At 43.2% G+C, this 72,089-nt stretch overlaps 2 protein-coding genes across 2 annotated transcripts; both read left to right on the top strand.

The window, feature by feature from the left end:
• Nucleotides 1-18,179: 18,179 nt before the first annotated feature.
• On the top strand, nucleotides 18,180-21,366 carry LOC106570815 (interleukin-1 beta). The gene is made up of 6 exons (XM_014143360.3): nucleotides 18,180-18,286; nucleotides 18,568-18,619; nucleotides 18,807-19,008; nucleotides 19,375-19,563; nucleotides 19,882-20,018; nucleotides 20,516-21,366. The coding sequence occupies exons 2-6, from the start codon at nucleotides 18,587-18,589 to the stop codon at nucleotides 20,744-20,746; spliced, it is 792 nt and encodes a 263-aa protein (XP_013998835.1). The 5' UTR covers nucleotides 18,180-18,286; nucleotides 18,568-18,586; the 3' UTR covers nucleotides 20,747-21,366.
• A 1,257-nt stretch (nucleotides 21,367-22,623) lies between these two features.
• ckap2l (cytoskeleton associated protein 2-like) lies at nucleotides 22,624-52,222 on the top strand. Its single transcript, XM_014143358.3, has 9 exons — nucleotides 22,624-22,812; nucleotides 23,268-23,334; nucleotides 25,559-25,619; nucleotides 25,953-27,589; nucleotides 28,008-28,206; nucleotides 34,425-34,580; nucleotides 34,943-35,003; nucleotides 39,575-39,743; nucleotides 47,682-52,222. Exons 1-9 carry the CDS (start codon nucleotides 22,743-22,745, stop codon nucleotides 48,016-48,018), a joined length of 2,757 nt encoding a protein of 918 aa, XP_013998833.3. The 5' UTR covers nucleotides 22,624-22,742; the 3' UTR covers nucleotides 48,019-52,222.
• Nucleotides 52,223-72,089: the final 19,867 nt, after the last annotated feature.

The raw sequence follows: 72,089 nt of genomic DNA, 5'->3' as shown, positions 1-72,089 counted from the left end.
GGGAGCGTCGCTGCACAGCTATTTTCAGGTTTCTCCAGAGATGTTTGATCGGGTTCAAGTCTGGACTCTAGCTGGGCCACTCAAAGACATTCAAAGACTTGTCCCGAAGCAACTCCTGCATTGTCTTGCCTGTGAGCTTAGGGTCGTTGTCCTGTTGGAAGGTGAACCTTCGCCCTAGTCTGAGTTCTGTGGGAGAAAGGTAGACTAGCTGAGGGAAAGAAAAACAGAAATACATTAGCTAGCGAAAGAGGAGACTGGCAGCAGGCCCTGAGTGGAAATAACAGATGGCTATACATCCCCAAACAGGAACCACGTAAAGGCCAAGCAAGCTGTATGTATGGCCATGACTAAATATATGCCAAGCGTAAGCATGCAATGCAGGCATTATTTTCATATCCATATGAGGAGAGTCTAGCCATCAATATGCTAGAGCTAAAAGCAGATATGGGCGTTATCCATTGGGTTGAAAGAAAAAGGTGGCAGAACGCATAGGGGGTTTTACTTTATTTACATAAAGGATGGACCTCTGTATTGTATATGCATAAAAGCAGAGCCGGGGCCTAAGGAAGGCAGTTGTTGTCCGCGGACCGGCTCGGCTTTGTTACTCTGTATTAAAGTCTATAATGAATTTACAAGTTCTTGTAAGAAGTGTTATTCTTAAGACAATTTTCCACGACATACTTTGGCGAGCTTGCCAGGAGGCAGAAGGGTTCTTGAATAACGGCGTTTTTTTTGGTTGGTGACGGTTTCTCTGGAAAGTCTCGCAAACGGGCGGCCGCCCAACTATAATAAGGTAAGCTTGTTCTTACAATAGTTGAAATGTTTGTGTAGATTGCTTCAGAGATTCAGCCTCAACGAAGGAGACGCCACGTAGGTCTCTCTATTTAAGAACTCCTAAGAATCTAGTAGTACTAAAATAACTTTTGAATTCAATAAAACTGCATGCATGCATAAATTGGGAGATTGTTAAATATAATATATGTACATTTTGTTGGGATTACATGCGTAGTAAATTCTGAACCTGCTGGAGTAGGATGTTTAGCGGAGAGGGCTTGTGCTTGCGTTAATCGGACCGTTCTAACGAACCCATATGTGTGGTTTGGTTGGGTTGGGTTGTCCCGTCTGATTCTACTTGGCCGAGTTCCACTGTTTCAGGACCTGTTTTGGGATGTGCGTTAACCTGTTATGGATAGGGGGCAGTATTTTCACGGCTGGATAAAAAACGTACCCGATTTAATCTGGTTACTACTCCTGCCCAGTAACTAGAATATGCATATAATTATTGGCTTTGGATAGAAAACACCCTAAAGTTTCTAAAACTGTTTGAATGGTGTCTGTGAGTATAACAGAACTCATATGGCAGGCAAAAACCTGAGAAGATTTCATGCAGGAAGTGGCCTGTCTGACAAGGTGTCGTTCTTCTTGTCTCTGTTTATTGAAGAGTGAGGATATTAGCTGTCCCGTGACACTTCCTACGGCTGCCATAGGTTCTCAGAAGGCGCCAAAAAGCGGAATCGTGGCTTTGCAGGCTCTGGCTGAAACAAAGTAGCGCGTTTGGGTAGTGGCTGGTTACAGTACTGTGAGACTCAGGCTCGTGCCCGCGTCGACCGAAAGCTTTGTTTTCATTCCTGTTTAGCTAAATGGACATTCCCGGTCGGAATATTATCGCTTTTTTACGAGAAAAATGGCATAAAAATTGATTTTAAACAGCGGTTGACATGCTTCGAAGTACGGTAATGGAATATTTAGATTTTTTTTTGTCACGAATTGCGCCATGCGCCCGACCCTTCTTTACCATTCGGATAGTGTCTGGGACGCACGAACAAAACGCCGCTATTCGGATATAATGATGGATTATTTTGGACCAAACCAACATTTGTTATTGAAGTAGCAGTCCTGGGAGTGCATTCTGACGAAGACAACAAAAGGTAATCAAACTTTTATAATAGTAAATCTGATATTGGTGAGTGCTAAACTTGCCGGGTGTCTAAATAGCTAGCCCGTGATGGCTGGGCTATGTACTTAGAATATTGCAAAATGTGCTTTCACCAAAAAGCTATTTTAAAATCGGACATATCGAGTGAATAGAGGAGTTCTGTATCTATAATTTTTAAAATAATTGTTATGCTTTTTGTGAACGTTTATAGTGAGTAATTTAGTAAATTGTTAGCAAATTCCCCGGAAGTATGCTAGTTCTGAACGTCACATGCTAATGTAAAAAGCTGTTTTTTTATATAAATATGAACTTGATTGAACAAAACATGCATGTATTGTATAACATAATGTCCTAGGTGTGTCATCTGATGAAGATCATCAAAGGTTAGTGCTGCATTTAGCTGTCTTCTGGGTTTTTGTGACATTATATGCTAGCTTGAAAAACGGGTGTCTGATTATTTCTGGCTTGGTACTCTGCTGACATAATCTAATGTTTTGCTTTCGCTGTAAAGCCTTTTTGAAATCGGACAGTGTGGTTAGATAAAGGAGAGTCTTGTCTTTAAAATGCTGTGAAATAGTCATATGTTTGAAAAATTGAAGTTTTTGTATTTTTGAGGAATTTGTAATTCGCGCCACGCCTATCATTGGATATTGGAGCAGGTGTTCCGCTAGCGGAACGTCTAGATGTAAGAGGTTAAGGGCTATTAATGATATAGTACAAGTTTGTCCAGCAGAAGTTCCCAATCCTCACACGCTGTTGACTAACGTTCCCCCAGATGCCAAATACTTCACCGTGATTGATCTATGCGGAGCATTTTTTAGTGTCCCCCTGGCGGAGGAATGTAGGTACTTGTTTGCATTTAGGTACAGAGGAAAAACTCTGTCTTACTCTCGTCTCCCCCAAGGATTTAAAAATAGCCCGCACTTGTTCAATCAAATATTGAGAGCTGATCTAGAAGAATTAATGCTTGACGGCACTCTGATCCAATATGTAGATGACCTGTTAATCTGTGCCTCCACAGTAGAACAGTGCCACTCAGACTCACTAAAAGTACTGCAGCGGTTAGCAGACGGAGGACACAAGGTCTCTAAAACAAAATGACAGTACTGTCAACCCCAGGTTGAGTACTTAGGCAGAACAATAGCCCATGGAACTAAAGCAATAGCTCCAGGACAGCTAGAGGGTATTAGCAAAGCACCACTACCACAAACGGTAGCGCAAATGATGACCTTTTTAGGAATGACAGGATTTAGCTCTGACTGGATAGAGGAGTATGTAGTCAAGACAGCCCCTCTGAGAGAAATAATGAAGGAAGCAGGGCAGCTTAATCTAAGAGCACCGCTGGAATGGAACGTGGATGCTGTAATTGCGTTTGAAACACTTAAAAAAGAGATGCAGACAGCACCGGCCCTAGCGGCTCCCGACTACACTAAACCATTTTTGTTATACGTAGCAAATAGGTGTGATAACTATGCGGCTGCTATTCTTATGCAGGAAACATGTAGTGGTAGGAAGAAACAACCTATTGCATACTACAGTTCTAAATTAGATCCCGTAGCCCAAGGCTACCCACCTTGTTATCAGGGATTGGCAGCCTTGCACTATGCATATGACAAAGCCTCAACTATCACCATGGGATATCCCGTGATTATAAGTACCCATCATAAAATAGTGGAGCTAATAGAACAGGGTAGATTTGTGTTAACTAACGCTAGAATTTTGGACTACATGACTTTACTCACTTACCCGGACGTTTCCATTAAAAGATGCAACACTGTCAATCCAGCTGACAGAATTCCATTTGACTTTGAAGGGTGAGCACATGACTGTGTTGCAGAAGCTCTAACATTCACCAAACTACGCCCAGACTTAGAGTCCATTCCACTAATGGACCGTGAGGGAAGTAACTTGGAGAATTACTTTGTAGATGGTTCTTGTTTTAAGGACTACACTGGTAATCATGCAGGGTTTGCAGTGGTTAAGGAACAAGGTAAAACTTTCACCGAGGTAGTATTAGAATATTGTCCCCAAACGTGTTCAGCCCAATTGGCTGAACTACAGGCATTAACGGCCGCTTGTGTACTAGGCAAGGGAAAGACAGTTAACATCTATACCGATTCAGCTTATGCACATGGGGTATGTCATCTGTTTGGCGCGGTCTGGAAACAAAGAGGGTTTAAAAAGAGTGATGGAACTCCCATCCAACATCATACGCAAATCATTAAACTAATGACAGCTTTAATGTACCCTAAGAAACTGGCCATAATAAAATGTCAAGCTCACAAAAAAGGTAATGACTTTGTCATTAGGGGTAATAATGCAGCTGATGAAGCTGCTAAAAAGGCATCTAGATGTATCGTCCCTATTCTAACGGCACCGTTACTAGATGTAATCAGAATTGCGCCACTCACAACTCCAGCTGAGTTGATTCAAATTCAGGCACGTGCCACAATTACTGAGAAAAATACCTGGATACAGAGGGGAGCATCTGTTGACAGACATGGGGTATGGAGAACACATGATGGTGCCATACTTGCCACCACCACCTTACTGGGTTTGCTTATTAATGATGCACATGATCTAGATCATTGTGCAAGGGGGGAGGTAGTAAGACAAATAAAAAAACAAGGTTTTTGGTCTCCATATCTACAGGCAACAGTAGATGAGATCTTGTCAAAATGTGAAATATGCGCGAAAAACAACATACGTAAAGGTATAACCACGCCCATAGATCACATACCGGTCCCAGAAGGTCCATTTCGACACATTGTGATGGACTATGTAGACATGATAAAACCTGCTTAAGGTAAAAGGTACATGTTAGTCATCATAGACAGGTTTAGCAGATGGATAGAAGCAGTACCGTCCGCTGATCAAGGAGCAAACACCGTGATAAAATTCTTATCAAAAGAAGTAATACCTAGGTTTGGTATTCCATCAGAAATCAGCTCAGACAATGGCGCAGCGTTTATACAAAAAGTGGTAAAAATCATAATACAGAAGCTAAGGATGAAACAAAGACTAGGATGTGTGTATCGTCCCCAATCGCATGGAATCGTAGAGAGACCCAACGGCTCGCTGAAAAACAAAATAATAAAGATTTGCCTATCCACAGGGCTTAACTGGGTAGATGCTTTGCCGCTTGCACTAATGAGCATGGAAACTAACAGAAACACGCACTTGTCACCGCATGAAATGCTTACGGGTCGACCCATGCCTGTGCCATCACTAGGGGGACTGTACAAAGGTCCCTCTTTAGACATACTAGAAACAGAACTAAAATCATATGTAAAGCACCTAACCAAGATACATGAAGTTATATAGTCACAGGAGAAAAAGAAGGAACCGGAGCAGAGACCAGAGGGGCCACGCCAGGTGATACCAGGGGACCTGGTCTACATTCGGATGTTCCGGAGAAAGTGGGATCAACCACGGAGAGAAGGACCCTACGAGGTGGCCGAAGCAACATCAACAGCCGTCCAGGTGAAAGGAAGCAAGACGTGGTATAGAAAAGAGGATGCTGAGGATGCTGATACACCAAACGGGGGCGCGACAGGAGAAGAAGCAGCAGAAGAAATCGTGGCTCCAAAAGGAAGCCAGGAAGCTAACAGGCCAAGTGGAAGCCAAGAGACAACTGATACACCACCAACTGCTCTCAGAAGAAGTAAACGAAGAAACAGGGCGGGAGAAGAAACCTGCCAACCAACAATATTCAAACCTGTGGGACCAGAGACTCCAAGGGGGGGGGCGGGGCGGGGGGGGGGGGGTGGGGGGGAACAATATGTCTGACACTCCTGGTGATATGCCTGCTGTGGCAGATATCTATAGCGAAAGCCCAATACAATGGGACCCAGAAGTACACCCCAGAGAATGGGAACAACACTTCCCTGGAATTGATGCCTACCCAGATGGGGAGCCAGGTGGATCAGAGGAGGGAGATCCACAAACTAAAGGAGGAACTACCCCTACAGGAGCCACTGAAGAAGAGACAAGCCCAACAGGAGCTGCCAGAGGAGAAACTTCCCAAAGGAGAGAAGAGGGAGACGTTCCAAGGGCCGAAGGGCAAGGGATTTTTCCCACAATTGACTTCTCGACACTTACCTGGTCCCCCTGATGAACAATTGAATAGGAAAAAAAGAGAGGAACCTGCCAAACAACCGGGTGGGATAAACAGGGTTAGCATTCCAGTCCCACCTCAGATCATAACGGAAGCAGGAGAACAAAAATCGGTCGCATTGTACAGGGTAAAACCCCTACCTGAAGTCGCATACTGTGGAAGGACTCATCATCAGACGAAGGGAGAAGTGATTTGGGATCCAAAAGGATGTGACTTAACAATAATCAAAGAAGAAAATGAATGGGTGCTCAGCATAAATAACATTGAACCCGTTGAAGGAGAAGAATTTATAGTTGAACTGGCACATACAAGACTGACTGAAGGGAGCAGTTCAACCACCATGAAAATCGAATTCACACTGGCACCCGATCTAGAGGTGCTTACAACGACTAGAATCACGACGACTGTGGCAGCTGCTGTAAGCACCACAGTGGTCACCACCAGAGTACCAACTACTACTCTGGGTGAGAAATCCACTATACCTACAACGAAACCAAAAACATCAGAAACAGGAGGGTTCTTTACTAACATTTGGAACTTGTTGACAAAATCCAACAGTCCACCTCAAGAGGACGACGCGGATGAAACAGCAAGTATGTTAGAACTAGAACCGTTAAAGGACAAAACATTGGAAGAAGCGGTAAAGAATGATTGGTATAAATGGGCTTGGTATACGGCGGACAGACATAGAATGGACGATTGTATCTTGTGCAGCAAATCACCTTTGTCTGAAGTATTAATAGTACCTGAACCTGCATCATTTGACAGTTGTGCTAATTGGAAAAATGCTAATTGTAGACCGGGAAAATACCATATTCCCTTGTGTGACATTGAATGCAGAATGGCCTTGGGTAGTACTAGGGGTAAAACTATGTTAAATGAGACTGTACTGGCTAATAAGGAATGTGCAGCATACAACATTAAAATTGATTTAACTAGACCTCAGATAGACAAAAGTACTGTGGTTAAGGGAAAATATGTTTCTATAACTATGGTATTGGTGGGATTAACGTAGGAAACACAACTGTTAAATGTGACACTATCTGGGTGTTAGAGATTGCGGGGATTCGCAAAATTGATGAGAAAGGATTAATTACCAATAGGAGAGGTTCGTGTGGCCACATCACTCAGATTGCACCATCTCTTACTATGTTAAAAACTCAGGATAGAGGTATTGCTGATAGCTTTTGGATGTGTGGGAAAAACAAACTTCTGAATATTCTTCCTGAAGAATGGATTGGATTATGTGCTTTAGTCAGAGCAGTTCAACAGGTTACCATTATCAAAACATCCCAGGTGGAGCATGCTAAAACTAGAACTAGGAGGGAGTATGAATCAGATCCTAGATTGTACCTTGATTCAATTGGACAACCCAGAGGTGTGCCCAACGAGTTTAAGGCCAGAGATGAGATTAAATCTGGATTTGAATCTATATTTTTGTGGATAACACCCAATAAGAACTTAGAGTGGATTAATTATATATACTATAACCAACAAAGATTTATTAATTATACTGACTCTGCCTTGACAGCCTTAGGAGAACAGGTAAAGGCCACAAGCCAGATGACATGGCAGAATAGGGAAGCTCTCAACTGGCTATTGGCAGAGAAAGGGGGAGTTTGTGTAATGTATGGAGATGCTTGTTGTACTTTTATTCCCAACAACACTGCACCTAATGGAACATTTTCCCTAGCTATGAATAAACTTAAAGGGTTAAGAGCAGAAGTAAAGGCGAATGCTGGGTTTGATTCTCATGCCTGGGATTGGTTGGACCTGGCTTTGGGAAAATGGGGTGCTATGTTTACCAGGCTGGCCATTATGATGGGTGGAGGTCTAGTGACATTGGGCATTGTATTTTGCTGTGTGGTGCCCTTGATTAAATCACTTGTGGTCAAAACCACTGTTAAACAAATGTCAGTACATAGAGCAGACCCTAGACATAAGAAGGGGTCAGGAAAGAAGTTTAAGGAACATATACTGGATCCACCTCTCATAATCAATCCTGTCCCTGGTAACCCTGGACATTATACAGACAAGTATGTAAAACCTTGCAATGCTGTTGGAGGACCCCTTGATTGCCCTTTTGGTAATCCTAACTGTCGTCATGGGGTAATTCTTGGGGGAGGTTATGAGTGCCATGATTGGCGTCCTGATGGGTTTCCTGTGTATGCCAAAGACCCCGATTCGGATGAGATAGTGCTTGTCCATGTACACAAAAAATGTCTGCAACCCAGGCGTTGCAAGTGGTGCTCGAAAGAGGACAATGATGGGCATTACCATCATCCTGAGCCCTTATTCTGTGCGATGTGCCAAAGAGAGGATTGCCCTATATGTGGAAATGAGGAATGTGCCCCAATGATGTAAATTCTGGTATGACTTTGAACAGACCTTAAGTGTAAGTTGTATATTATGGTTGATTTATGGTTTTCATACATATACAAATGTATGCAATTTTTAAATTCAAGCTAGTTTTGCCTTCCTAAAATGAGGATCATTTATTGCACGCTAGGAAACAGAAGGTATTCTGGTTACAAGTGTCTACGAACCATGCCCTTAATCTTCTAGCAGTAATGAGTGTCTCAATTTGGAATATAGGCTGTAACTTTTATTTTTGCTCACTTAGGCCTTGTTCAGATTCATAGTAAGAATATTAACTTTAATTAGGTCTATTATGTTTATTATTCTTTTAAATTCTTGTTATATTCTATACTCTACATAACTGAGATAACCTCAGGCAAGGCTATGTACTACATGCTCATGCTTCTTCATAGTATACTGATTTATATATGTATCATCATTTATTTGTTAAGTTTGACTGGATCTTTTACTCCTATCTATGTTATCGAATTGGAGATGTTTGGTCCAGTATATGTGTCAATCGTTGCTAGGAGTGGTGGTAGGAGTCAGGCGCAGAGAGCAGAGGTAAGGAACTGTGTGTTTATTAAATAAAACACAACACGAACGACGCCAACACAACCGGCGTGGAAAAATGCAAAGTGCCCAGAACAGGCGCACAGCATGCATAAAATATAACAATTGTAGATCGCCAGCACATCCAAATACAAAACACAACCTGACGCTAAATAATCCCGCACAAACCTGGGCGGGCTACCCAGGCTTAAATAACCACAATCAAAAGACCCAAATGAGGAACAGGTGCAAACAATAAGACATACCAAACGAAAAGGAAAAAGGGATCAGCGGCGGCTAGTAGGCCGGTGACGACGACCGCCGAGCGCCGCCCGAGCAGGCAGGGGAGCCACCTTCGGTGGGATTCGTGACAGTACCCCCCTCCTGACGCGCGGCTCCCGCAGCGCGCCGCCACCGACCTCGAGGGCGACCCGGAGGACGAGGCGCAGGGCGATCCCCATGAAGGCGGTGGAACTCCCTAAGTAGTGGGGGGTCCAAAATGTCCTTCCTGGGTACCCAGCACCTCTCCTCCGCGCCGTACCCCTCCCAGTCGACGAGGTACTGTAGGCCCCCCCCCGAAGTCTGGAGTCCAGAATGGCGCGTATCTTATACGCCGGGGACCCCCCAATGTCCAGCGGGGGGGAGGAACCTCCGGCACCTCACCTTAATGCATGGGACCAGCCACCACCGGCCTGAGGAGAGACACATGAAACGAGGGGTTAATACGGTAGTAAGATGGAAGTTGTAACCGGTAACACACCTCGTTTATCCTCCTCAGGACTTTAAACGGCCCTACACACTGCGGGCCCAGCTTCCGGCAGGGCAAGCGGAGGGGCAGGTTTCTAGCCGAGAGCCAGACTCAATCCCCTGGTGCAAACACAGGGGTCTCACTGCGGTGCTGGTCAGCGCTCTTCTTCTGCCGTCCACTCGCCTTTGTGAGTGCGTCTTGGACGGCTCTCCAAGTGTCCTTCGAGCGCTGCACCCAATCCTCCACCGCAGGAGCCTCGGTCTGGCTCTGGTGCCATGGAGCCAGGACCGGCTGATAGCCCAACATGCACTGGAATGGTGACATGTTGGTTGATGAGTGACGTAGAGAATTTTGGGCTATTTCTGCCCATGGCACGTATCTCGCCCATTCCCTGGGCCGGTCCTGGCAATACGTCCTTAGAAACCTACCCACCTCTTGGTTCACCCTCTCCACCTGCCCATTACTCTCGGGGTGGAAACCCGAGGTCAGGCTGACCGAGACCCCCAAACGTTCCATGAACGCCCTCCAAACTCTGGACGTGAACTGGGGACCCCGATCAGAAACGATGTCCTCGGGCACCCCGTAGTGCCGGAAGACATGGGTAAACAGGGCCTCCGCAGTCTGCAGAGCCGTAGGGAGACCGGGCAACGGGATGGGACGACAGGACTTCGAGAACCGATCCACAACGACCAGGATAGTGGTGTTCCCCTGAGATATGGGAAGGTCAGTGAGGAAGTCCACTGACAAGTGTGACCACGGCCGCTGTGGAACGGGGAGGGGGTGTAATTTCCCTCTAGGCAGGTGTCGAGGAGCCTTGCTCTGAGCGCACACCGAGCAGGAGGAAACATTAAAACCGCACGTCCTTACCCAAGGTGGGCCACCAGTACTTCCCCCTCAGGTTCCGCACTGTCCTCTCGATCCCAGGGTGACCCGAAGAGGGGAGATTATGGGCCCATCGAATCAATCGATCACGGAGACCAAGCGGCACGTACTGAACACCTGCCGGACACTGCGATGGTGCAGGTTCCGACCGTAACGCCGCTCGATCTCCGCGTCCAACTCCCATACCACCGGAGCTACCAAGCACGACACTGGAAGAATGGGAGCCGGATCGATGGCCCTCTCCTCGGTGTCATATAGGCGGGACAGTGCATCGGCCTTCGTGTTCAGTGAACCTGGCCGATAAGAGATCGTGAACCGGAAACGGGTAAAGAACATGGCCCACCTGGCCTGACGCGGATTCAGTCTCCTAGCTGCCCGGATGTACTCGAGATTACGGTGGTCAGTCCAGATGAGGAAAGGGTGCTTAGCCCCCTCAAGCCAATGTCTCCACACCTTCAGAGCCTTGACCACAGCTAACAACTCCCTGTCCCCCACGTCATAGTTCTGCTCCGCCGGCCCGAGCTTCCTAGAAAAGAAAGCGCACGGGCGGAGTTTGGGTGGCGTGCCCGAGCGCTGTGATAGCACGGCCCCCACCCCAGTCTCGGACGCGTCCACCTCCACTATGAATGCCAAAGAGGGATCCGGATGAGCCAGCACTGGAGCGACGGTAAACAGCTCCTTCAGGCGACTGAACGCTCTGTTCGCCTCTGCTGACCAGCGCAAGCGCGCCGGACCCCCCTTCAGCAGTGAGGTAATGGGAGCAGCAACTTGACCAAAGCCCCGGATAAACCTCCGGTAGTAATTGGCAAACCCTAAAAACCGCTGCACCTCCTTTACCGTGGTCGGAGTTGGCCAATTACGCACGGCTTTAACGCGGTCATCCACCATCACCACCCCCGAGGTGGAAATGCGATACCCAGGCTTAAATAACCAAAATCAAAACACCCAAATGAGGAACAGGTGCAAACAATAAGACATACCAAACGAAAAGGAAAAAGGGATCAGCGGCGGCTAGTAGGCCGGTGACGACGACCGCCGAGCGCCGCCCGAGCAGGCAGGGGAGCCACCTTCGGTGGGATTCGTGACAATATGATTATGTTTTATTTGTTAAGTTTGACTGGATCTTTTACTCCTATCTATGTTATCGAATTGGAGATGTTTGGTCCAGTATATGATTATGTTTTATCTGTTCACATTTCGTTCAACACATTTACTATTCTATGTATCTATTATTTTGCTTCCATCCTTATTGTCTCTAGTTTAAGCATATTTGATGTGGGACTAATTAGTCCCAGAGGAGGGATTTATGTGGGAGAAAGGTAGACTAGCTGAGGGAAAGAAAAACAGAAATATGCATCCCCAAGCAGGAACCACGTAAAGGCCAAGCAAGCTGTATGTATGGCCATGACTAAATATATGCCAAGCGTAAGCATGCAATGCAGGCATTATTTTCATATCCATATGAGGAGAGTCTAGCCATCAATATGCTAGAGCTAAAAGCAGATATGGGCGTTATCCATTGGGTTGAAAGAAAAAGGTGGCAGAACGCATAGGGGGTTTTACTTCATTTACATAAAGGATGGACCTATGTATTGTATATGCATAAAAGCAGAGCCGGGGCCTAAGGAAGGCAGTTGTTGTCCGCGGACCGGCTCGGCTTTGTTACTCTGTATTAAAGTCTATATTGAATTTACAAGTTCTTGTAAGAAGTGTTATTCTTAAGACAATTTTCCACGACAGTTCCTGAGCACTATAGAGCAGGTTTTCATCAAGGATCTCTCTGTACTTTACTCCATTTTAGCTTTCCCTTGATCCTGACTAGTCTCCCAGTCCCTGCTGCTGAAAAACATCCCCACAGCATGATGCTGCCACCACCATGCTTCACCGTAGGGATGGTACCAGGTTTCATCCAGATGTGAAACTTGGCATTCAGTTCAATCTTGGTTTCATCAGACCAGAAAATCTTATTTTCTCATGGTCTGAGAGTCTTTCGGTGCCTTTTGGCAAACTCCAAGTGAGCTGTCATATGCCTTTTACTGAAGAGTGGTTTCTGACTGGCCACTCTACCATAAAGGCCCGATTGGTGGAGTGCTGCAGAGATGGTTGTCCTTCTCGAAGGTTTTCCCATCTCCACAGAGGAACTCTGGAGCTCTGTCAGAGTGACCATTGGCTACTTGTTCATCTCCCTGACCAAGGTCCTTCTCCCTGATTGGTCAGTTCGGTCGGACGGCCAGCCCCTGGAAGTCTTGGTGGTTCCAAACTTCTTCCATTTAAGAATGATGGAGGCCACTGTCTTCTTGGGGACCTTCAATGCTGCAGAATTTTTTTTGTACCCTTTCCCAGATCTGTGCCTCGACACAATCCTGTCTCGGAGCTCTACGGACAATTCCTTTGACCTCATGGCTTGGTTTTTGTTCTGACATGCACTGTCAACTGTGGGACCTTATATAGACAGGTGTGTGCCTTTCCAAATCATGTCCAATCAATTGAATTTACCACAGGTGGACTCCAATCAAGTCGTAGAAACATCTCAATGATGATCAATGGAAACAAAATGCACATGAGCTCAATTTTGATTCTCGTAGCAAAGTGTCTGAATACTTATTTCTGCTTTTTTATTTTAATTACATTTACAAACATTTTGAAAAAACTGTTTTTGCTTTGTCATTATGGGGTATTGTGTGTAGATTGAAGGGAAAAAAATATTTGATACATTTTAGAATAAGGCTGTAATGTAATGAAAAAAGTAAAGGAGTCTGAATACTTTCCGAATGCCCTGTACATGAATTTAAAGTCCGAAACTGTATGTAGCATCTAAAAATTCTAGTTTTAAGTTAGCATTCACCCCTTAGAAAAAAGGGTTTGTCCTCTGTAGTAGAACTAGTTATTGTTCTGGGTAGAACCCTTCCACCTACAGAACCCTTTTAGAGTGTAGCCAGCCAGGACTCTCATCTGTCGTGGACTTTAAATCAAACAGTAATAGTCAGTCACACTCAAGAAGACTTTTACCTTCACACTCTCCATCAGGAAATACACTGTTCTTTTCATTCCAGGTCTTTCCAGATCCTCCCGTCTCCCTTCAGAAAGCAGATCAACCGTGGATTGTTTTACTTTTCTATCTATCTGGGTTTGTAGAGATTGCTATGGTATGTGTCCTAAATGGTACCCTGTTCCCTATATAGTGAGCTACTTTTGACAAGTGCCCTATGGGAATGGGGTGCCATTGGGGACACAACACGTGTCCTCAAGACTCTTGTTAATGTCCCTGTTGACTTGTGTCCAGTCCACCCCCAACCTGACCCCACCCCAAAGTGTACATGGTTTGGGTTCAGTATGCACATTGAGTCTCTGGTTGCTTATTTTTGCACCTCAGAACACTGTCAGTAATCGCGGTAAAGCAATCGTTATCATTATTGTCTTTATTTTTGGGAGCAGAGAGCCGATGGGGTGACTTGTTTATGAATTGGCTGAAACATGTAGCCTGGTCCCCGATCTGTTTGTGCTTTCATGTCAACTTCTTGTCCTGCTAATGTTTGATATGACAAGGAATTGACCTGTTAGCACAAATAAATCTGGGGCCAGGCTATAAAACATGCAAAAGTCCTCTGTTTTCTCTGGTATGCTTTAATGTGAATAATAATGTGTACATACTGTTTTATAATTACTGTCTTAACGTTTTTTTGAAGATGAAGAATGTTCTTAATAAACCTGAGATTTTTCTCTCTTTACTTTTTCTTTGGTCCTGATTTCTTCTCAAATGACTACGATCGAAAGTGTGTATTCTTTACTTTTAAAGTTACGTAGCGTAAAATCAACGTCAATTTCTGGTTGATATTTAATTTACTTGTAACATTTGCTTTTTCGGTCCTGCTTTCTGTTCAGTTGTCTCATCAAAAGCCTTTACTTCTCATTTTAGCATGTTTTAATTATACACTGTGAATATGAACCCCCTAATGTTTGAATTATACACTGAATATGAACCCCCTAATGTTTGAATTATACACTGAATATGAACCCCCTAATGTTTGAATTATACACTGAATATGAACCCCCTAATGTTTGAATTATACACTGAATATGAACCCCCTAATGTTTGAATTATACACTGTGAATACGAACCCCATAATGTTTGAATTATACACTGTGAATATGAACCCCCTAATGTTTGAATTATACACTGTGAATATGAACCTGCTTGACCAATTGATGAGGAATGATGTCATGAGTTTTATCATACCTGGTATGTGACATGGGCTAAAGCCATTCAGATTTAAAAATGCTATTATACTTTCGAACACACTATGCAGACACATCGATGACTGACTGCCACAACTTCTTCAAACATGAATGAGGTGTCATTGTCTGACAATCAATGGTCTCTTTTTTTGTATTATTATTTTTTCTGTGGTCAGAAATGGCATGGCCTGTAAACCAATACCATGTGTGTAAATCAGGAAGTGAAATTCAAAGATTAAGAGCGGAAGGGCGATCAAATATCATCTTGAGAAATACTTGACATGTTTCCAAAGATGTTGCTTCACTGGGAATTCTGTTGCTGGTTCGGTTCTGGGATATCCATAACAACAAAGACCCAGTCTGAATCCAAAATGGCACCCTATTCCCTATATAGTGTTCTACTTTTAAAGGAGGTGGGGAAATAATGGATTTAAGTTCATTGTGACTTCACAATATGACGAGCCGAGATAAAGGAACTATTTCACATCTGAAAGTCCATGAAATGTAAGCAGACTTGACATCATAGGATATTTTGATTGACGATATTAAGAAATTATAGAATAGAACCAAAACTTCTATCATTTCACCTGAGGAAACAACATGCTCGCTCTCCATTTAGCTCTATGACCTCGGACGTCTTCAGAAATGGTTGAAGTTTAATTTCCGAGGCCTTTAGGAAGAAAGGTCATGATTCAGTAGATGCAGTGGTGTAGTGCAACTTGTTTTGTTTTTTTATGGTGTCAATTTCTCAAAGTTTGTACCGACAGATGTAGCCTATTGAATATTGTAGAATAGGCCGATTGCATAAAATACATCCTCCAATTGCAATGTCTTCCTATGCCCGCATATATTGTCAAAAGGAAATGTTATATTTTTGAATACCCTCAAACACCAAAATAGGCATACCTAATTTCAAAATAGGCCATCACTGTCAATCATGAATGATATCAGAAAGTGAAATTCAAAGCTGTTAAGAGTGAAAGCAGGGTAGAGTGTGTCAAATATCATCTTGAGAAATCCTTGACGTGTTCCCACACGTTGCATCACTGGGAATTCCGTTGCTGATCCAGTTCTGTAAGATCCATAACAGCGAAGACCCAGGCTGCGTCCGAAATGGCACCCTATTCCCTATATAGTGCACAAATGTTTTATTTGACCAGGGTTCATATTCCCCTATAGGCCCAGGTCAAAAGTAGTGTGTTATACAGGGAATAGGATTGGCTTTTCAGACACACCCCAGATAGTTAGTTATACATTAGGATGGTTCTGGGATGTAGTAAACATTCTAATCCCATATGTTTCACACAGTTTACAGGGCTGATTAGGATTGATTTACTGTTACACCACTTTTTTCATTGAGAGTACAGTAGTTATTCTTTCCAGGTGAAACTTTATTGAGGCAAACACAATATAATACTAATACTCGTTTTGTGGTATATTATTGAATATACTGACCGGATATTAAACATAGCTCCATAGGGAGCCTACATATTGTAGACATTGGGGAGATTCCCCTGAACGGGTCCTAACAACGTCTGACACCTTATTGGCAAGGGTAAAGGCTGATATGGTAGTAGGTAGTTGGTCACAGTCCAAGAGTGTGCCAGTTTGTACTGGAAATCTATCCAGCTGGCAGATTCTAGCCTCTTGTGACATCACACAGGAAGTGAGGAAATAATGGAGTACGTTCCTTGTTATTTCACGATAGATGAGTCATTTTCCCACATTGGAAATGTAAGCAGGCTTGACATCGCAGAATATTTGATTGACAATATTAGGAAATTAAAGAATAGAACCAAAACGTTTGTCAAAGGGAAACATAGAAACTCATATCTTTAGAAATGGTTGAAGTTTAGTTTCCTAGGACTTTAGGAAGAAAGGTAATGATGAAACACAGTATATTGTATTAGCACTTACATTTGCATTATATTACATTTTAGTCATTTAGCAGAGGCTCTTATCCAGAGCGACTGACAGTCAGTGCATTCATCTAAGTTTAGTAGGAAAAAACAACCACATGATATCACAGTCATTTCAAGTGTAGACCCGTCCAGTAGCGGATTTAGGTGTCGGTGACATGGGCAGCCGCCCAGGTCGGCATCTTTCCTGGGGCGGCACGGGGTGCCCGCACAAAAACATTTGGAACAGGTCGGCAGCTTTCCGGGGGCGGCACGGGGTGGTAGCACAAAAACATTTGGAACAGTGACATTCGCGCGATCGGTTTTCTATCGCTCATTTGCACGTCGCGTTAGTGATATGTCACCGTGTGGAACTGTGGGTCAATTAACCTTGTCAGAGTGGGTGCCCTGATTCTAGTTTGTGAGCTAGGCAGGCTACTGCCTGGGAAGGTCTCCCACTCAGAAGTACTAGATGGGGAGGGGAGCGGGGGTTGGTTGACCTCAGGTCTCCCCACTGGAAGCCCGAGCTAGGGGGAGCGGGGGAATCTATCAAATAGCGCACCTCTAACTTTGTACAGTACTAATGCAATTAGTAAAATCAGTCACACTACAAAATGCTACCAAATAAACCACAATTCATTCATAATACTGTGAATATATAGTTTCACAGACATATTGTTGCATTTTTTTTTCTGGTTTGTGTGAAATCGTTAAGAATAATATGCAACCAGTCTGCACACCACCAAGGTGAACTGGTTTAGTCTGGACTCTTGATTGACAGTGTTGGGGATGTTAGCACATATTGATGCTCGAGTGCCAAATCAACACAAATGATATTTATGAGTCTTATTTTTGTATATATTTTTATATTAATATAGTTTTAAATGTTATGATTTATTTATTTGTGTTGTTCCAAATGTCTGAATAAAATTCATGTTACTGCAGAACGGTGCTTTTTTATTTTGGTAGTGGGGGGGGTCGCCCAGAGAGCGATACAAGCTAGAACTGCCACTGGACCCGTCTTGGAAAATATCCCTTCTTAGAAAATAGCCGTTATCAACACTTTAGACGTTAAATTGTAGCATAATGTATGAAAAGTCCTTTAGAAAAGGAAGTTATACAAGGTATATTATAATACAGACATGTACATTTGTCTAATCGTAACTCATTTTACATAGTGTTGACATGAACAATATTTCATATTTTGTTCATCCAGTCTTTGAATAAAGTATATTGGCAATATAACAAAACAATTACCCCCCCCCCATCCTGTTGGGTGTGAATCCAGTATTTCATCACCAAAGTCATTAAAAAATGCCTTGTCACTCATTGGTCTGGTAAGATTAAGCCAGTGTCCTTCCTCCCGTGTGCGTAGAGGGAAATTCCTGGAGAGTGTGCCCAGGATGTATATAAGACATACAGGTTACCACATGTAGTCAGAAAACATTAGTTCAGAGAACAAGTTGGGACTCACAACAAGGACCAAGGACTAAAAACAAGACGCTAGTTCCTACTATCTACAAACTACAAAACAGCCAACTATAAACCTATTCATCCAGGTAAATGAAATGTAGAGTATGTTTTTATTCACATTGGCAACCATAAAGTTACTCTTACTGTATGGCTGACCAAGTAATATGTTGTTGATCTGTTGTGGCAGTCTTTATTTCTATATAGTGTTTAGTAAAAACTTTTATTTAGAACTAACTGTATATTGATTGCCTGTTTACACCAGATCTCTGAATGTGTTTTCAGATCTTGGCCATCTTTAAGCAACTGACTAAGCATGATACAATCTATGATGGACCGGAGTTTTAAAATATCTGTTTTTATTTTCCAGATCTAACTACAAAGTCAATATGGAATTTGAGTCAAACTGCAGTCTAATGAAGGTGAGTCCCAGCTTAGACATGAGGATGAGACAGATCTACAATATTCGGGCATGACAGACATTCAAATGTTATTATACAGCAAATGTTAAAACAGAAGAAAGAAAAAAAACAGACCAACCACAATTCTCCATACACTAATACAACAATGTTAAATGAATGTTAAATCGACTTTCTCTGTCCTGGTCAGAACACCTCTGCCAGTGTGGCATGGAGCTCCAAGCTTCCTCAGGGTCTGGATGTGGAAATATCCCATCACCCCATCACCCTGCACTGTGTGGCCAACCTCATCATCGCCATGGAGAGGCTAAATGGTGGCAAGGGGTTTACCCTGGGAACCGAGTTCAGGGATGAGGACCTGCTAAATTTCTTGCTAGAGAGCGCAGTGGAAGGTAGGTCAAAGATCACTGGACTGGATTGGAGGAGCCCCTATGGGGCTAGCCTGACCCCATATCTGATTGTACTGTCTTGCTTCTGATGACAATGACCATAGGAGTTGACAAGACAGCACAAACAGAATGGGTTATTTTCAATGTGTACCACTATAATACCATTAGCTATCACCACTGTTCCAATGTTCACACTATAGAATACCACTTAGAATGTGTGCCCAACACATTGCTTAATTCTAACTGGTATACTGCTAGTGTGGATATCTTAACACAACTCATGGACTAGTAGTTCTGCAGTTCAATCAAGTGTATTCATTCAACCATTTATTCATCTCCTACATGCTTTCTCCTCTCTCTCCTCATCAGAACATATAGTGTTGGAGTTGGAGTCGGCGCACACAGAGCGCAGTGAAGCCAGCAGAGCTCCAGGGTTCAGCAGTAAAGGAGAGTACGAGTGTAGTGTCACTGACTCTGAGAATAAGTGCTGGGTGCTGAACAAAGGGTCTATGGAGCTGCATGCTATGATGCTGCAGGGAGGCAGCAGCTACCATAAAGGTATGTTAACAACCAAGGCTCAGTCCCAATTATAATTTTTCCTTACATAGTGCGTTACATTTTGCCGAAGACTTTGAGTGTGTTCTTTGGCGACCATAGATTATTAAATTACAATTTGCCTTGGGGCACTAAGCAGTGGCACTTCCTATGAATCTGAAATAATTGGAAAGGTTAGGTACATATGAGCAATATGAGATTCAGTGGAGGGGTTAAAACCAACCCCACTCTGAGACTGACAGATAGGTAGCGTACTTAGTTCACAGTTGAGTTCTGATGAATGATGCTGACTGACTCTCTTCTCCTTTCCTCTGTCCTCAGTGCATTTGAACCTGTCTACATACGTAACGCCTGTCCCCAGTGAGACTGAAGCAAGACCTGTAGCCCTGGGCATCAAGGGATCCAACCTCTACCTATCCTGTGTCACATCAGGAGGCAGGCCCACCCTGCACCTAGAGGTAAATAGCACTACTACTGCTGAATATATTGTTATTCAGTACTGATAGATAGGATAATTGGCTGTTGAGGCTGGAGTTGTTTGAGTCAGACCTGGACCGTAGCCATGGCCATGGAGATGGTGCCTGAGCTGAAGAATGCTGACATCATCAACATTGTGTCTGAATCACATGTGGAATGTAAAAGGCTGAGTTGCAGTGTAATTAAAGGAAACTGCCAGAGAGGCCAAGGGAGACCGACCCTGGTGAAATGCGACTGGGAATGGGATACAGCGAGGATGACTATTAGTCCTGGAGAGCAACAGTGTGTCGGCTTGTTCCAACCAATGATGTGTTGATTATATAAGTCATTGGTTCCAACAGCCACAACCTCAAACCAATAGCCATAGTAACATTTCTATCCACTCCTGGTGTATGACATTTGACCTTTAAGTCAGTTTTGAGTCAGATCATTGATTTTAACCCCCTGACCATCTATCTCTCTCTCTCTCTCTCTCCAGGAGGTGGCAGACAAGGAGCAGCTGAAGTCCATCAACCATGAGAGCGACATGGTGCGCTTCCTCTTCTACAAACGGGACACCGGAATTGACATCAGTACCCTGGAGTCTGCCCATTTCAGGAACTGGTTCATCAGCACGGCCCTACAGCAGGACAACACCAAGATGGTGAACATGTGCCAGAGGGATTCCTCCAACCGCTTAACCACCTTCACTATCCAGCGCCACAACTAAGGTGGCTGCCGAAACTGACACCACACCAGTCTCTCATAGAGATCCTATATAATTCAATGTTATTTTTTATTTTTGTTGAACTTTTATTTAACTAGGCAATAGAGATTATATATGTGATTCTATAGGGCCTTTGTGGTCAGGGCTGGATTGCCACTGTCTGTACGTCTAAAGATTAGGTGTATGTTTGTAAGACACAATAACTTCTTCAGGTTGTATGTATGTATGTATGTATGTATGTATGTATGTATGTATGTATGTATGTATGTATGTATGTATGTATGTATGTATGTACTGTATGCATGTATGTATGTACTACTAGTGCAATTCACCATTGGGGTGTATTGACTTGGTCAAAGTTTACCACAAGATGGCGACTTTGAGTCAGATTGTGGCAAGCGCCCATGATATTTATTGTACCGTATTTATTGCTGAAAGCCAAAATGAACGTATTGCTTAGTGTAATTACATTTCTACTAATCATAATATTGTTCTACTATTTATTAATGTATTTATATTTCAGTGATTATACTTATTTATCATTGTATTTATTTGTCACTCTGTTGATGTTGCACTTATTCATTGATACATGCAAACATTTGAATTGTCCTACATATGTGCTCTTTTGAATAAATATTCAAATGGAAATTGATATTCTCTGTCATCGATTATTATGGTTGGCTACTGTAATAACATGGTTATTGGAAGAACAATATAAAGAATCAGACAACATGCATCAAATACCAGAACCACAACAAGAACAAATATGAGAGGTATACCTACATTATACCAGTAATAATGTCAGTGGTGCAAAGTTAAACTACTTTAAAGTACTACTTAAGTATTTTTTGGGGGTATCTGTACTTTACTATTTATATTTTCGACAACTTTTCCTTTTACTTCAATACATTCCTAATGAAAATACTATACTTTTTACTCCATACATTTTCCCTGACACCCAAAAGTACTTGTTACATTTTGAAAACTTAGCAGGACTGGAAAATGGTCCAATTCACACACATATCAAGAGGACATCCTGGCTCTTGAACATCCTAATGTTGAGATGGAATTGTTCATCAGTAAAGCAGAAGCCAAGGGATTAGTAAGAACAGTGGTTACAAATAAGTGGCAAGAGTTGTGGAACAGGAAGTAAGGGAAGACACCTGTATAAGATCCAGGAAAAGGTGGGGGCAGGGAGGTCCTCAGGCCGAGAGAGAAGGGAGGAAAGTGTAGTCACAAGGCTGAGACTGGGACACACACGGCTCAATAGTAAGTTGAAAGTGGTGGGGAAACATCTGACTGGGAGGTGTGATCATCATCACACCTCTCAGATGGAGACAGTGGAACATGTTCTATTTCAGTACCAGAAATATGTGAGATAAAAGGAGTGATTGTTATTAGATTTGAGAAGTAATGGGGGTTGACGAGCCAGGATTAAGTGAACTGCTGGGGATGTAGTATTTAATGATGTATTTTGTTTCCTTAGGGAGATGAGATTATTGGGTATGATTTTGATTTTAAATCCTACCCAATAATCTCGTCTCCCTAACGAAACGAAATACATCATTAAATACTACATCCCCTAAAGATTTCCCCCCAAAATGCACTTAATCCTGGCTATTCAACCCCCATTACTCCTCAAATCTAATAACAATTTCTCCTTTTATCTCACATATTTCTGGTACTGAAATAGAACATGTTCCACTGTCTCCATCTCCTCCTGACAATGATCACACGTCCCAGTCGGATGTTTCTCCACCACTTTTAATTCTACTGTCCATATAAAATCTACAGAAGTAAAACAAGCTTTGGAGTCGCTGTCTGGCTGGGCGTGTTTTTTCAAATATTTGAACGAGCCAATGGGAGAAGAGTATCGTTACCCCGGCAATTTCAAACCAGACCACGAACTTGACGAAGTCGGTTTGTTTATGTTAGCTCGCTAGCGAACCATAACTTGTATTCCACTAAAATAGCGAATAATATAGCTAGCTACACTAACATGTCTCAAGTGACTAGATTACAAATAGCAATGGACGCGGAAGATATGGTTGCCCAATTTAACAGAAAAGGTATGGTGTAGCTAACGTTAACTAATATTCCGCTAGCTAGCTGTATTATTTGTTTGCTAACAATGTACGCTAGCAGGCATCTTTAGCTGACTATAGGTGACGTTAGTCATAATACAATGTGAACACTTGTTTATTTATCGTTCGGTCAAGCTACAGTGGAACAACTAGATATAGGCTAGGGTACACACTAACGTTAGCTTAGTTCGGAGGAAACTTTTGGGACATTGGGCTGTTTTATTGACTCCCTAAACTAGTAACGTTAAGGTAACTAGCTAGAACCATCATCCTGTTACAACAATGTTGCAGCTAGGGCTAGCTGTATGACATTAGCCAGTTAACTTTAGATAGTTAATTTAATGGTAATGTTAGGTAGTTAGCTAGCATTACAACTATTGACCAGATTGTGGAGGAGTAAATTAAGGATTTGTTTTAAAGTTGCTTCTTGTCTTTCACAGAATTGCGCAAACAGCAGTTGATAGAGTACTTAGCAGCAAAAGGAAGACTGAAGCCACCAAACCCAAAGTAAGAAATCATCATGGCTTGACGGCTATGTTCTTGGCCATCATATAGCCTATATAAGATGATTAATTCATTCAAAGTTTATACAAATGTCTATATGTTTATACAAATTCAAACAAACAATAGTCCATACCCCATGTCTCTACCATATATGGTTAACAAGTTACCGGCGATTTACTCTGAGAATGTAGCTTTAATGGAATTGTTATGATCAAAAACTGCTCAATATAGTAGAACTCTGAGGCGCTAACTACGAACGTCAACTGACAAACTATCTAGTGGCTGCAGGTTCGTGAGTGAAAACATGGCATTTTTCTAAATTAAATCTGCTGAATAGAAAACTAAATAGGGCTAAATATTTATTTACAAAGCTAACCGACTGAATTGCAATAGCCACCCTCCGTGAAGACAATCGGTTCTTGTTTGCATTGTTTATTATTATTATTCTGTGGATTTTATATGGCTGTTGGTAACCAACTTTAAGCTGCATTACTGCCACCAACTGGACTGGAGTGTGGACCAGAGACAGTGAAGGTCTGAATCCTACCCAATAATCTCGTCTCCCTAACGAAACGAAATGCATAATTAAATACTACATCCCCAGCAGTTCACTTAATCCTGGCTCTTCAACCCCCATTACTCCTCAAATCTAATAACAATCACTCCTTTTATCTCACATATTTCTGGTACTGAAATAGAACATGTTCCACTGTCTCCATCTGAGAGGTGTGATGATGATCACACCTCCCAGTCAGATGTTTCCCCACCACTTTCAACTTACTATTGAGCCGTGTGTGTCCCAGTCTCAGCCTTGTGACTACACTTTCCTCCCTTCTCTCTCGGCCTGAGGACCTCCCTGCCCCCACCTTTTCCTGGATCTTATACAGGTGTCTTCCCTTACTTCCTGTTCCACAACTCTTGCCACTTATTTGTAACCACTGTTCTTACTAATCCCTTGGCATCTGCTCTACTGATGAACAATTCCATCTCAACACTAGGATGTTTAAGAGCCTGCTTGGCAATAATATCCACTTCCTCATTCCCCTCTACTCCCACATGAGTTGGTACCCAGAGGAACATCAAATACCCCATCGTTTTCACCCTATACAAACACTGTAAAACCTCATACAATACATCCTGTCTGTTCTGAGACCCACATGAATGTAAGCTCATCAGTGCTGCACAGGAGTCAGAGCAGATGACTTCCCTGTCTGTCCTCACCTCCTCCACCCACTCTGCAGCCAATGGTATGTCCAACAACTCCATTGTGTAAACAGATAAATGAGCCTGTCACCTTTGTCACTGTCACCTTAAAGGGCTTCCAAGTGGCTCAGCGGTCTAAGACACTGCATCTCAGTGGATGAGGCGTCACTACAGACACCTGGTTCGAATCCAGGCTGTATCACAACCGGCCGTGATTGGGAGTCCCATAGGGCGGCGCACAGCGTCGTCCGGGTTTGGCCGGTATAGGCTGTCATTGTAAATAAGAATTTGTTCTTAACTGACTTGCCTAGTTAAATAAAGACTCGGGAACACGACAAGCTGCTCCTGTCCTCCCTGTTTTAGGGTCCTTAGATCCATCTGTGAATATATTCAAGAAAGCATAGTATTGTGTTAAATATTCACTTCCAACTGAATGTACTCCTTCCTCAACATCTCTTACCCTCTCAAGCAACCTATCACTTCCTTGTATATTTCTGAGTCTTTTCCTTTAATTCACCATAGAAACAGACTCTCTCAACCTAGATTTCTCACTGGCAATGAAAGCCAAGGATCTGGAGGTGAAACGCGTCTAAATGATACCTTCTCACAACACCTTATAGGAAAGGGATACAACCAAGAGCGGTGCAGTTTAAACTAGTAACGGTCACAGCAAATTAACGTTGTTATTTCATCAACACTGTCAAGTACAAGTATGTTAACGTTATTCTCTACAATATTATAATCTAATGATTATTAGCACTTTGTGACATCAGCTGATGTAAAAAAAAAAGGGGGGGGGGGTTGGGCTTGATAACTAAATTTGATTATTTATATGTAATTTATAATGACATCGGGCAAAGAGAACGACGTTTTCACATTCATTTCATGGCACCCTCTTGAATTGCCCTGTTTTTCTATACATTGTATGGCAGCGAGTGAAAGCCCTACAGTATTAACTAGTGGCAATATTTCAGCTTGACATGTCTTTTGTAAATAATGTCCTATCACACATGACTGATTTCAGACCTTATCTTCGAGATGCCGTTAAAGCAAAGCAGATCACCATGTCTACCGTGAAGGATGATGTAAGTATTGTAGCCAATCACTTTCCTCCCCTTGACACTGTCTCTCTCAAAGCAAGCCTGGCAGTTTGCTAACTATCAGTTATATAGTGAGGCTTGAGTTATAGTAGATACCGTGTGGCTCAGTTGGTCGAGCACGGCGCTTGCGAAGTCAGGATTGTGGTTTTGATTCCAACGAGGGACCAGTATGGACATTTTTTACAATAAAAATGTGTGCACTTACTACTGCATCTGCTAAATAACAAATATAAAATGATAATTAACTGACACCCTGAGGTGTCTTTAAGCAGGAAATAGTTACGAACTATATCAACTGATATTGTTTTGTAATTACAGCTGGTCCCGGGAAAAGAGAACCAGGGTCCAAATTCCCTCAAGATGAAAAAGGGAGCGGTGAAGGTTCATCCTCTGACGGCCAAAGTCCTTTCCCAAACCACTGGCACCTTCTGCAGTACCACCAACAAACAGCGCTCCACCAACGGTCTCCTCTATGCAGCATCGAGTACCGCACGTCTCAACGTGCTCAAAGGCACGACAAAGCCTTCTGCGGTTGCCCCAAGTCACTCAACCAGCCTGAAGACGGCTCCAGCCAGATTACAATCCACTGTCCCGACCAAAAGATGCCCAGGCACCACCAACCAACCCAGAATCCAGCCTAATCCAGCTGTTAAAGTCGGCAACACGCGCTCTAGCTCAGCCAAACCCCTGGCAAATGCTGGTAGAACACGTTCAGCCAACACAACCAGACCAAAGCCAAATATTACTGGGAAACCCTCTAACACACTCCGCACAGCCAGCACGCGGCCCGACACAGCAAGCACGCGGCCCGTCACAGCCAGCACGCGGCCCGTCACAGCAAGCACGCGGCCCGTCACAGCCAGCACGCGGCCCGACACAGCCAGCACGCGGCCCGACACAGCCAGCACGCGGCCCGACACAGCCAGCACGCGGCCCGACACAGCCAGCACGCGGCCCGACACAGCCAGCACGCGGCCCGACACAGCCAGCACGCGGCCCAACACAGCTGGCAATGCCAGAATGAGTCTGAGCACAATGGTTAAAACCAAGACAGGCCTTGTGTCTTTCCAGGTGCAGCCTAGAAGCACCACCGTCCCTGCAACAGCATCAGCCTCCCTCACCCCCCCTGTCTTGAACAGAGCATGCCCAAGCACCAGCCCAGTCCCAGCTGTGACCCAAAAGCCACCTGTTACTGCTCAGAGGAGAAGGAATCCCTTCACTGGCGTGAGTGAGACTAACCAGAGGACAACTGCCTCGGCTGTGGACAATGGGCAAAGGAGGAGCCAAGCTGTGAGCAGGACTGATTCCAAACCACTCCCAGAGAGATCCAGTAAACCAGCAGGGCAGAGACAATCTGTCACTGGACCTAAACCCATCATCCAAGGCCCTACTGGTCCTGGGCACAAGACTGCAGCTACAAAGCCAGGTGATAAAAGGACAACCAAAACCTCTCCCAGAGTTTCCATCCAAGAGGTTCAGTGTATTCAGAGGGCTGCATCACAGCACAGGGCCGAGGCTAGAGGAGCAGGAGCCAGCACTCGGATATGGAAGGCTGCCTCTCGAGCCTCCACCGGGATAACAGGAAACCAATGGCAGAACACGGCTCTGAGTAGGGCCATGCATGCAGCTGTGGCTGCGATGGGACAGAAAAGCAGCGGCGAGGAAAACCAAGGCATGGTGGAGAGCGGGTGGGCAGACACTGATACCAAGAATGAACCCGATGCTCCATTGCCCTCATCAACATCTCCGGCGTGTTGGCCTAGGCCTCACAGCAGCACAGTAAATGGTGTGTGGATCCCCCAGACGGTGCCTCGCTCTGCCAAAAAGTCCAGCCATAGCCAGGAGGAGGTGGGGTGGGAGGCTGGTGTTGGCCTTAAGACACCCAGAGAACAGGCCAGGGTCGTGCCCAAGACAGAGGGCCGCAGGAAGATGACAGCTGCCCAGGAAGAGAGAATGTCAGTTTAAAAAAAAAATGTTTTATTGTAAATTAGATAAGTACTAGGAAGTAGAATACAGTACATTTACATTTTTGTGATTTTAGCAGACAATCTTATACAGAACGACTTGAAGTCTTAAAATATTAAACTCTAGACTGGTTGAATAAGGCCTTGGATTACACAGTGCACATAACTGCTGTGATTTTGTTTGTTGAAATAACAAAATAACATCAAGATCTGTCATTTCACTTCAGTAAAAGGTATGTGTGTTGGTATCGTAGCATATGAATGTGCTGGGTCTTTTCCATTATACCAGCATATTCTTTCCACCCAGCACCTCATTTAATAGAGTGCGGTTGAATTGGACTACAAACATCTGACTTTACCCCAACATTTTACTGAACAACCTTATATTGCACTCTGTGTGTGTCTTCAGGCAGAAGCTCCAGGAATGGCGTGAGAACAGGGGCATCTCCTACAAGCGTCCCCCCATGCCAGTGAGGCCTCCTCGGGTGCGGAGAACCTTGGCCCTCCCTCAGGCTTACTGGGACGGTATGGAGGAGGAAGTTGAGGCCAGGTCTCTGGTTGAAGCTGTGGACCGGTGCCTGGCTGACTGCATCAAGCTGCTGAATGAGGTGTGGCAGAGGAATGGGTTGGGTTAGATTACATAAATTGACAGGAATTTAAAATGTATGACAAATCAACTGGGGGGATTGATTTGTTGCTCTGTTGGCGGATTACTGTCTTGTGGCCGTTCACATGGCGTTTTCCCTCACTCAGCCCACCCGCCCTTCTCCCGACCGGCGACACTATAGCTGGCAGTTGTCAGCAAGACGCTTTTTCGTAGCTATTAAGTAGTAGATTACCAAATTCCAAAATAGTAATTAAGCTAGAATTGTGTAGTAATGTGAATAGAAAATATGTATGTCCCTAAACTCTCATCATCACTACTCAAATGACAAAATCATCAGTACTGACTTACCACTCATGTACATGTAGTAAATAGGTAGTGAAACAATGTGTTGTTGAGTAGAACTTGTTAGGTAGTGATGAATACTAGGTTCATTTTTTTCTTCTTCATGAGGTTATGGTGATATAATGCCATCTGGTGGCAACTAGAAATTATTGCATAATTTTTTTTACTATTACAAATTGATGGTCCTTGAAAATCAATATTAGTGCTTGACAAAGTACCTAACAGTCCTTGAATTTGACTTGCCACTGTCTATATGAACCCTGTAGAAATTCTGTTAGCTTTCTCATACCAGCAACCAGTGTGTTTCCCACTGCTTTTCGAGTTACTGTTCTGCCTGTCTAACGTCCAGTCTAGACCACGTCCCGTGTGTCTCAGCTGGTAGAACATGGCACTTGCAACGGTTGTGGGTTCGATTCCCACAGTGGACCAGTACAATAATATATGCACTCACTACTGTAAGTCGCTCTGGATAAGCGACTAATGTTACTGCATCCCTTCTGTGACATTCCTCTGAGACCGATGGGGTGGTGCCAGCACAGAAGCTGAATGTAGACCCAGCCCTTCTTACACAATGTGTTTCCAGTTTGCTTTGTGTGTCGTGTGCTTTGTGTGTCGTGTGCTTTGTGTGTCGTGTGCTTTGTGTTTTTGTGCTTTGTGTGTCGCCATTAATCCATCCAACACAAATATTAATCCAACACATGGTCAGGTGATGTAGTTTCTATTATTCAGGGAATAATGACCTAATAAAACAGACAGGGCTTTGGTTAAAAGTAGTGCACTACGTAGGGCAGTGGTTCTCTAACCTTTCCTTGGGGATCCACAGATGTTTCGCAATTTTGCTGTCGCCAAATGGCTGACCCTGGTGATTCAGTGAGTTGGGTGTGGTTAGTAGACGTTTGAGAACCATTCATATAGAGCATAGGGTGACATTTGGAACAAAGCCTCTGCCTTCACTGTGAGAGCAATACGTTTGGAGGAACAGGTATATTGTTCCGCAGGTGCTATTCATTAGTGGTGCAACTCTTCCAGGTTGTGTAAGACATGTACATAAACTCAGCACACAAAAAAAAGAACTGTCCTCTCATTGTCAACTGCGTTTATTTTCAGGAAACTTAACATATGTAAATATTTGTATGACCATAACAAGATTCAACAACTGAGACATAAACTGAACAAGTTCCACAGACATGTGACTAACAGAAATGGAATAATGTGTCTCTGAACAAAGGGGGGTCAAAGTCAAAAGTAACAGTCAGTATCTGGTGTGGCCACCAGCTGCATTAAGTACTGCAGTGCATCTCCTCCTCATGGGCTGCACCAGATTTGCCAGTTCTTGCTGTGAGATGTTACCCCACTCTTCCACCAAGGCACCTGCAAGTTCCCAGACATTTCTGGGGGGAATGGCCCTAGCCCTCACCCTCCGATCCAACAGGTCCCAGACGTGCTCAATGGGATTGAGATCCGGGCTCTTCGCTGGCCATGGCAGAACACTGACATTCCTGTCTTCCAGGAAATTACGCACAGAACGAGCAGTATGGCTGGTGGCATTGTCATGCTGGAGGGTTATGTCAGGATGAGCCTGCAGGAAGGGTACCACATGAGGGAGGAGGATGTCTTCCCTGTAACGCACAGGGTTGAGATTGCCTGCAATGACAACAAGCTCAGTCCGATGATGCTGAGACACACCGCCCCAGACCAAGACGGACCCTCCACCTCCAAATCGATCCCGCTCCAGAGTACAGGCCTCGGTGTAATGCTCATTCCTTCGCCGATAAATGCGAATTCGAGCATCACCCCTGGTGAGACAGAACCGCGGCTCGTCAGGGAATTACACTTTTTGCCAGTCCTGTCTGGTCCAGCGACAGTGACTTTGTGCCCATAGGCGACTTTGTTGCTGGTGAGAACCTGCCTTACAACAGATCTACAAGCCCTCAGTCCAGCTTCTCTCAGCCTATTGCGGACAGTCTGAGCACTGATGGAGGGATTGTGCGTTCCTGGTGTAACTCAGGCAGTTGTTGTTGCCATCCTGTACCTGTCCCGCAGGTGTGATGTTCGGATGTACCGATCCTGAGCAGGTGTTACACATGGTCAGTCACTGCGAGGACATTTTTACATTTACATTTTAGTCATTTAGCAGACGTTCTTATCCAGAGCGACTTACAGTAGTGAATGCATACATTTCATAATTTATTTTCCCCCGTACTGATCCCGCGTGGGAATCGAACCCACAACCCTGGCGTTGCAAACACCATGCTCTACCAACTGAGCAACTCAGCTGTCCGTCCTGTCTCCCTGTAGCGCTGTCTTAGGCGTCTCACAGTATTGACATTGCACATTTATTGCCCTGGCCACATCTGCGGTCCTCATGTCTCCTTGCAGCATGCCTAAGGCACATTCACGCAGATGAGCAGGGACCCTGGGCATCTTTCTTTCGGTGTTTTTCAGAGTCAGTAGAAGGCATCTTTAATGTCCTAAGTTCTCATAACTGTGACCTTAATTGCCTACCGTCTGTAAGCTGTTAGTGTCTTAACGACCGTTCCACAGGTGCATGTTCATTAAATGTTTATGGTTCATTGAACAAGCATACAATGAAGATCTGTGAAGTTATTTGGATTTTTTACAAATTGTCTTTGAAAGACAGGGTCCTGAAAAAGGGACGTTTTATTTTTTTGCTGAGTTTACATATCCTGGGGCTACTAACGTCACCTGATGGACTTCCCCTTGGTTGTTTTGCCATGGAGGAATTTTGTGTGTGAGGTGAGCTGTGTGATTAATTCTCTTGTAGCAAGATTAGTGAGAGGGAAAATAATCGATAGTTACACATGATCAATTTGATGCCCTATTGCAATATTGTTTTTGCGCTAGTTGGCTGTACCTGCACCAAAATGTTTCCTTCATAGCTTGTTCTCCATCTTCTTTTTAAATAGGGAGCCCATTTATTTTCAGCATTTATTTCCATGACTTATCAAAAGTCGTTTTCTCATGGCTCTCTTGTCCCTTTGCAGCAGACATATGGTGAGCAATGTGTTTGGAACATCAAATCGTAATAAAATTGCGATAAGTATAGTATTGTTAGGTACCTGGCAATTCCCAGCCCTAGAAAGAATAGAACTTCCAGAAGTTCACATGGAAGCAATAAAAAATAGTTTCCCATAGAAATTTTGAAGCCATTAAGTTGTTGACAGTAATACGATGGGAAAGTGACTAGCCATTTTGTGTTTTTTTTTGCTTGAAGACCATTCAAAAAAAGTTAACTGATGTGGTCCCACTTCCCATGGTATTGTAAACTGACCATGGTTGTCTCTGCTCCCTATTTTCCCATCTAGTAACATGACCTGTGGTTGTCCGGGAAAGGAGGGGTGCTTCACGATATCTCCTTTCACCTGAAGTGTGTGGTTATTACCGAATTTGTGATGCCAGTCATTTCCTTTCAAATCAGTGAAGGGGAAGGGAAGGCATCACTTTCATACTTTGGCAGGAAGCCAAGATAATCTGGACATAGCCGAGATGTTCAACCTCACTACTTTTTGGTGTTTGATCTGTTCCTACACACATCGTAAACCTCGAGACCAAACAAACGAGTTGGTTGACCCCTCATCTTTCCAGCGTGGTCTGCCTGACGGCCCCCTTTACTGAATAGCACATCTGGCCATCATTAGCTGTAGGCTACTGATAATAGCTCACCTAATATTTGTGTAATTTGTTAACAGCCTTAAAGATTTGGGTAAACAGACCTAAATGTCTGACTTTTTCTGTGTCTGACTCTGCTTTGTCTATACTGATGTTTTGCCTGTTTTATTACAGAGGGAATAACTACACTGTTTGTATTCGGCCATATTCCCAGTCACCTTGCCACGGTTAAATGCGGTGGTTCGCTCGTTCAGTTTTGCACGTATACTCCCATCTATCCACGGTTTCTGGTTAGGGTAGGTTTTAATAGTCACAGTGGGTACAACATCTCCTATACACTTCTTGATGAACTCAGTCACCGTATCAGTGTATTCGTTGATGCTATTCTCGGAGGCTACCCGGAACATATCCGAGTCCACGTGATCAAAACAATCTTGAAGCGTGGATTCCGATTGGTCAGACCAGCGTTGAATAATCCTTATCACGGGTACTTCCTGTTTGAGTTTCTGCTTAGGGAGGAGCAAAATCGAGTCGTGATTACCGTAATTTCCGGACTATTAAGCGCACCTGAATATAAGCCGCACCCACTGAATTTAAAAAAAATATATATATATATTTTGAACATAAATAAGCCGCAAATGTCTATAAGCCGCAGGTGCCTACCGGTACATTGAAACAAATGAACTTTACACAGGCTTTACCGAAACGCGGCTTGTAACAAAAATAAATAGGCTTTAACGAAACACGGCTTGTAACAAAAAATACCAAATTAGCAGTAAGCTTTAGTTGTCTTTTTGCACTGAGTCAATTCCTCACGCTGCTGTTTCCAACGTCTTATCATCGATTCATTAAGACCAAGCTCCCATGCAGCAGCTCTATTTCTTTTTCCAACAGCCAGATCAATCGCCTTCAACTTTGAAAGCTGCATCATATGCATTTCTCCGTGTCTTTGCCATGATGAGGGTGACAAAATGACTACCGTAATCAGAATGATGGGAAGTTTGAGAGCGCTCGATTTAATCTAAACAGTAAACAAAAACGTTGTTTGACCTTAACCCGTTCGGCAATTTCATTGGTCTAATGAAAGCTTCATGCCGCCAAAAAACTGAGCACGTCACAGAATGTGTTTTTTTTGGGGGGGGGAATTGAAAGCGGGAAAAATCCATATATTAGCCGCGTCATTGTTTAAGCCGCGGGGTTCAAAGCGTGGGAAAAAAGTTGCGGCTTATAGTCCGGAATTTACGGTAGATTTGATGACGGGAGGGCGGGGAAGGGTTTTGTAGGCATCCCGGAAGTTGGAGTAGCAGTGGTCGAGTGTTTTATCAGCGCGAGTACTGCAAGTCAATGTGTTGATAGAACTTTGGTAGCATTTTCCTCAAATTTGCTTTGTTAAAGTCCCCAGCTACAATAAATGCGGCCTCAGGATATGCGGTTTCCAGTTTGTATTAAGTCCAGTGAATTTCTTTGAGGGCCGTCGTGGTATTGGCTTGAGGGGGAATATACACGGCTGTGATTATAACCAAAGATAATTCTCTTGGGAGGTAATACGGTCGACATTTGATTGAGGTACTCTAGTTGGGGTGAACAAAAGGACTTGAGTTCCTGTATGTTATCATAGTTACACCATGGGTCATGAAACATACACCCCCGCCCTTCTTCTTCCAGGAGAGATATTTATTCCTGTCTGCACGATGAACTGATAACCCAACTGGCTGTACTGACTCAGACAGTATATCCAGAGAGAGACATTTTTCCGTGAAACAGAGTATGTTACAATCCCTGATGTCTCTCTGGAAAGAAATCCTCACCCTGAGCTCGTCAACTTTATTATCCAGACACTGAACATTAGCGAGTAATATACTCTGAAGTTGTGGGTGGTATGCGCGCCTCCTGAGTGGGACTAGAAGTCCACTTCGAGTATGTCTTCTCCGCTGGTGACGTTTTGGATCGGCCTCTGGAATCAGTTCAATTGCCTGGGGGGGTACGAACAAAGGATAAGATTTGGGAAAGTCGTATTCCTAGTGAGTTACCGCCGCTCTGATATCCAAAAGTTCTTCCCGGCTGTATGCAATAACACAACATTTGCAGTATTCAGTTTGTATTATTTCCTACATTATTAGGCAAGCAAAGTGGCCTAGGGGCTAGAAGCATGGCTGCCCTCTCTATCAACACCATTTCTCTTTCTGTGTCTCTGTTTCTGTGTCTCTGCCTGACTTTGTTTCTGTGTGTTTCCCCCACCCCCTACAGGGCTGCCTGTCCTCCCAGGTGCAGGAGATGCTGTCCACTGTGCCCATGGCCGAGAAGTTCTCCAAGTACTGGATCTGCCAGGCCCGTCTGATGGAGCGCCAGGGCAACCTGGAGGTGCTGCCGCTGTTTGAAGAGGCTGTGCGAGTGGTGTTAGAGGTATAGCATACTCCCATTACCTCACCCCTCGCTCTCTCTGTACCTCTACCTCTCCATCTCTATACCCCATGCCTCTCTATCTGCTGCCCCTGTTAGAGGAGGCAGTACTAGTCTTCCTGCAGGTGAAAGCTACTCTCTCATTCCTCTATCTGCTCTGTTTTTCTTCTTTTATCATTCTCTCTCCTTCCCCACCATGGGGAATCTTAGTCTAGCAACATCAATCCTCTCTCTCTAGCTGTGTGTGTGAGGGATTATACCTTCTCTGAAGAATTCTCTAAACTAAATTTAGAGTTGCCTACTTTGGTATCTATTTCATTTAAACTAGTAATATGATGGTTTGGTATCTATTTCCTCTCTTTCAGCCAGTGGATGAGCTGCGGACTGTTGTGTTTGAGATGCTGAAAAAGAAGGAAGAGACACAAGGTAATGAGGAAACTATAAAGGCAGCAACATCCCTAATAAGTGGCTCCGATCTCGATTCCTCACATCCTATCTCCTTGCCTCTTTTAGGATACTTTGTTCCTGCCAAAACCAGCATGTAGATCTAGGAAGACACTGCTGTGTCAATGGCTTTCTCTTTCTGTTGGCCGTACCAGGGTCACGCATCTTCAAAATGTTCAAATCAGTTTGCTGCTGTATTTTCTGTTATAGAAAATATTAAGTAAAGATTCTTTCCACTGTCAAGATTTGTGGAAGGAATCCAACCGAGGCTCAAATCCTAAAAGAATGTATTATGGCTATTGCCATGCTCTTCCATGTGTTGAGTCAGTTCCAGTATTCTGATCATATGTTAATCATTTTGTCATCATGGATTTTGACTGCTAAGTAATAATGGGGGAAAAGTGTCCAGACGTGCAGTGAATCGTTGTGGTTGATATTACTGAACATCTGCTGAAAGCCCCGAGACGTTTGATTTCACAAGAGAGCAGGTTTCTGACTCATGTTACCAGTTACTAGTGAATAATATCATTTAATATGCATGGAGATGGGATAAGTATGGATGTTGTTATTATTATTAAGTCTCTGAAGTAGAGGTCGGCCGACTATGATTTTTCAACGCCGATACCGATTATTGGAGGACCCCAAAAAAAGCCGATACCGATTAATCTGCCGATTTTGTATATATTGTTTTCTATATATTTGTTATAATGACAATTACAACAATACTGAATGAACAATGAACACTTTTTTTATTTTAACTTAATATAATACATAAATAAAATCTATTTAGTCTCACATAAATAATGAAACATGCTCAATTTGGTTTAAATAATGCAAAAACAGTGTTGGAGAAGAAAGTAAAAGTGCAATATGTGCCATGTAAAAAAGCTAACGTTTAAGTTCCTTGCTCAGAACATATGAAAGCTGGTGGTTCAATATTCCCAGTTCTTCAATATTCCCAGTTAAGAACTTTTAGGTTGTAGTTATTATAGGAATTATGACGCGTCGTCTATTTCTCTATACAATTTGTATTTCATATACCTTTGACTATTGGATGTTCTTATAGGCACTTTAGTAATGCCAGCCTAATCTCGGGAGTTGATAGGCTCGAAGTCATAAACACCGCTGTGCCTCAAGCTTTGCTAAGAGCTGCTGGCAAACTCAGTAAAGTGTTGTTTGAATGAATGCTTATGAGCCTGCTGCTGCCTACCACCGCTCAGTCAGACTGCTCTATCAAATCATAGACTTAATTATAATATAATAAACACAGAAATATGAGCCTTTGGTCATTAATATGGTAAAATCCAGAAACTATCATTTCGAAAACAAAATGTTTATTCTTTCAGCGAAATACGGAACTGTTCCGTATTTTATCTAACGGGTGGCAACACTAAGTCTAAATATTGCTGTTACATTGCACAACCTTCAATGTTATGTCACAATTATGTAAAATTCTGGCAAATTAATTACGGTCACAGTTCGCAACGAGCCAGGCGGCCCAAACTGTTGCATACACCCTGACTCTGCGTGCAATGAACGCAAGAGAAGTGACCCAATTTCCCTAGTTAATATTGCCTGCTAACATGAATTTATTTTAACTAAATATGCAGGTTTAAAAAAATATATATATATACTTCTGTGTATTGATTTTATGAAAGACATTGATGTTTATGGTTAAGTACATTTTTCACCCATTTGGCGAAGTTGAAGTAGGCTGTGATTCGATGATAAATTAACAGGCACCGCATTGATTATATGCAATGCAGGACTAGCTAGTTAACTACACATGGTCAATGATATTACTAGGTTAACTAGTGATTATGTGAAGATTGATTGTTGTTTTATAAGATGAGTTTATCGCTAGCTAGCAACTTACCGTGGCTCCTTGCAGCCACAAGGTCCTTTTGACGCTGCACTCGCGTAACAGGTGGTCAGCCTGCCACGCACTTTCCTCGTGGATTGCAATATAATCGGCATCCAAAAAGCCAGATTACCGATTGTTATGAGAACTTGAAATCAGCCCTAATTAATCGGCCATGCCGATTAATCGGTCGACCTCTACTCTGAAGTCCCAAAACTGGGGCAACAGAACAAGGTCTGGGGAGGATATCGGATTCTTTTTGACATTTAAAAGGGAAAAAATGAATGTTCTGGGGAGGGTCCTCTTCAGACCGGCAACTCTCCCAACAAATCTTTCCGTGGCCTGTAGGCGAACATGCCAGAATGTCGCGATTCGAAACCAAAGTTTGAAGGCAAAACCTTTGCAGTGGTTTTAGTGAAAGTAGATGATGCAAACTAGCCACTTGTGAAATGCACTCAGAAAATAATATAAACACAATCTCCATCTCGCTAGCTACTACTTTGTCTGGTCATCACTAGTTACCACAGCCACAAAGTCATTAACTCTGCCTATTTCTAAAATGTATCTTCTTAAAATCTGATGTTAAACCTAACCTTAACCACACTGCGAACGTTATGCCTAACCTTAAATGAACAAAAAGCACATTTTTGTTTTCCAGATTTGTTTGTTGTTGATATAACCAATTTACAATTTTATGGCTGTTGTAACTAATGGAAACCTATCTGGCTGGGATGTTTGCACTAGGGCAACAACCGGATAAGGTGGTGATGTCACCGGATAAGGCAGAGACACGCTTCCCTGTTCTGAAGACTCCTCTCTGTCCCAATTAGTGGCCCAACGTTCCTAACCGCTAGGGTACCTGCCCCAACCAACGGTTGTGACTAGAGGGAGTACAGCTACGACCGGAAGTGACGTTTCGTAGCAGGTTAGGAGAACGTTTTAGCTAACCCTAATTATTTTCCTAATCTTAACCTTAGTCTCCTAACCTGCCACATTAATTATCCTAACCTGCTACGAAAAAGTCACTTCCATTTGTAGCTGTGTTCCCTTTTGTCACAAACGTTGGTGGGTGTGGAAACCAATTCACTTTTGCACTTAGTTTTGTGCTCCCGAGTGGCGCTGCAGTCTAAGGCACTGCATCTCAGTGTACGAGGTGTCACTACAGACAACCTGGATTGATTCCAGGCTTTATCACACCCTGCTGTGATTGGGAGTCCCATAGGGCGGCGCACAATTGGCCCAGCGTCGTCTGGGTTTGGCCGGTGTAGGCCGTCATTGTAAATAAGAATTTGATCTTAACTGACTTGCCTAGTTAAGTAAAGGTGAAATAAAACATTTAAAAAAAATAGTCAATGATAATTAGAGGTACATATGGTCATAAAGAATTATATCCGTTTAGAATCTAAACGTTGTCAATAAAGTAGTGAATTTGGAGCATAAAAACAGTGTGCAGCCCTTCATACCTCCCACAGTGTACCAATGTTCCATCTTAAATGTCTTTACCTGCATCAGTTGGGACAGGTTCTGACTAGAAAGGGAAAGGGGTTACATACAGTAAGTTGCACAACTGAATGCATTCCACCAGAACGCAGTTGAAAGGTGAAACAAATCATTTTTCACAATTTCCTGTGAATTAGTCACCACAAATGTCTTTGCTAGCAAGCGTGACAGTGTCTGCCAAACTGCAAGGTGTGTCCAGCAATGTTAACATTTTGACGTTCTATGATATCTCCACTTTCCAAGTGTATAATATGTTAGGTTCGAAATGAACCGAGTAAAAACTCACAGATGATTATTAAAGCTCAAACCAAGTTTATTCACCCAAAGGGCCAGACAGCTGAACAGACAATGACATGTTCCCACCAGCACAAGTGTGTGTGTGTGTATATATACCCTAATTTAGATGAAGTCTCCTTCCCTCTAAACAACTTCCTGTCTAGCAAGAAAGCTGTAAAGTGATGTGGGTAATAAACTGTTCCCTCTCTTACTGTGACCTGACCTCGGCCCAGATTCCTCACTAATCTACAGCTCTCCACCTTTATCAGTGACCGCAACCATGTGATTGCCTTTCCCTTACTCTGTAACATTCCAAGCCCCATATCCAACCTTAATTGACTCTACCTTATACATTCCTCCTACAGATACCCATTAACCTTTGGTGTAGCAAGTATTTCAAATTACAACCCAATAACTGATTGGAGTACTGATTGGGGTGGCAGGTAGCCTAGTGTTTAGAGCGTTGGGTAAGTAACCAAAAGTTTGCTAGATCGAATCCCCCGAGCTGACAAGGTGAAAATCTGTCATTCTGCCCCTAAGCAAGGCAGTTAACCCACTGTTCCTAGGCTGTCATTGAAAATAAGAATTTGTTGTTAACTGACTTGCCTAGTTAAATAAAGGTTAAATTAAAAGTGTAATATAACTGAAACCAGACTGGTCCATAGTATAGTTCATATTTCCAGTTAAGAAGTCAGAATCCATCAAATAGAATATAGTATCGGTGGTGGTGTCATGAATGAGTTTACGACACCAGAACATTGTGATATCATGAAGAGATGGGTGGATGTATTTGAATTGGGACCAGTAAATGGCGATGCACTTGAATGGACAGTTTACACCTTCTTTTTTTTAATGCCATTTAGCAGTGTGTGCTCACACATCTCAGTAGTTGACTATGACATTGTTCTACTTCCAGGTCAGTCTCCCGTAGCATCGGAGCAGGAGCCTGTAAGAGAGCAGGATGACGTTATGGAGCTTCACTCTACACCAGACCCCATGGCCACACCCACAGCCGTCAAAGCCCTGATCCGTGGTGACCGAAGAGGCTCGTCTGTGGTCAAGTACAAGATCACCGCCACTCCAGGGTACTCTATGACCTCTGACCTGACTGCCTATGGCCTCTTCCTCCTGTTTTGATCTTTCTCTGATCCGGTTACCATCAGCCATTTTAAAGCTACAACCTGATATTTGAAAAACAGAAAGGCAGCCCCGTTACTTGTTTAGATATACAGTCATTTTAACTTAAGCAGAGGCTTGTATCTCGAGTCTGGCTGGTCCTTGCCTGCGTTAAACCCTTACACAAAGTAGAAATTGGCCTACAGTGCATTCGGAAGGTATGCAGACCCCTTCTTCTCTGCAGGTCCTCTCAAGCTCTGTCAGGTTGGATGGGGAGCATCACTGCAGAGCTATTTCAGATTTCTCCAGAGATGTTTGATCAGGTTCAAGTCCGGGCTCTGGCTGGGCCACTCAAGGACATTCAAAGACTTGTCCTGAAGCAGGTTTTCATCAAGGATCTCTCTGTACTTTCCTCTGTTCCTCTTTCCCTCAAGTCTGACTAGTCTCCCAGTGCTTGCCACTGAAAAACATCCCCTCAGCATGATGCTGCCACCACCAGTGAGGTGACCAAGAACTCGATGGTCACTCTGACAGAGCTCCAGAGTTCCTCTGTGGAGATGGGAAAACCTTCCAGAAGGACAACCATCTCTTCAGCACTCCAACAATCAGGCCTTTATGGTAGAGTGGCCAGACAGAAGCCACTCCTCAGTAAAAGGCACGACAGCCCGCTTGGAGTTTGCCAAAAGGCAGCTAAAGGACTCTCCGACCATGATGAAACCAAGATTGAACTCTTTGGCCGGAATGTCAAGCGTCATGTCTGGAGGAAACCTGGCACATCCCTACGGTGAAGCATGGTGGTGGCAGCATCATGCTGAGGGGATGTTTTTCGGCCCTTCTTCCCCAATTGCTCAGTTTGGCGGGTAGGCCAGCTCTAGGAAGAGTCTTGGTAGTTCCAAACGTCTTCCATTTAAGAATGATAAAGGCCACTGTGTTCTTGGGGACCTTCAATGCTGCAGAACATAATTTTTTTTGTACCCTTCCCCAGATCTGTGCCTCGACACAATCCTGTCTCGGAGCTCTACAGACAATTCCTTCGACCTCATGCCTTGGTTTTTGCTCTGACATGCACTGTCGACTGTGGGACCTTATATTGACAGCTGTGTGCCTTTCCAAATCATGTCCAATCAATTGAATTGACCACAGGTGGACTCCAATCAAGTTGTAGAAACATCCTCAAGGATGATTAATAGAAACAGGATGAAGCTGAGCTCAGTTTTGAGTAACAAAATGTGGAAAAAGTGGTCTGAATACTTTCCGAATGCACCGTAGGTATTCCTCTTATCTAGTTGTGTGAGGGCAGTGTGGAGTGAAATTCAGATTATACCATCAATGGATCTGTTGGGGCAAGTATGCCTGTTGGAGTGGGTGAGGCATGATGGAGTTGTTTGCCATAGCCAGCCTCGCAAAGCATTTCATGATTACCAATGTGAGTGATGGGTCTAACTGGTTTCTCCAAGTGGGCTGACCCCATTTAGTCATCTGGTTTGATTGTTTGGTCGACCAAGGTTTCTTTAGTCGAGCAGTTGATATTATTATTTTCTTTTCTTTTTTCCCATTGTGCACAAGACACCTGTCTGAGTCGCGCCTGTCTCTGGACTATTCCATTGGAGGCCATGGGGATGGCACAGTCATCACTCTTTGACGTGATACTGAATCTGTGTTTGGTTGTGTAAAAATAATGGTGAAACACTAAAATCGAATATTATTTTATAATAAATACACTTTCTCCCATGTTGTTTCTGAACCGTGGACAGCGACCAATACAATCTTCAGTGTGCCGTTGCTATGTGCATAATAGTAAAATTAACCAGCATATTGGGATTGAGAACGATATGGCGGAGGAAACAGCCTTTGCTTTAAAATACCTATTCGGACTGGATTAGTTTTTCTGGGGGTGGTCTGGGGATTTTAATTATGTGTACAAACGCCACATCTGTAATTTTAGTCCCGTCCGAATCTGCCATGTCAGTAATTCGTACAGGGCAGGAGACTAACAATTCCAGCCAGAATAACCTGCTTTTTTTTGGAGAACTCTAAAGGTCCTCTCGACATCCTTGTGTTTTCAGACAAATGTCTTTGACAGGTGTTGCTCACGGTTTGAGCAAGAAAACTATAACTGATTCCATAAATTGAACGAAGTGTTACCCATAGCCTATTCTGTAACCCTTGCTGTTAATAGATCGCAAAGCAGCATATAACTGACCTAAACGTTTGGAAATGATAAATTCACTTTCTCATCCATAGCCTTAAAACGCATCTCAAGTGTACTGTTTAGCTCACATCTGAAGGCTATGGGACATTTTTGACTTCCACTGCAGAGCACAAAAATATGCTAATGATTATGATCACACTTCCACAATTGAAATATAATGGTGACACTATAACAAAGCTGATTTTGGTGTGGTTTAGAAACTTGGGAACCAAGCTCGAGTTATCAGTGTCGCCCTGTTATTGTCTAGACTTGTTGAAATTTCTTCATGCCTAGAACGAAAAACTCCAGGCTTCTGTCATAACTGTCATGGAGGGAAAAAAATTAATTACAGGGTGCCGTTTCGGGAAAAAGAATCCCGTCCGTATCGTCCTCTGGAATAACAGACATTCTTGGGTAATTAATTACATAACCAACGTTCTCCAGTAATACTGGTCCCGTGCGAATATGGCTTAGCCTTATTGTCTGAGAAAATTGAGGAGTGGGCAAACCAACTTAATTAGGTCTATAATCAATAGCCTAACTGTTAAATGTGCCTGGCTTTTACAAAAAATCTATATATAGTACCAGTCAAAAGTTAGGATACACCTACTCATTCCAGGGTTTTTCTTAATTTTTTACTATTTTCTACATTGTATAATAATAAGACATCAAAACTATGAAATAACACATATGGAATCATGTAGTAACCAAAAAAGTGTTAAACAAATCAAAATATATTTGAAATTCTTCAAAGTAGCCACACTTTGCCTTTGACAGCTTTGCACATTAACAGGTGTGCCTTGTTAATTTGAGGAATTTCTTTCCTTCTTAATGCGTTTAAGCCAATCAGTTGTGTTGTGACAAGGTAGGGGTGGTATACAGAAGATAGCTCTATTTGGTAAAGACGAAGTCCATATTATGGCAAGAACAGCTCAAATAGCAAAGAGAAACAACACTCCATTACCTTAAGACATGAAGGTCAGTCAATATGGAAAATTTCAAAAACTTTGAACGTTTCAAGTGCTGTCGCAAAAACCATCAAGCGCTATGATGAAACTGGTTCTCATGAGGACCGCCACAGGAAAGGAAGACCCAGAGTTACCTCTGCTACAGAGGATAAGTTCATTAGAGGTAACAGCCTGAAGAAATTGCAGCCCAAGTAAATGCTTCAGAGTTCAAGTAACAGACACATCTCAACATCAACTGTTCAGAGCAGACTGCGTGAATCAGGCCTTCGTGGTCAAATTGCTGCAAAGAAACCACTACTAAAGGACAGCAATAAGAAAAGACTTGCATGGGCCAAGAAACACGAGCAATGGACATTAGACTGGGGGAAATCTGTCCTTTGGTCTGATGAGTGCAAATTTGCGATTTTTGGTTCCAACTGCCATGTCTTTGTGAGACACAGAGTAGTTGAACGGATGATCTCCGTATGTGTGGTTCCCACCGTTAAGCATGAAGGAGGTGGTGTGGGGTGCTTTGCTGGTGATACTGTCAGGGATTTATTTAAAATTCACACTTAACTAGCATGGTTACCACAGCATTCTGCAGCGATATCCCATCTGGTTTGCGCTTTGTGGGACTATCATTTGTTTTTCAGCAGGACAATGACACAAAACACACCTCCACCTCCAGTGCTGCAACAGATGGCCTGGCTTCCACAATCACCCAACCTCTACCCAATTGAGATGATTTGGGATGAGTTGGCCAACAAAGTGAAGGAAAAGCAGCCAACAAATGTTCAGCATATGTGGGAACTCCTTCAAGACTGTTGGAAAAGCATTCCAGGTGAAGCTGGTTGAGGGAATGCCAAGAGTGTGCAAAGCTGTCATGGCAAAGGGTGGCTACTTTGAAGAATCTCAAATATAAAATATATTTTGTTTTGTTTAACACGTTTTTGGTTACTACATGATTCCATATGTGTTATAAACATTGTTTTGATGTCTTCACTATTTTTACTATTTTCTAGATTGTAGATTAATAAAGAAAAACCCTTGAATGAGTAGGATTGTGTCCCAACTTTTGACTGGTACTGTATATCTACAGAAATAAGACAATCTTGCTTCTGTCGCTTGTTTGGGTGTTTTGCAGCGGCAAAATGTCGGATAAAGAAATGTTCGCAGATTTGGCTGTGTTTAATCATGGTTGTGCTTTACCATTGTTTCCCCCACTAGAACGGCCTGGTATTAGTTTATAATTTATTTAGTGTTTACGCTGTTCCAAACGGGCTGAAAAATAAGATTGTAATCTAACAGCACCTGTTTGTCACACATATTATGTACGCAGCTCTAGCTCTCATACCCTTTTTTTTCTTGTTCTCTTTCTTATTATTATGATCATTATGATTATTAATAAGTAATGTCGTTATCATTAGTAGGCTTTGTATAGCAGCCTTGTATAACCACCATCGAGCTGTAGGCCTAAGAACACATCCTGTTAAGTCTTCATACGGTAACTTAATTAGGCCTATATTTCTATATTCTATAGAAACGTCCTCTCACTGTCAACTGCGTTTATTTTCAGGAAACTTAACGTGTGTAAATATTTGTATGAACATAACAAGATTCAACAACTGAGACATAAACTGAACAAGTTCCACAGACATGTGACTCACAGAAATTGAATAATGTGTCCCTGAACAAAGGGAGGGTCAAAAGCAACAGTCAGTATCTGGTGTGGCCACCAGCTGCATTAAGTACTGCAGTGCATCTCCTCATGAACTGCACCAGATTGCCTGTCGCGGAGATGTTAATCCACTCTTCCACCAAGGCATCTGCAAGTTCCCGGACATTTCTGGGGGGAATGGCCCGAGCCCTCACCCTCCTATCCAACAGGTCCCAGATGTGCTCAATGGGATTGAGATCCAGGCTCTTCGCTGGCCATGGCAGAACACTGACATTCCTGTCTTGCAGGAAATCACGCACAGAACGAGCAGTATGTCTGGTGGCATTGTCATGCTGGAGGGTCATGTCAGGATGAGCCTGCAGGAAGGGTACCACATGAGGGAGGAGGATGTCTTCCCTGTAACGCACAGCGTTGAGATTGCCTGCAATGACAACAAGCTCAGTCCGATGATGCTGTGACACACCGCCCCAGACCATGACGGACCCTCCACCTCCAAATCGATCCCGCTCCAGAGTACAGGCCTCGGTGTAATGCTCATTCCTAAGACGATAAATGCGAATTCGAGCATCACCCCTGGTGAGACAGAACCGCGGCTCGTCAGTGAATTACACTTTTTGCCTGTCCTGTCTGGTCCAGCGACAGTTTGTGCCCATAGGCGACTTTGTTGCTGGTGAGAACCTGCCTTACAACAGATCTACAAGCCCTCAGTCCAGCTTCTCTCAGCCTATTGTGGACAGTCTGAGCACTGATGGAGGGATTGTGCGTTCCTGGTGTAACTCAGGCAGTTGTTGTTGCCATCCTGTACCTGTCCCGCAGGTGTGATGTTCGGATCCTGTGCATGTGTTGTTACACGTGGTCTGCCACTGTGAGGACGATCAGCTGTCCGTGTCTGTCTCCCTGTAGCACTGTCTTAGGCGTCTCACAGTACGGACATCGCAATTTATTGCCCTGGCCACATCTGCGGTCCTCATGTCTCCTTGCAGCATGCCTAAAGCACGTTCACGCAGATGAGCAGGGACCCTGGGCATCTTTATTTTTGTGTTTTTCAGAGTCAGTAGAAAGGCCTCTTTAGTGTCCTATGTTTTCATAACTGTGACCTTAATTGCCTACCGTCTGTAAGCTGTTAGTTTCTTCACGACCGTTCCACAGGTGCATGTTCATTAATTGTTTGTTTCATTGAACAAGCATGGGAAATAGTGTTTAAACCCTTTACAATGAAGATCTGTGACGCTATTTGGATTTTTACGAATTATCTTGGAAAGACAGGTTCCTGAGGTGTGTGTGTGCGTGGGCGTGCGTGCGACACACACACACACACAGTTGAAGTCGGAAGTTTGCATACACCTTAGCAAAAATACATTAACTCAGTTTTTCACAATTCCTGACATTTAATCCTAGTAAAATGCCCCGTCTTAGGTCAGTTAGGACCACAACTTTATTTTCAGAATGTGAAATCTCAGAATAATAGTAGGGAAAATTATTTCAGCTTTTATGTCTTTCGTCACATTACCAGTGGGTCAAAAGTTTACATGCTACCAAATACTAATTGAGTGTATTGCCTTATAAATTGTTTAACTTGGGTCAAACGTTTCAGGTAGCATTCCACAAGCTTCCCACAATAAGTTGGGTGAATTTTGGCCCATTCCTTCTGACAGCGCTGGTGTAACTGAGACTTAATTCTTGGGTCTGGCCTGAAGCTTGGCTAGTGAACATGCAACATTGTATAACATTTTCTGGACCCTCAGTTTCCTGCGGCAGTGAGCTCGGGGCAGACACAGCTGTTGGCTATATGTGCAAGGATGAGAAGCAGTGGTGGACTTGGGCAGGAGCTCACCAGAGCTGAGTACCGGCACCTCAAATGTTCTACTGCTTGACCTCCTGTTCCTCTTAATAAAATATTAGCTCAAAAGTATTGTGGAGCTCTCTCACCTAAATATAAACAGTACAAGCACCCAAAATCCGTACCGGAACCTATTTCAGTCCAAGTCCAGCACCGATAACAAGTAATTAAGTCGGCCCATTTTATGACGTTTCCACTGGATCAGAGCATTACATTTTTCCCTTTCAAGCTGAGTGGTTTTGAAAGGGAGAGAGCTTGAAATATTTTTCAAATACATTTAGGAACTATTGTAATTCTTAGTGGATGTAAAAACAGACTTTGTTTGCTTGCTGTTTGAGGTGGTGAAAACATTACTTCGAGATTTCCATAGGTCATTAGTGGTGGTGCGTTCAGCCAATCAGAAATATCAGATCCTCAAATGGGCACATTTTATATGCCTACGTTTGCCCACAGGCCAGGTAGCCTATAGGCCCACTTCTATGTGTGCGCGTCCTTTCTCAACATTGACAGGTGCCCCCCAAACAAAGGACAATGACTAAATTGACAAAACTGGTAAATGGAATGAAATAAACCTAAACTTGTTAATCACAAGTGTAGCATAGGTTGTGCACTCTGACAATGATAGCGGGAAGACTGGAATAATAATATTGATTGCATTAACAGAAATTACCATAACCAAAGTAACAAATTAGATTTAGATATTATAGGAATTAACATAAATGTACTACTGGGGATGTATTTAATGGGAAATTGATATAAACTAACAAACACAAACAATTCACACAATAAAGTTCTAAAACAATGAATGTGCACATATTGTCAGGAGAGGCATTCTGGAGAGGCAAGTGCATTGTGCATCTGGGCGCATTGTCAATCTGACATCTGCTTTGGCCATGCAGCATTTACAGTGATGCAGCATTTACAGTGATACGGCCTCAGCAGAAGTCAGGGCTATCATACTCGCTGAGCAGTGCAGAGCTGTCGTCAAGGAAGAGTGTGTTTTCTACAGGATGTACCGCCCCCACCTACCAATCATGTCAATGCGGAGATATACAGAGCCCTCTGCATTGTCCCCTCTCCCATATGGAGCCTCCGACCATGTGTACTGTATTTAACGTGTGTTTTGGGATTCAAACCCCCCCCATCACCTTGTGTACTGTATTTAACGTGTGCTCTGAGCTTGTAACCCATCACCATGTGTATGTACTGTTCATACTGTAACCTGTTCTCTCTGATCTCTCCCACCCACAGTGGTTTCAGGAGCCAGAAGAGGGAGGCGGCTGTGGCCCGCGTGTTGGACGGACAGGAGCTGAGATTCTTCACCCCCGTCAGGCGCTCAGTGAGGATCGAGAGGTCTGCGCTCTGCTACCCCGTCTCCCTGCAGGAGCACGACCTATGTGTGGCCTCCTTCAATGACCTGATGGCCCAGCAGGATGAGAGAGAGGGGGAAGGAGAGAGGGAGGGACACGGAGAGGGGGGAGGCAGCGCCGGGCCCGCCCCAAACGGTCAACTGTACGTGTACAGAGAGAACGGGGCGCTGAGAGACAACGTCAACATCCAGCTGGTCTACACTGAGGAAGAAGACTAACGGGCTGTGTCCTAGTAGTGTAAAGTGGCTTCCTCTCCTGCTTTACCCTGATCTACTAGTACATGAATGGGGAGGTGCTGGATATGATGTCCACTCACCATCTGGGAATGTAGCTTTCACCTGTCCAGTTGTATGTCCTTCAGTGCATGGTCACATTCCTTAGTGGCGAGCTGTAGTAAAACAAACAGTTCTGAAAGACACCTGGGGGAGGAGTTTGTCAATCTACATTTTTCTGTACAGAATTCTGCAGGAAGAGCCTGTCTCTCCATCTGTCTGTGTTAACAGGGGACAATGTCTGTCTGGAGGGCATGCACAGATGGGTTTCCAACTCGACAGTTACTCATTTGTATGTCAAACCAAAAGCATCCATTGACTTTTTAGATGGACGTTTTTTTTTTAATGCAAACTGTGGTAAGGTTTTTTAGTTTTTTTTTAAGATTGTACATACATTTGAAGTCGGAAGTTTACATACACTTAGGTTGGAGTCATTAAAACTTGTTTTTCAACCACCACAAATGTCTTATTAACAAACGATAGTTTTGGCAAGTTGGTTACGACATCTACTTTGTGCATGACACAAGTAATTTTTCCAACAATTGTTTACAGACAGATTATTTCACTTATAATTCACTATCACAATTCCAGTGGGTCAGAAGTTTACATACACTAAGTTGACTGTGCCTTAAAACAGCTTGGAAAATTTCAGAAAATGATGTCATGGCTTTAGAAGCTTCTGTTAGGCTAATTGACATCATTTGAGTCAAATGGAGGTGTACCTGTGGATGTATTTCAAGGCCTACCTGCAAACTCAATTCCTCATTGCTTGACATCATGGGAAGATCAGAAGAAATCAGCCAAGACCTCAGAAAAAATATGGTAGACCTCCACAAGTCTGGTTCGTCCTTGGGAGCAATTTCCAAATGCTTGAAGGTACCATGTTCATCTGTACAAATAATAGTACTCAAGTATAAACAACATGGGACCACGTAGCCGTCATACCGCTCAGGAAGGAGACGCATTCTGTCTCCTAGAGATGAATGTGCTTTGGTGCAAAAAGTGCAAATCAATCCCAGAACAACAGCAAAGGACCTTGTGAAGATGCTGGAGGAAACAGGTACAAAAGTATCTATATCCACAGTTAAACGAGTCCTATATCGACATAACCTGAAAGGCCGCTCAGTAAGGAAGAAGCCACTGCTCCAAAACCACCTTAAAAAGCCATACTACGGTTTGCAAATGCACATTGGGACAAAGATCATACTTTTTGGAGAAATGTCTTCTGGTCTGATGAAACAAAAATAGAACTGTTTGGCCATAATGACCATCGTTATGTTTGGAGGAAAAAGGTGGAGGCTTGCAAGCCGAAGAACACCATCCCAACCGTGAAGCACGGGGGTGGCAGCATCATGTTGTGGGGTGCTTTGCTGCAGGAGGGACTAGTGCACTTCACAAAAGAGATGGCATCATGAGGCAGGAAAATTATGTGCCAATATTAAAGCAACATCTCAAGACATGTCAGGATGTAAAGCTTGGTCGCAAATGGGTCTTCCAAATGGACAATGACCCCAAGCATACTTCCAAAGTTGTGGCAAAATGGCTTAAGGACAACAAAGTCAAGGTATTGGAGTGGCCATCACAAAGCCCTGACCTCAATCCTATTGAAAATTTGTGGGCAGAACTGAAAAGGTGTGTGCGAGCAAGGAGACCTACAAACCTGACTCCGTTACACCAGCTCTTTCAGGAGGAACGGGCCAAAATTCACCCAACTTATTGTGGGAAGCTTGTAGAAGGCTACCCGAAACGTTTGACCCAAGTTAAACAATTTAAAGGCAATGCTACCAAATACTAATTGAGAGTATGTAGACTTCTAACCCACTGGGAATGTGATGAAAGAAATAGGTGAAATAAATAATTCTCTAAACTATTTTTCTGACAATGCACATTCTAAAAATAAAGTGGTGATCCTAACTGACCTAAGACAGGGAATTTATGCTATGCTTAATTTCAGGAATTATGAAAAACTGAGTTTAAATGTATTTGGCTAAGGTGTATGTAAACTTCCGACTTCAACTGTATATGGATGAGCTATGACTGAGCGGCATAGGCAAGATGGTATGAAATACAGCACATACATGTGAGATGAGTAATTCAAGATATGTAAACATTATTAAAGTGGCATTATTATAGTGACTAGTGATCCATTTATTAAAGTGGCCAATGATGTCAAGTCTGTATGTAGGCAGCAGCCTCTCTGTGTTAGTGATGGATATTTAACAGTCTGATGGCCTTGAGATAGAAGCTGTTTTTCAGTCTCTCGATCCCCTCTTTGATGCACCTGTGCTGACCTGGCCTTTGGATGATAGCGGGGTGAACAGGCAGTGGTGGTTGTTGTCCTTGATGATCTTTTTGACCTTCCTGTGACATCAGGTGGTGTAGGTGTCCTGGAGGGCAGGTAGTTTGCCCCCAGTGACGCGTTGTGCAGACCTCACTACCCTCTGGAGAGCCTTGTGGTTGTGGGCGGTGCAGTTGCCGTACCAGGCGGTGATAGAGCCCGACAGGATGCTCTCGATTGTGCATCTGTATAAGTTTGTGTGTTTTAGGTGACAAGCCAAATTTCTTCAGCCTCCTGAGGTTGATGAGGCGCTGTTGCGCCTTCTTCACCACACTGTCTGTGGGTGGACCATTTCAGTTTGTCCGTGATGTGTATGTCGAGGAGCTTAACTTTCCACCTTCTCCACTGCTGTCTCGTTGATGTGGATAGGGGGGTGCTCCCTCTGCTATTTCCTGAAGTCCATGATCAGCTCCTTTGTTTTGTTGACGTTGAGTGAGAGGTTGTTTTCCTGACACCAAATCACACTCCACACTGTGCTGCTGGCAACAATTTAATTACGTTCTTTCCTTGACGTTTACTGACACCGGCCATATTCAACAGGTGTTGACCATTTGTAAATTCATCAGTTATTCACCCGTACAATTCAGACGAGAGTGCTCTGCAATCCGAACAATATCCAGAGCGAATTTACAAAGCGCCCCATTTGACAATGTCCATTGAGAATGCACAACGAATATACCATTTAGCTAAGCTAAGAATAACGCAAAGAATCAAGTCAATAAACGTTGGATAGCATAGTTAATATACTTATTAGTTCGATATATTAGTAGCCAACTAACGTTAGGTAGCTAGTTAACAAATATTACCGGTACATACTGCCGTAATGATATGCTATGCAGTTCATAAGGATAGCGTAACTAACAAATTGTTATAATTAGTCAAAGCAATGAATTTGTATCTGCTTTCGCATATTTCCAGTCAGCAGGGAAATGTTGCCCAGTTTATCCATGATTGGATTTTTTCATATTCAAGCTGGATTGGTAGAATACCTTTCCGTTACCTTTAGTGCCTCTATGGTTTTGCTATAGTTGACCTCTTCCCTTAGTGCCTCTATGGTTTTGCTGTAGTTGACCTCTTCCTGACCGTGGCCAGAGTGTAGCTGTACTCACTCACCTCTCTAATATATAACAACTTAACCATTTTCTAAGGAAGTGATACCCACTTCCCTGGAGAGTTGTTATAGTATTTATGCCTTTTTAATTGGTAACAGAACCTGATACCTTGTATTAGAACCAATACTGAAGATCTGCCAATTTACTACTGGAGAATATGGGAGTCCTAATGTCCTATACCAGTCTCAGGCTTCAAATGTCACTGTTGTTGACAACACATATTAATAAGTCAGAATTGGGGTCCATCTTCTGTCCATAACATAAATATTTTGTCAATGGTGGGAAGTATTTAGTGCAAGGTAAGCCAGTCTCTGACACAAAACTGTCACGCCCTGATCTGTTTCACCTGTCTTTGTGATTGTCTCCACCCACCTCCAGGTGTCACCCGTTTTCCCCATTAGTCCCTGGGTATTTATTCTGGTGTTCCCTGTTTGTCTGTTGCCAGTTTGTCTTGTCAAGTCAACCAGCGTGAGTTTCTGTGCGCCTGCTTTTTCCTCATCTGTTTTGTTAGTCCTCCCAGTTTTGACCCTGCCTGCCTTGACTCTGAACCCGCCTGCCTGACCATACTGCCTGCCTTGACCTCAAGCCTGCCTGCCACTCTGTACCTCCTGGACTTTGACCATGTTATGATCTTTTGCCTGTCCATGACCATTCTCTTGCCTGCCCCTTGTTTTATAATAAATATCAGAGACTCGAACAATCTGCCTCCCATGTCTGCATCTGGGTCTCGCCCTGTGCCCTTATACAAAACTGTCTTTCTGTTTCCAACAACTGTTGGAACTGTTGAGAAGATATCCTGTATATCCACAATTTACAGAGATCTCTTCCTGCCAAATTTACAGGACAACATGCAGAAAATGGATTGATGTTTTACGCAACTCTTTCATAGTCACTCCACATTGCTGACGGATTCGTTTGAAATGGATGTGAATTTATGACAGACATCGCAGCGCCGGAATTTACTAGAAAATCTATTGACTCACCATTAACGAAGAGACAAACCATCGGCACCTCACGTGGTTTAAAAAAAAGTATCTTTAAATGCTGTCCAAGGGCGTCAACTGTCTCTACCTCGCATCAGTCCGTATGTGGATTGTAAAGGGTTGTTTTCGGTGGAGGTCTGGTTTTCCAACCTTTCCCCGCTGCCCTCTGTTTCCTTGGGTTTGAACACTTTCTAGCGAAATGTCCCTCTTTTCCACAGTTGTAACAAGCAAAGTTAGGGTGTGGACAGACATTATCATCATCATCCCTGTCATCCCTGTTTCTCTATACACTCTATACGTCTATACACACACACACACACACAGTATTTGCTATTTGAAAATAGTAATTTCTTTATTTTTTATTCTATGTAATGTTAAATGTTTTACCCACATGGTAGTTCCTCCTATGCACATTTCTGTGTAGGGTTTACATTTATAGCTGGTTTCACACCCAATCATAACCAAATGTTTTACCAGTACATTTAAATAAATAATTTTATTTTACAATGTTAATATTTTTTCCATAATTTTTATTTTTAAACTTTTATATTTGTTTTCCTGCAGGAATATAGAAAAAAATATATATCTAAGGATTGTGCCTTGGAATCCCATAAATCGTAACCGTGTCATATCATCCCATGGCTGCTTCTCTTCTTCATCAGAGAAACGTAAACCCTGTCTTTAACCTGGATACTTCTGCTTCAACAAAAAGATCCCAATCGGAGATGTCCCTTGCTCTTTCAGGGTCACCCTGGTTCAACAGGACGTTTGCCCTAGAATTACTTCTAGGACTTCCCCTATTCAGAAATAACTCTGCTGCAACAAAGTTTCTAACTAGGGGTGTCGTTGCTCCAACAAAGTTTCTACCTAGGGGTGCCGTTGCTGCAGCAAAGTGTCTAACTAGTGGTGTCGTTGCTGCAGCAAAGTGTCTAACTAGTGGTGTCGTTGCTCCAAAAAAGTTTCTAACGAGGGGTGCCGTTGCTACAACAAAGTTTCTAACGAGGGGTGTCGTTGCTACAACAAAGTTTCTAACTAGGGGTGTCGTTGCTGCAACAACGTTTCTAACTAGGGGTGTCGTTGCTCCAACAACGTTTCTAACTAGGGGTGTCGTTGCTGCAACAAAGAGATAATGTGCACAACTTGTTCTTAGAACAAGATTTTCTATGATGTTTAAAAGAAAATCAGTCTCACAGTGAATTTATCTTATCTGTCCGGAATGACGTAACCACTCACTGACACGCCCGGCAGGTCCGAGGAGGGTCAATCTCTGGTCCATTTTACTCGTAGTGTGTGGGACCCTGAGCCACGTCTAACAGAGCCCCTGCTCACAGTTTAAACTCGGTCTCCTGGGAGCAATCAGCAAGTGGAGTTAGCATCCCACCGCTGCCACCAAATTGTCGTGGAATATCTAATCAAAGGGAAGAGAGAATGCAGATTCTTTCAAACAACACTTTATTATAAGATTTGCAAAAATGAAGCAAATCAACCATCACCAAGAATGGCTCAGAGTTGAAAAGCTTAACAAACACAGCCAGGTCTCTGCTTTTATAGAGAAAATACATACAACCCCTTTCTGTATCGGTGGCAGTCAGCAGATGGTGTGTAAGGTAATTAGTTGTCTGTGCAGACTAAAGACAACCTGAGGGCTCAACCATCTAACTGCATTCACAACAGTAAAACACTATATTGTGCTCCTTTCTGCAAGTTTCCATACATGGGACTTTCTGTAGATAGTAAACCCACAGCATGTCACACCCAAGCGGACCTTAGTCATCAGACTGGGTGTATAGCTAAGTCCCACAAAGAGTTTTTATCAGGTTAGAGAAACACTAGCATATACCAAGAGACAATTCTTTAAACAGTAAAACACGGGATAGCGTGACTAATTATGTCATTTTCCACGATACCCCAAATCCAGAACAAATTCAAGAAAGTGTACAGTCTTATATAGAGCCATTATTGCAGAGAACTCTGTTCCATCTCATGTTGCTCAAGTGAACAGCTAACTTGGTTGAAAAAAACAGATGAGGCAACACCTCAAGGCCTCTCCCTTATTTGTCTTTGATAGTTAGTGTGTATGTATTGATATGTAGGCTACGTGTGCCTTTTGTAATACCATTTTTTTAATGCAGTTCTGTCCTTGAGCTAGTGTCTATTAATGTTCTGTATTATGTCATGTTTCATGTTTTGTGTGGACCCCAGGAAGAGTAGCTGCTGCTTTTGCAACCGCCAACGGGGATCCTAATAAAATACCAAATACATGAATGACTAGGGCATCACTACATAACTGAATGGTGGAATCTCACTGAATCCTATAACACCAGAAAGAGTGGGGCATAAATCTGAAGTAACATTAACTAGCGCCATCTTAACTAACTAAAAATCACAAACTCTTATAACTGCTCTAACACATTGAAAAGGCACACTAAAGTGGTATAAAAACCCAACTATTAACCCAACTAATAACCCAACGATTAACCCAACTAATAACCCAACTATTAACCCAGCTAACAACCCAACTAATAACCCGAACTTTGACCCAACTAATAACCCGACTATTAACCCAGCTAATAACCCAACTAATAACCCAGCTAATAACTCAACTAATAACCCAACCTTTAACCCAACTAATAACCCAACTACTAACCCAACGAATAACCCACCTAACAACCCAACTAACATCCCGACTAAATTCCCAGCGAATAACCCAACTAATAACCCAGCTAATAACCCGACTAATAAACCAACTAATAACCCGGCTATTAACCCATCTAATAACCCAACTAATAGACCGACTAGTAGCCCAACTAATAACCCGCCTAATAACCCAACTAATAACCCAACTATTAACCCAGCTAATAACCCAGCTATTAACCCAACTAATAAACCAACTATTAACCCAGCTAATAACCCAACTAGTATACAAAGGAATACACAAACATAATACTCTGGGTGTGTAATACCTCCTTTATATAACTAAATGACTGCTATGACCGCTAATAAAGGACGCGGATGTTGTTGTTTTCACACTGTGGCAGGGATGTCGATCTATGAAGTGATCATGGACAGCATCTCTAAACCTGAGATCTCGTGAAGGGAAGGAGGGCTCGCCTAAGGAACACTAAATGTACATCTCCACTTTGTTCAGGAACTGAATGGGCATTCTTATGGAGAAATCAAATGTCTTACTCAACTGAATTAAGATCAAATGAATCTGTAATTGTTGAATTGCTCTGGCTACTCCCAGGTTTGAACAGGGCAGTGCATTTCCACAAAATCAAGGATGTCCCTGACAGTTGGAAGATGGACATGAGTGAAATCTTCAAATCTTCCTGCAGCAACGAGAAAGTCACGTAACGAAAGGAGAGTGAAGAAGAAGAGGAGGAGGTTTTAAGGATGGTCACACCATCGTGGTGTCCTACCTCTTCAACTACCCCAACAACATTCTGTTGGTCCCCATGCCAGACCTATCTCAGCCCACATCCCCTCCCATGACACCTCTCAGGTAGGGACCGCTGGTGTACTAACAGACAAACAGCTACTGTACTACAAAATTGTTTGTGCCTTGGAATCCCATAAATCGTAACCGTGTCATATCATCCCATGGCTGCTTCTCTTCTTCATCAGAGAAACGTAAACCCTGTCTTTAACCTGGATACTTCTGCTTCAACAAAAAGATCCCAATCGGAGATGTCCCTTGCTATTTCAGGGTCACCCTGGTTCAACAGGACGTTTGCCCTAGAATTACTTCTAGGACTTCCCCTATTCAGAAATAACTCTGCTGCAACAAAGTTTCTAACTAGGGGTGTCGTTGCTCCAACAAAGTTTCTAACTAGGGGTGTCGTTGCTGCAACAAAGTTTCTAACTAGGGGTGTCGTTGCTCCAACAAAGTTTCTAACTAGGGGTGTCGTTGCTGCAACAACGTTTCTAACTAGGGGTGTTGTTGCTTCAACAAAGTTTCTAACTAGGGGTGTCGTTGCTCCAACAAAGTTTCTAACTAGGGGTGTCGTTGCTGCAGCAAAGTTTCTAACTAGGGGTGTCGTTGCTCCAACAAAGTTTCTAACTAGGGGTGTCGTTGCTCCAACAAAGTTTCTAACTAGGGGTGTCGTTGCTCCAACAAAGTTTCTAACTAGGGGTGTCGTTGCTCCAACATAGTTTCTAACTAGGGGTGTCGTTGCTCCAACAAAGAGATAATGTGCACAACTTGTTCTTAGAACAAGATTTTCTATGATGTTTAAAAGAAAATCAGTCTCACAGTGAATTTATCTTATCTGTCCAGAATGACGTAACCACTCACTGACACGCCCGGCAGGTCCGAGGAGGGTCAATCTCTGGTCCATTTTACTCGTAGTGTGTGGGACCCTGAGCCACGTCTAACAGAGCCCCTGCTCACAGTTTAAACTCGGTCTCCTGGGAGCAATCAGCAAGTGGAGTTAGCATCCCACCGCTGCCACCAAATTGTCGTGGAATATCTAATCAAAGGGAAGAGAGAATGCAGATTCTTTCAAACAACACTTTATTATGAGATTTGCAAAAATGAAGCAAATCAACCATCACCAAGAATGGCTCAGAGTTGAAAAGCTTAACAAACACAGCCAGGTCTCTGCTTTTATAGAGAAAATACATACAACCCCTTTCTGTATCGGTGGCAGTCAGCAGATGGTGTGTAAGGTAATTAGTTGTCTGTGCAGACTAAAGACAACCTGAGGGCTCAACCATCTAACTGCATTCACAACAGTAAAACACTATATTGTGCTCCTTTCTGCAAGTTTCCATACATGGGACTTTCTGTAGATAGTAAACCCACAGGATGTCACACCCAAGCGGACCTTAGTCATCAGACTGGGTGTATAGCTAAGTCCCACAAAGAGTTTTTATCAGGTTAGAGAAACACTAGCATATACCAAGAGACAATTCTTTAAACAGTAAAACACGGGATAGCGTGACTAATTATGTCATTTTCCACGATACCCCAAATCCAGAACAAATTCAAGAAAGTGTACAGTCTTATATAGAGCCATTATTGCAGAGAACTCTGTTCCATCTCATGTTGCTCAAGTGAACAGCTAACTTGGTTGAAAAAAACAGATGAGGCAACACCTCAAGGCCTCTCCCTTATTTGTCCTTGATAGTTAGTGTGTATGTATTGATATGTAGGCTACGTGTGCCTTTTGTAATACCATTTTTTTAATGCAGTTCTGTCCTTGAGCTAGTGTCTATTAATATTCTGTATTATGTCATGTTTCATGTTTTGTGTGGACCCCAGGAAGAGTAGCTGCTGCTTTTGCAACCGCCAACGGGGATCCTAATAAAATACCAAATACATGAATGACTAGGGCATCACTACATAACTGAATGGTGGAATCTCACTGAATCCTATAACACCAGAAAGAGTGGGGCATAAATCTGAAGTAACATTAACTAGCGCCATCTTAACTAACTAAAAATCACAAACTCTTATAACTGCTCTAACTCATTGAAAAGGCACACTAAAGTGGTATAAAAACCCAACTATTAACCCAACTAATAACCCAACGATTAACCCAACTAATAACCCAACTATTAACCCAGCTAACAACCCAACTAATAACCCGAACTTTGACTCAACTAATAACCCGACTATTAACCCAGCTAATAACCCAACTAATAACCCAGCTAATAACTCAACTAATAACCCAACCTTTAACCCAACTAATAACCCAACTACTAACCCAACGAATAACCCACCTAACAACCCAACTAACATCCCGACTAAATTCCCAGCGAATAACCCAACTAATAACCCAGCTAATAACCCGACTAATAAACCAACTAATAACCCGGCTATTAACCCATCTAATAACCCAACTAATAGACCGACTAGTAGCCCAACTAATAACCCGCCTAATAACCCAACTAATAACCCAACTATTAACCCAGCTAATAACCCAGCTATTAACCCAACTAATAAACCAACTATTAACCCAGCTAATAACCCAACTAGTATACAAAGGAATACACAAACATAATACTCTGGGTGTGTAATACCTCCTTTATATAACTAAATGACTGCTATGACCGCTAATAAAGGACGCGGATGTTGTTGTTTTCACACTGTGGCAGGGATGTCGATCTATGAAGTGATCATGGACAGCATCTCTAAACCTGAGATCTCGTGAAGGGAAGGAGGGCTCGCCTAAGGAACACTAAATGTACATCTCCACTTTGTTCAGGAACTGAATGGGCATTCTTATGGAGAAATCAAATGTCTTACTCAACTGAATTAAGATCAAATGAATCTGTAATTGTTGAATTGCTCTGGCTACTCCCAGGTTTGAACAGGGCAGTGCATTTCCACAAAATCAAGGATGTCCCTGACAGTTGGAAGATGGACATGAGTGAAATCTTCAAATCTTCCTGCAGCAACGAGAAAGTCACGTAACGAAAGGAGAGTGAAGAAGAAGAGGAGGAGGTTTTAAGGATGGTCACACCATCGTGGTGTCCTACCTCTTCAACTACCCCAACAACATTCTGTTGGTCCCCATGCCAGACCTATCTCAGCCCACATCCCCTCCCATGACACCTCTCAGGTAGGGACCGCTGGTGTACTAACAGACAAACAGCTACTGTACTACAAAATTGTTTGTGCCTTGGAATCCCATAAATCGTAACCGTGTCATATCATCCCATGGCTGCTTCTCTTCTTCATCAGAGAAACGTAAACCCTGTCTTTAACCTGGATACTTCTGCTTCAACAAAAAGATCCCAATCGGAGATGTCCCTTGCTATTTCAGGGTCACCCTGGTTCAACAGGACGTTTGCCCTAGAATTACTTCTAGGACTTCCCCTATTCAGAAATAACTCTGCTGCAACAAAGTTTCTAACTAGGGGTGTTGTTGCTGCAACAAAGTTTCTAACTAGGGGTGTCGTTGCTCCAACAAAGTTTCTAACTAGGGGTGTCGTTGCTGCAACAAAGTTTCTAACTAGGGGTGTCGTTGCTCCAACAAAGTTTCTAACTAGGGGTGTCGTTGCTGCAACAACGTTTCTAACTAGGGGTGTTGTTGCTTCAACAAAGTTTCTAACTAGGGGTGTCGTTGCTCCAACAAAGTTTCTAACTAGGGGTGTCGTTGCTGCAGCAAAGTTTCTAACTAGGGGTGTCGTTGCTCCAACAAAGTTTCTAACTAGGGGTGTCGTTGCTCCAACAAAGTTTCTAACTAGGGGTGTCGTTGCTCCAACAAAGTTTCTAACTAGGGGTGTCGTTGCTCCAACATAGTTTCTAACTAGGGGTGTCGTTGCTCCAACAAAGAGATAATGTGCACAACTTGTTCTTAGAACAAGATTTTCTATGATGTTTAAAAGAAAATCAGTCTCACAGTGAATTTATCTTATCTGTCCAGAATGACGTAACCACTCACTGACACGCCCGGCAGGTCCGAGGAGGGTCAATCTCTGGTCCATTTTACTCGTAGTGTGTGGGACCCTGAGCCACGTCTAACAGAGCCCCTGCTCACAGTTTAAACTCGGTCTCCTGGGAGCAATCAGCAAGTGGAGTTAGCATCCCACCGCTGCCACCAAATTGTCGTGGAATATCTAATCAAAGGGAAGAGAGAATGCAGATTCTTTCAAACAACACTTTATTATGAGATTTGCAAAAATGAAGCAAATCAACCATCACCAAGAATGGCTCAGAGTTGAAAAGCTTAACAAACACAGCCAGGTCTCTGCTTTTATAGAGAAAATACATACAACCCCTTTCTGTATCGGTGGCAGTCAGCAGATGGTGTGTAAGGTAATTAGTTGTCTGTGCAGACTAAAGACAACCTGAGGGCTCAACCATCTAACTGCATTCACAACAGTAAAACACTATATTGTGCTCCTTTCTGCAAGTTTCCATACATGGGACTTTCTGTAGATAGTAAACCCACAGGATGTCACACCCAAGCGGACCTTAGTCATCAGACTGGGTGTATAGCTAAGTCCCACAAAGAGTTTTTATCAGGTTAGAGAAACACTAGCATATACCAAGAGACAATTCTTTAAACAGTAAAACACGGGATAGCGTGACTAATTATGTCATTTTCCACGATACCCCAAATCCAGAACAAATTCAAGAAAGTGTACAGTCTTATATAGAGCCATTATTGCAGAGAACTCTGTTCCATCTCATGTTGCTCAAGTGAACAGCTAACTTGGTTGAAAAAAACAGATGAGGCAACACCTCAAGGCCTCTCCCTTATTTGTCCTTGATAGTTAGTGTGTATGTATTGATATGTAGGCTACGTGTGCCTTTTGTAATACCATTTTTTTAATGCAGTTCTGTCCTTGAGCTAGTGTCTATTAATGTTCTGTATTATGTCATGTTTCATGTTTTGTGTGGACCCCAGGAAGAGTAGCTGCTGCTTTTGCAACCGCCAACGGGGATCCTAATAAAATACCAAATACATGAATGACTAGGGCATCACTACATAACTGAATGGTGGAATCTCACTGAATCCTATAACACCAGAAAGAGTGGGGCATAAATCTGAAGTAACATTAACTAGCGCCATCTTAACTAACTAAAAATCACAAACTCTTATAACTGCTCTAACTCATTGAAAAGGCACACTAAAGTGGTATAAAAACCCAACTATTAACCCAACTAATAACCCAACGATTAACCCAACTAATAACCCAACTATTAACCCAGCTAACAACCCAACTAATAACCCGAACTTTGACTCAACTAATAACCCGACTATTAACCCAGCTAATAACCCAACTAATAACCCAGCTAATAACTCAACTAATAACCCAACCTTTAACCCAACTAATAACCCAACTACTAACCCAACGAATAACCCACCTAACAACCCAACTAACATCCCGACTAAATTCCCAGCGAATAACCCAACTAATAACCCAGCTAATAACCCGACTAATAAACCAACTAATAACCCGGCTATTAACCCATCTAATAACCCAACTAATAGACCGACTAGTAGCCCAACTAATAACCCGCCTAATAACCCAACTAATAACCCAACTATTAACCCAGCTAATAACCCAGCTATTAACCCAACTAATAAACCAACTATTAACCCAGCTAATAACCCAACTAGTATACAAAGGAATACACAAACATAATACTCTGGGTGTGTAATACCTCCTTTATATAACTAAATGACTGCTATGACCGCTAATAAAGGACGCGGATGTTGTTGTTTTCACACTGTGGCAGGGATGTCGATCTATGAAGTGATCATGGACAGCATCTCTAAACCTGAGATCTCGTGAAGGGAAGGAGGGCTCGCCTAAGGAACACTAAATGTACATCTCCACTTTGTTCAGGAACTGAATGGGCATTCTTATGGAGAAATCAAATGTCTTACTCAACTGAATTAAGATCAAATGAATCTGTAATTGTTGAATTGCTCTGGCTACTCCCAGGTTTGAACAGGGCAGTGCATTTCCACAAAATCAAGGATGTCCCTGACAGTTGGAAGATGGACATGAGTGAAATCTTCAAATCTTCCTGCAGCAACGAGAAAGTCACGTAACGAAAGGAGAGTGAAGAAGAAGAGGAGGAGGTTTTAAGGATGGTCACACCATCGTGGTGTCCTACCTCTTCAACTACCCCAACAACATTCTGTTGGTCCCCATGCCAGACCTATCTCAGCCCACATCCCCTCCCATGACACCTCTCAGGTAGGGACCGCTGGTGTACTAACAGACAAACAGCTACTGTACTACAAAATTGTTTGTGCCTTGGAATCCCATAAATCGTAACCGTGTCATATCATCCCATGGCTGCTTCTCTTCTTCATCAGAGAAACGTAAACCCTGTCTTTAACCTGGATACTTCTGCTTCAACAAAAAGATCCCAATCGGAGATGTCCCTTGCTATTTCAGGGTCACCCTGGTTCAACAGGACGTTTGCCCTAGAATTACTTCTAGGACTTCCCCTATTCAGAAATAACTCTGCTGCAACAAAGTTTCTAACTAGGGGTGTTGTTGCTGCAACAAAGTTTCTAACTAGGGGTGTCGTTGCTCCAACAAAGTTTCTAACTAGGGGTGTCGTTGCTGCAACAAAGTTTCTAACTAGGGGTGTCGTTGCTCCAACAAAGTTTCTAACTAGGGGTGTCGTTGCTGCAACAAAGTTTCTAACTAGGGGTGTCGTTGCTCCAACAAAGTTTCTAACTAGGGGTGTCGTTGCTGCAGCAAAGTTTCTAACTAGGGGTGCCGTTGCTGCAGCAAAGTGTCTAACTAGGGGTGTCATTGCTGCAACAAAGTTTCTAACTAGGGGTGTCGTTGCTTCAACAAAGTTTCTAACTAGGGGTGTCGTTGCTCCAACAACGTTTCTAACTAGGGGTGTCGTTGCTCCAACAAAGTTTCTAACTAGGGGTGTCGTTGCTCCAACATAGTTTCTAACTAGGGGTGTCGTTGCTCCAACAAAGAGATAATGTGCACAACTTGTTCTTAGAACAAGATTTTCTATGATGTTTAAAAGAAAATCAGTCTCACAGTGAATTTATCTTATCTGTCCAGAATGACGTAACCACTCACTGACACGCCCGGCAGGTCCGAGGAGGGTCAATCTCTGGTCCATTTTACTCGTAGTGTGTGGGACCCTGAGCCACGTCTAACAGAGCCCCTGCTCACAGTTTAAACTCGGTCTCCTGGGAGCAATCAGCAAGTGGAGTTAGCATCCCACCGCTGCCACCAAATTGTCGTGGAATATCTAATCAAAGGGAAGAGAGACTGCAGATTCTTTAAAACAACACTTTATTATAAGATTTGCAAAAATGAAGCAAATCAACCATCACCAAGAATGGCTCAGAGTTGAAAAGCTTAAAAAACATAGCCAGGTCTCTGCTTTTATAGAGAAAATACATACAACCCCTTTCTGTATCGGTGGCAGTCAGCAGATGGTGTGTAACAGGAAATTAGTTGTCTGTGCAGACTAAAGACAACCTGAGGGCTCAACCATCTAACTGCATTAACAACAGTAAAACACTATATTGTGCTTCTTTCTGCAAGAGAGACAGACTCGTTAATGACCTTTAATTCTTTACTGAAGACTCATCTGTTATTATTTTTTGTTGTATTTTTCTTAACTTCATTGTTGGTTAAGGGCTTGTAAGTAAGCATTTCACTAAGGTTTGCATCTGTTGTATTCGGCGCATGTGACAAATATAATTTGATTTGATTCAGTAGGTCCTATGTTTGAGTGTAGTCTGGCCCAGGTGTGCGAAGGCGAACGGCAGGGTACTGGAGTGACGAACCGCCCTTCCCGTCTCTGCTTGGCCGGCTCCCCTCTCTCCACTGGGATTCTCTGTCTCTGACCCTATTACGGGGGCTGAGTCACTGGCTTACTGGTGGTTTTCCTTAGCGGTCCCTAGGAGGGGTGTGTCACGTCGTGCCAGGCTTTTTTCACTATACTCGACTTGAGTGGGTTGAGTCAATGACGGGATCTTCCTGTCCGGTTTTTGTTGATATCCCTCTAGTGGTTTGGTTGCTGTGCTTTGGTAAAGTGGTTGGGGTTATATCCTGCCTGGTTGGCTCTGTCCGGGGGTATCGGGTGTCCTCTGTGAACTTAAGTATTGATTTGATGATGTAACTCTGACATGGATGCTGGATGTATACTACCATTCAAAAGTTTGGGGTCACTTAGAGAATTCCTTGTTTTCCATGAAAACATACATGAAATTAGTTGCAGAATGAATAGGAAATATAGTCAAGACGTTGAAAAGGTTATAAATAATGATTTTTAATTGAAATAATAATTGTGTCCTTCAAACTTTGCTTTCGTCAAAGAATCCTCCATTTGCAGCAATTACAGCCTTGCAGACCTTTGGCATTCTAGTTGTCAATTTGTTGAGGTAATCTGAAGAGATTTCACCCCATGCTTCCTGAAGCACCTCCCATAAATTGGATTGGCTTGATGGGCACTTCTTACGTATCATACGGTCAAGCTGCTCCCACAACAGCTCAATAGGGTTGAGATCCAGTGACTGTGGTGGCCACTCCATTATAGACAGAATACCAGCTGACTGCTTCTTCCCTAAATAGTTATTGCATAGTTTGGAGCTGTGCTTTGGGGTCATTGTCCTGTTGTAGGAGGAAATTGGCTCCAATTAAGCGCCGTCCACAGGGTATGGCATGGCGCTGAAAAATGGAATGATAGCCTTCCATCTTTAAGATCCCTTTTACCCTGTACAAATCTCCCACTTTACCATCCCCAAAGCACCCCCAGACCATCACATTGCCTCCACCATGCTTGACAGATGGTGTCAAGCACTCCTTCAGCATCTTTTCATTTTTTCTGCGTCTCACGAACGTTCTTCTTTGTGATCCAACTTAGATTTGTCTGTCCATAACACTTTTTTACAATCATCCTCTGTCCAGTATCTGTGGTATTTTGCCCATCTTAATCTTCCTTTCTATTGGCCAGTCTGAGATATGGGTTTTTCTTTGCAACTCTGCTTAGAAGGCCAGCATCTCGGAGTCGCCTCTTCACTGTTGACATTGAGACTGGTGTTTTGCGGGTACTATTTAATGAAGCTGCCAGTTGAGGACTTGTGAGGTCTTGTCGGGTATGCATGGGTGTCTGAGCTGTGTGCTAGTAGTTTAAACAGACAGCTCGGTGCATTCAACATGTCAATACTTCTTATAAAAACAAGTAGTGATGAAGTCAATCTCTCCTCTACTTTGAGCCATGAGAGATTGACATGCATATTATTAATGTTAGCTCTACAAGTACATTAAAGGGCCAGTTGTGCTGGTCTGTTCGGGCCAGTTGTAAAGTCCCTCTTCATGGTACCTGACCACACAACTGGGCAGTAGTCCAGGTGAGACAAAACCAGGGCATGTAGGACCTGCCTTGTTGATAGTGTGGTCAAGATGGCAAAGCAGCGCTTTATTATGGACACACCTCTCCCCATCTTAGCTACTGCTGCATCAATATGTTTTTGACCATGACAGTTTACAATCCAGCATTACTCCAAGCAGTTTAGTCTCCTCAACTTGCTCAATTTCCACATTATTCATTACAACAGGGGAACAACTTTGGGTGTCTAGGGGAGAGAGTTGCAAAGAAAAAGCCATATCTCAGACTGGCCAATAAAAAGAAAAGATTAAGATGGGAAAAATACCACAGATACTGGACAGAGGAAGATTGGAAAAGAAGTGTTATGGACAGACAAATCTAAGTTGGAAGACAGAAGAAGACAGACACTGGACAGAGAAACTCTGCCTAGAAGTCCAGCATCTCGGAGTCGCCTCTTCACTGTTGACATTGAGACTGGTGTTTTGCAGGTACTATTTACTGAAGCTGCCAGTTGAGGACTTGTGAGGCGTCTGTTTGTCAAACTAGATACTCTAATGTACTTATCCTCTTGCTCAGTTGTGCACCGGGGCCTCCCACTCCTCTTTCTATTCTGGTTAGAGCCAGTTTGCGCTGTTCTGTCAAGGGAGTAGTACACAGCGTTGTACGAGATCTTCAGTTTCTTGGCAATTTCTGGCATGGAATAGCCTTCATTTCTCAGAACAAGAATAGACTGATGAGTTTTAGAAGAAAATTATTTGTTTCTGGCCATTTTGAGCCTGTAATCGAACCCACAAATGCTGATGCTCCAGATACTCAACTAGTCTAAAGAAAGCCAGTTTTATTGCTTCTTTAATCAGAACAACAGTTTTCAGCTGTGCTAAAAGAATTGCAAAAGGGTTTTCTAATGATCAATTAACCTTTTAAAATGATAAACTTGGATTAGCTAACACAACGTGCCATTGGAACACAGGAGTGATGGTTGCTGATAATGGGCCTCTGTACGCCAATGTAGATATTCCATTAAAAATCAGCCGTTTCCAGCTACAATAGTCATTTACAACATTAACAATGTCTACACTGTATTTCTGATCAATTTGATGTTATTTTAATTGACAAAAATTTTGCATTTCTTTCAAAAACAAGGACATTTCTTGATCCTAAACTTTTGAACGGTAGTGTAACTCTGAGCCAGACGTTGGATGCTGGATGTAACTCTGAACCAGATTCTGAATGTAACACCGAGCCGTATGCTCTGCAGGATGTGGTAACTCTGAGCTGGATCCTATACAGGATGATGTAACTCTGAGCTGGATCCTATACAGGATGTTGTAACTCTGAGCTGGATCCTATACAGGATGTGGTAACTCTGTGCTGGATCCTATACAGGATGTTGTAACTCTGAGCTGGATGCTCTGCAGGATGTGGTAACTCTGTGCTGGATCCTATACAGGATGTTGTAACTCTGAGCTGGATGCTCTGCAGGATGTGGTAACTCTGTGCTGGATCCTATACAGGATGATGCAACTCTGAGCTGGATCCTATACAGGATGTTGTAACTCTGAGCTGGATGCTCTGCAGGATGTTGTAACTCTGAGCTGGATGCTCTGCAGGATGTTGTAACTCTGAGCTGGATGCTCTGCAGGATGTGGTAACTCTGAGCTGGATGCTATACAGGATGTTGTAACTCTGAGCTGGATGCTCTGCAGGATGTGGTAACTCTGAGCTGGATGCTATACAGGATGTGGTAACTCTGAGCTGGATGCTATACAGGATGTTGTAACTCTGAGCTGGATGCTCTGCAGGATGTGGTAACTCTGAGCTGGATGCTATACAGGATGTTGTAACTCTGAGCTGGATGCTCTGCAGGATGTAGCATCCAGCATCTAGCTCAGTTACAGCTCCTACTGAAAATCTGAGTTAGGTTATTGACGTAACTGTCGTGATTACCAGGCGCTTTAAGGCGTCACAGTATGAAGCAAAGGTACAGAGAGTGGGCTGGGATACCAGAGCCATGGGAAATAATCATTTATTTCATAGGCATGGAGCCCAGTGTAGTATTACTTACCCTTGAAATGTCCTCTCTCTTTCTCTCTGTATCTTTCCCCTCTCTTTCTCGGTTTATCTCTCCCCTCTCTTTCTCTCTGTATCTCTCCCCTCTCTTTTTCTCTGTATCTCTCCCCTCTCTTTCTCGGTTTATCTCTCCCCTCTCTTTCTCTGTGTAACTCTCCCCTCTCTTTCTCTGTGTATCTCTCCCCTCTCTTTCTCTGTGTATCGCTCCCCTCTCTTTCTCTGTGTATCGCTCCCCTCTCTTTCTCTCTGTATCTCTCCCCTCTCTTTCTCTGTGTATCTCTCCTCTCTCTTTCTGTGTATCTGTTAGGAGAATAATGTTCTCAATGTTAACTTCAATTAAAATACTCAGTCTGCAACCCGGAATTGGTAAGATTCTGGTTGAATGAAACAGACAGAGTCCCAGTTTACAAGAGGCAGAATGTTTATTCACGAGAACGTTCTGAAGTCCATTGTACAGAGACATCATTTTTATAGGTCACTCCTTACTTATGCACACACACATACACACAAACATTAAGGCCCCAGATCTCTTAACACTGTTGATCATTACCCAGCCGACAGTTGCATTCCTCTGAGGTTAGGGAAACCTTGAGGGGGTACTCCCTCTCATATTTTAAACCCTCAGAGTTCAAGCTAGGGCAGGTCTACCACAGTTTAACAGTTCTTGGTGTTTACTTAAACACACAGACACATATTATTCTCGTTCCCAGTCAAACCTCGTTAGATTTATGCTTAACCCTTAACCTCTTACATCTAGACGTTCCGCTAGCGGAACACCTGCTCCAATATCCAATGATAGGCGTGGCGCGAATTACAAATTCCTCAAAAATACAAAAACTTAAATTTTTCAAACATATGACTATTTCACAGCATTTTAAAGACAAGACTCTCCTTTATCTAACCACACTGTCCGATTTCAAAAAGGCTTTACTGCGAAAGCAAAACATTAGATTATGTCAGCAGAGTACCAAGCCAGAAATAATCAGACACCCATTTTTCAAGCTAGCATATAATGTCACAAAAACCCAGAAGACAGCTAAATGCAGCACTAACCTTTGATGATCTTCATCAGATGACACACCTAGGACATTATGTTATACAATACATGCATGTTTTGTTTAATCAAGTTCATATTTATATCAAAAAACAGCTTTTTACATTAGCATGTGACGTTCAGAACTAGCATACCCCCCGCAAACTTCCGGGGAATTTGCTAAGAATTTACTAAATTACTCACGATAAACGTTCACAAAAAGCATAACAATTATTTTAAGAATTATAGATACAGAACTCCTCTATGCACTCGATATGTCCGATTTTAAAATAGCTTTTTGGTGAAAGCACATTTTGCAATATTCTAAGTACATAGCCCAGGCATCACGGGCTAGCTATTTAGACACCCGGCAAGTTTAGCACTCACCAATATCAGATTTACTATTATAAAAGTTTGATGACCTTTTGTTGTCTTCGTCAGAATGCACTCCCAGGACTGCTACTTCAATAACAAATGTTGGTTTGGTCCAAAATAATCCATCGTTATATCCGAATAGCGGCGTTTTGTTCATGCGTCCCAGACACTATCCGAATGGTAAAGAAGGGTTGCGCGCATGGCGCAATTCGTGACAAGAAAAATCTAAATATTCCATTACCGTACTTCGAAGCATGTCAACCGCTGTTTAAAATCCATTTTTATGCCATTTTTCTCGTAAAAAAGCGATAATATTCCGACCGGGAATGTCCATTTAGCTAAACAGAGGAAAGAAAACAAAGCTTTCGGTCGACGCGGGCACGAGCCTGAGTCTCACAGTACTGTAACCAGCCACTACCCAAACGCGCTACTTTGTTTCAGCCAGAGCCTGCAAAGCCACGATTCAGCGTTTTGCCGCCTTCTGAGAACCTATGGCAGCCGTAGGAAGTGTCACGGGACAGCTAAGATCCTCACTCTTCAATAAACAGAGGCAAGAAGAACGACACCTTGTCAGACAGGCCACTTCCTGCATGAAATCTTCTCAGGTTTTTGCCTGCCATATGAGTTCTGTTATACTCACAGACACCATTCAAACAGTTTTAGAAACTTTAGGGTGTTTTCTATCCAAAGCCAATAATTATATGCATATTCTAGTTACTGGGCAGGAGTAGTAACCAGATTAAATCGGGTACGTTTTTTATCCAGCCATGAAAATACTGCCCCCTAGCCATAACAGGTTAAATTACTCATTCTACATGCTATATAGACCATTTCCCTAATATACTAATCAAAAAAATAAAGGGAACACTTAAACAACACATCCTAGATCTGAATGAAAGAAAAAATCTTATTAAAAACTTTTTTCTTTACATAGTTGAATGTGCTGACAACAAAATCACACAAAAATAATCAATGGAAATCCAATTTATCAACCCATGGAGGTCTGGATTTGGAGTCACACTCAAAATTAAAGTGGAAAACCACACTACAGGCTGATCCAACTTTGATGTAATGTCCTTAAAACAAGTCAAAATGAGGCTCAGTAGTGTGTGGCCTCCACGTGCCTGTATGACCTCCCTACAACACCTGGGCATGCTCCTGATGAGGTGGCAGATGGTCTCCTGAGGGATCTCCTCCCAGACCTGGACTAAAGCATCCGCCAACTCCTGGACAGTCTGTGGTGCAACGTGGCGTTGGTGGATGGAGCGAGACATGATGTCCCAGATGTGCTCAATTGGATTCAGGTCTGGGGAACGGGCGGGCCAGTCCATAGCATCAATGCCTTCCTCTTGCAGGAACTGCTGACACACTCCAGCCACATGAGGTCTAGCAATGTCTTGCATTAGGAAGAACCCATGGCCAACCGCACCAGCATATGGTCTCACAAGGGGTCTGAGGATCTCATCTCGGTACCTAATGGCAGTCAGGCTACCACTGGCGAGCACATGGAGGGCTGTGCGGCCCCCCCAAAGAAATGTCACCCCACACCATGACTGACCCACCACCAAACCGGTCATGCTGGAGGATGTTGCAGGCAGCAGAACGTTCTCCACGGCGTCTCCAGACTCTGTCACGTCTGTCACGTGCTCAGTGTGAACCTGCTTTCATCTGTGAAGAGCACAGGGCGCCAGTGGCAAATTTGCCAATCTTGGTGTTCTCTGGCAAATGCCAAACGTCCTGCACGGTGTTGGGCTGTAAGCACAACCCCCACCTGTGGACGTCGGGCCCTCATACCACCCTCATGGAGTCTGTTTCTGACCGTTTGAGCAGACACATGCACATTTGTGGCCTGCTGGAGGTCATTTTGCAGGGCTCTGGCAGTGCTTCTCCTGCTCCTCCTTGCACAAAGGCGGAGGTAGCGGTCCTGCTGTTGGGTTGTTGCCCTCCTACGTCCTCCACGTCCCCTGATGTACTGGCCTGTCTCCTGGTAGCGCCTCCATGCTCTGGACACTACGCTGACAGACACAGCAAACCTTCTTGCCACAGCTCGCATTGATTTGCCATCCTGGATGAGCTGCACTACCTGAGCCACTTGTGTGGGTTGTAGACTCCGTCTCATGCTACCACTAGAGTGAAAGCACCGCCAGCATTCAAAAGTGACCAAAACATCAGCCAGGAAGCATAGGAACTGAGAAGTGGTCTGTGGTCCCCACCTGCAGAACCACTCCTTTATTGGGGGAGTCTTGCTAATTACCTATAATTTCCACCTGTTGTCTATTCCATTTGCACAACAGCATGTGACATTTATTGTCAATCAGTGTTGCTTCCTAAGTGGACAGTTTGATTTCACAGAAGTGTGATTGACTTGGAGTTACATTGTGTTGTTTAAGTGTTCCCTTTATTTTTTTGAGCAGTGTAGTTAAGTTTCAGGGTAGAATTATTTAATCATTACATTCAAACATATAAATCCCTTAACAGTATCTCTCGCCCTTTCTTTCTCTGTGTGTATCTCTTGCCCTTTCTTTCCCTGTGGCTTTCTCTCTCTTGGTCTCTCTCTCTCTTTCTATTCTTCATTCATCTCAGGTCAGACAGGATGCCTGGAGCAGGAGGGGGAGTGGGTGAGTAGGGGAGATACAGTCAGGTCCATAAATATTTGGACAATGACTGAATTATTATTATTATTATTTTAGCTTTCTTCCCCAGCCTATTGGAGTTGAAATTAAAAAATGAATATGAGCTTTAATTTGAGGGTATTTACATTTGAAGTCGGAAGTTTACATACACAATCACGCCACAAATTTCTTGCTAACAAACTATAGTTTTGGCAAGTTGGTTAAGTCATCTACTTTGTACATGACACAAGTCATTTCTCAACAATTGTTTACAGACAGATTATTTCACTTATCATTCACTGTATCACAATTCCAGTGGGTCAGAAGTTTACATACAGTAAGTTGACTGTGCCTTTAAACAGATTGGAAAATTCCAGAAAATTATGTCATGGCTTTAGAGGCTTCTGATAGGCTAATTGACATCATTTGAGTCAATTGGAGGTACACCTGTGGATGTATTTCAAGGCCAACCTTCAAACTCAGTGCCTCTTCGCTTGACATCATGGGAAAATCGAAAGAAATCAGCCAAGACCTTGTACACTTCCACAAGTCTGGTTCATTCGTGGGAGCAATTTCCAAAAGCCAGAAGGTTCCACGTTCATCTGTACAAACAATTGTACGCAAGTATAAACACCATGGTACCACGCAGCCGTCATACCGCTCAGGAAGGAGACTCATTCTGTCTCCTGGAGATGAACGTACTTTGG

This window comes from Salmo salar, chromosome 15 (assembly GCF_965601325.2).
Source record: "Salmo salar chromosome 15, fSalSal1, whole genome shotgun sequence".
Taxonomy (NCBI): domain Eukaryota; kingdom Metazoa; phylum Chordata; class Actinopteri; order Salmoniformes; family Salmonidae; genus Salmo; species Salmo salar.
This window is presented reverse-complemented; position numbering and strand designations above follow the sequence as displayed.

Bases quoted from the DNA above. Each gene is read 5' to 3' on its own strand.
- LOC106570815 (XM_014143360.3), top strand. From the start codon at position 18,587: ATGGAATTTGAGTCAAACTGCAGTCTAATGAAG. The intron at 19,009-19,374 runs GTAGGTCAAAGA...TCTCCTCATCAG, and splicing joins GCTAGAGAGCGCAGTGGAAG to AACATATAGTGTTGGAGTTG. The intron at 20,019-20,515 runs GTAAATAGCACT...CTCTCTCTCCAG, and splicing joins GGCCCACCCTGCACCTAGAG to GAGGTGGCAGACAAGGAGCA.
- ckap2l (XM_014143358.3), top strand. From the start codon at position 22,743: ATGTCTCAAGTGACTAGATTACAAATAGCAATGGACGCGGAAGATATG. The intron at 34,581-34,942 runs GTATAGCATACT...CCTCTCTTTCAG, and splicing joins CTGTGCGAGTGGTGTTAGAG to CCAGTGGATGAGCTGCGGAC. The intron at 35,004-39,574 runs GTAATGAGGAAA...TTCTACTTCCAG, and splicing joins AAAGAAGGAAGAGACACAAG to GTCAGTCTCCCGTAGCATCG.